The sequence below is a fragment of the Prionailurus bengalensis genome, chromosome B2 (assembly GCF_016509475.1).
Source record: "Prionailurus bengalensis isolate Pbe53 chromosome B2, Fcat_Pben_1.1_paternal_pri, whole genome shotgun sequence".
Taxonomy (NCBI): domain Eukaryota; kingdom Metazoa; phylum Chordata; class Mammalia; order Carnivora; family Felidae; genus Prionailurus; species Prionailurus bengalensis.
This window is the reverse complement of record NC_057349.1, coordinates 45049125-45121213: the sequence shown is the minus strand read 5'-3', so window position 1 is coordinate 45121213 and position 72089 is coordinate 45049125. Positions and strand designations below refer to the sequence as shown.

At 40.9% G+C, this 72089-nt stretch overlaps 1 protein-coding gene across 1 annotated transcript; it reads right to left on the bottom strand.

The window, feature by feature from the left end:
- Positions 1–44990: 44990 nt before the first annotated feature.
- OPN5 (opsin 5) lies at positions 44991–71878 on the bottom strand. The gene is made up of 6 exons (XM_043593243.1): positions 71749–71878; positions 67715–67834; positions 63565–63735; positions 59396–59730; positions 48924–49165; positions 44991–45054 (listed from the first exon to the last, which is right to left on the bottom strand). The coding sequence occupies exons 1-6, from the start codon at positions 71876–71878 to the stop codon at positions 44991–44993; spliced, it is 1062 nt and encodes a 353-aa protein (XP_043449178.1).
- Positions 71879–72089: the final 211 nt, after the last annotated feature.

The window sequence follows — 72089 nt, the reverse complement described above, 5'->3', positions numbered from 1 at the left end:
TTCTGATGGAGTGTTTTGACTGAAAGGCATAGGTTGCCAGGTAAAATATAGGATATCCATTACGTTGGAATCTCAGGTAAACAATGAACACTTCTTTTTAGCATAAGTATGTCCCATGCAACATTTGAGATATGCTAAAAAGTTTCTTATTTACCTGAAATTTAAATATCACTGGGCATTTCATATTTTTATTTCTCAAATCTGTCAACGCTGAGAATGTAAGGTATGTGTCAGGTGGGCAGAATGACTAGGAGTGAGGCTAAAACAATATTATAAAGTATAATATAATAAATGTTATTATAAAGCATATAAATTCTATTTTATAATATTGTTTTTCATGTGGGATGATGCGGATTTAGCACCTAACTAATGAAGCTTAAATTTCAGGGCCCTTTGCTCGAGTGAGACTTTCCAAGGCCCTGGAACAGTCTCCGGCGGTGTGTTCATATCATCATCGGTTTATATAAAGTTCATGAAAGTAAGATAACGTTGTATTCCTTTTCTTACAAAGGGACTCCAAAATTGTACACACTTCAGGTCCCACAAAATATTGATCTTCCTCTGCATGTGAGACTATCACAAATATCAAGTAAAACAGAATGATGGTGGTAAATATTAACTCCGAGGTAAAATACTAAGTACAATCAAAGTCCAGACTATTAGGAGATCTTTTTATTCCTGCCTCTCCAATAGGAGCTTCTTGAAGTACAAATGGCTTCAATTCTGCCAAATGAAGCCTACCTTTCAAATTACCCTAGATGTTGCAATTAATTTCCCAGTAGGGTAGACAGAAGATTACATTTCCCAAATATATTTGGCTATGGGGCCCTATGTTCATGGAGCACCTTAAAAACTTGTGTTCCATGGAGCAAACTTTGGAAACTATCTTATTAGAGAATAAAAGAAGCAGTATTGATAGGTCTGTATACAAACCAGTTCTTATTTGCTAAATAATATTACTATCTAGATAATTAAGGGATTTATGTCCTCACAGAAGAGTAGAATACTTAAACAAAAATGACTCATCTACATGGTAACTGCATTCAGAGTCTGGGTTTTAGTTAAAACAATACAGAGTTGATTTTGCCCTTTGGTTTTAGTAGAAACTCAGAGAAGTCAAAGTAAATAAATGGAAACCAAGTTGAAAAAGACCAAAAAGAGTGAAATATGAAGGAAAAACATTACCAAAATGGCCTAGATGAATGGGTTATTTTTTCATCCTTTTGAAAAATGCAATGACATTCTAGTATAAATGGGAAATTTGGGTTGTGAATGAAACACTTGAGAAAGGTTATTTCTTGAGAACTTTATAAAGTAGAAAAGGGGAAATTTTTCAACCAAAAACAGTGTGTAATGTGTGTTGAAAATGGATGTAAGCCTTCTTTGTCCTCATTATCACAGCTTTTATACCGTGATGTATGCCAAACCAAAGACACTCTTAAAAAAAGCCGTAATCTAGCAAAATCAACGGTTGACAAACACCAATTTGTTTAAAAAAAAAAAAAAAGACAGAAAAATTCACCACCACCAGACCCTCAAAAAGCCACGTTGGTCATCCAGGTAGAAGAAGGAATATTGAAACTTATTTTAGAGCTGTACACAAAATGCCTCTAGGGGTCATCAATCTCTTCCCAAATATTCCAATAGTTTTTCTTTATGAGTTATATCAAAATACTTAGAGCACCCAGTTACTTTTAGTAATCAGAGCCCCAACTAAAGGTTGACAATGGTAGAGAATAATTATTGATTGGAAGAAGTTTTTCAGCAACTAGAAATATGGGCAATTACCCATAGGAAAGGAAATAGGAAAGGAAAAGGGCATAATGAACCAGCCATATCATTCCTTCACTAATCCATCCCCCAAACATTTATTAAGCACTTACAGTGTGCCAAGTAATGGAACAAGTCCTGTGCTAGGGACAAAGCAATGTTCAAATAATTCAGAAAAACATCTTAATGCCGAATAAAAAGATGGAAGACATTATTTTCTTTAACTGAAAATAGTTACGTTATGAGAATAACTGAAAGTAGAGTTATTAGTTAACCTAATCTAAAAACTGTTCAAAAATTTTGATTAATATAAAGAGCAGTTACTCTATTATTTTTGTGTTTGTTTATTGAAAATAAGTACCAATGCGTGCTAGATATGTTTTGAACTAAATGGTAAGGTAGAAAGGCAAGGACAGGCAATTGATTAGTGTTATTGACAACGCAGAAGATAAAACCTTAAGGGAAGAAATCATTTTGCTTGATATTAATACACTAAAACAAGTTAGTGACTACATCTACAAACAAGTGCCAAAACTCATAATTTGACCCAAGGGAAGAAACACTGATAAACAGACCACTCAGACCAGAATTGAGACAGAGTAGGAAAAAAAAAAAAAAAAAAGGAAAAAGCATTTTATGAAAGAACATCAGAAAAGAATGTTAATAAGGAGTCATTTCCTGCCATGTTGTCACCGCCTCTCACTTTTATTTAGCATGGCAATGACTAAGGCATATTCAAAAGTATGGCTTAAAGGAAGGAGAAATCATGACTAACTTGGGAAAGAAAAAAGAGTCATCTATGGAAGGAAGAATACAATCTTGCTCCTTAACATTGGGTTCCCAAGTGTTTATCCAGTTTAAAATTTAGTTCTGGATGTACTGTAAGATCTTGCCCAGGGGGACTGAGATTGATATGTTTCTCTAAAATGACAATTTGAGAGTCATCAAGTGGAACCTTCTCTTCTTGTTTGTCCTATTTAGCATGGAGCACATCAACATTTTTTCCTTAGTTGGACTATACTGTCTTCCGCAGAGAGCAGATGAACAGTGTGTAAAAGATAATTTCAAGTCTAAAAATCATAAAGACCTTACTGTAAGAGAAATAATTTTTATGAAAGTGTTGTATCACCACTACTCATCCATGACCACTTCTTTTGTTGTTGTTGTTAAGTTTATTTATTTAGAGCATGAGCGGGGGGGGGGGGGCAGAGAGAGAATGAGAGAGAGAGAATCTCAAGCAAGCTCTACACTGGGGGCAGAGCTTGAACCCATGAACCTGTGAGATCATGACCTGAGCTGAAAACCAGAGTTGGACACTTAACCAACTGAGCCACCCAAGTGCCCCCATCCATGACTTCTTCTTAACTAGGTGACCTCAAGCAAATGATTCAAATAAACTAGTGGCCTAGTGGATTTTCACCCTGTAGTTTATGTTTCTGATATATTTATAATTTGCCACTCCACCGATAGCCCTGACTCTGCTAGGTAACAATATGCTGCGAAATTGGATACATAGATTCGGAAAGAAATCTCATGAATGAAGGCAGACATTAAGGGGAATGGATAGTAGTACTATTATAATAAAAGAAGCCTGCATAGATGGGGCCCCCATTTTCTACAGGGCAGAAAGAAGGAGTCTACAAACATACAGAGATAATCTCTAAAGTAGAATGGGCGATGACATAAATCATCAGATAAACCAGAAGATAACGTGTATTATCCACTGAGTTCTAACCTATAGGTTTGTTTTTGTTTTCATGGCAACATTCCTTGAATTTTTTTGAGTTGTGGATTTTTCTATTTTTTCTTAACTAACAATTTCTTTTATTAATTACCATGAGTCTCAGTATTATGCACTGTAAGGGATGGAGAAAATGTATTACATAGTTTCTACCCTTAAATTGCTTGGGATCTATTTGAAGACACTAACAGAGGAAACAATCATAAGTGATAAAACACAGAAAATGGGTGATGACAACTTGCATGGTTCATCCTTTAGAGTTAAAAGAATCGGGTATCAGGGGAACCCTGTAGGAAGGAAACGCAACTTAAATCGTGCTTGAAGAATGCACGGGATCTGTTCATGTAAATCATCCAGCGCTGCACAACCATTACTTCCGGTGGGAGATGTGGAAAAGCGGAAACCGTAGCAAATTTGGTCCCTTGTCTCCTGCTCTCTTACCTCCTCTCCTGCCACAATCACTTTTGTCCTCCTGTACTTGCTGTTCTCACCACCCTGAAGGCTCTTTTCCCCCCACCCTTAGCCATAAGTCTTCTTCATTTTTTTCATGACATTTCTTCTTAATATCAGGTCATTAGAAAGGCCTTCCATAACCAGACTGTAAGCCTCCTACCTTCCTTTCTTCCTTCCATTGCTGTTTGTTTGTTGTCTCTCCTTAGTAGATTGAAAACTCTATGATGACAGATTTGTTTTTTTTCTGTTCTATAAACTACTAAAACTGCATAGTCCAGAATAGTTCCAGGCAAACATTAGGCATTCAATAAATATTTGCAGAAGGAAGGAAAGAAGGGAGGGAAGGAATAAGATCAAAGTGGGGGCCAATTTCAGGAGAATCTTGAAAGCTTCAGATGTTTCGATTGCAAAGCCGTTGGATGTATCTCATGGTCTAGTAAGTAATTCAGGGTAGACTTACTTATAAATTGGAAATTTCTTACCTGTGAATGCCTTGCCAGGCAATATTAACATCTAACCTTTCATTTTTAAAAATATTTATCTATAACTTAAATTTTAACAAAAGCTGTGATTTCCTTTGACGCAACAGAGACTGTCATAGGTTGCCCTTACTTGTTAATGGAATGAACGAACAAACGAATGGATGAAAGAAAGAAGAAAAGAAAGAAAAAGAAAAAACAACAAAAGAAGAAAAGAAAGAGAGAGGAAGGAAGGAAGGAAGGAAGGGAGGAATGGAGGGAGGAAGGGAAAGAAGAGAGAGAAAGAAAGAAGAAATACGGCTCAAAATGTGAAAGACCATCATGGCAGCCACAAATTTGAGTGGGAGCACTTGCTCTGCTATTTCTTCTTAGTGAAAAAACTCAAACACACTTCCCCAAGCCATTTTCAGTTGGAATTTTAGGATTACATGAGCACCCAAAGCCAGCCTGGCATAAGCATAAGTAAAATCTATCATCTGATGCTTGGGAACATTTCATTCTTCTCCCCAAATGAATAATTTATTGGTATTCTACCTGCTGTTTCCAAGCTCACATTAATGATTCATCTATTAGTCTCCAAAACAGATGCTCGTAATTAAGACACAGGTTCTGTAACATCATTAACTAGTGATGGCTAACTCTAATGGCTGAAAGAATTAAGAAAGTTTGTAGTTTAAGTTAATTCAGGGAGGAATATAGGAAGCATTTTCTGTACAATTGTGATATTCGCTATATTGTTTTCTTTTCTGGTAGAAATTTCTCATCTTCTAAATTTTTGTTAGTTTAGAACTTGTTTTAGCTTCTTTAACATCAACAGATTTATTGTGCAATCCCATCCACAGAAATTCTGACTCAGATGGCTTGTTGCTTGTCCAAATTTCTTACTGCATTTTGTTTATGACTTAGTTTATCTTTATTAGAATTGTTCCGAAATAACATAGTTTATTATGTTGGTGAAGCAGCATTGCGGTATTTATGCCAGAAAATGCTTTATTAATTATACCACATAGATTTCAGCATATACAAAGTTTTCTTTAAATCTCATAGACGAAGTTGCTTGGGAGATGTGATAGCTATTTCATTTCCATTAATGTTTCATCTCTGCCTTGTTCTCAGCTGAAATTGCTACTAATATTTTTATCCACTTGAACTTGACATTGAGGTAAGCTGAATATACCCGATTTGATTTCATCTACATCACTTCGTCCTCCATAAGGAAATTATTTTATGGAAGAAGGTGATGAATATTTATCAACTAAAATCAGGTTTTCTTCTTAAGTCTGCCTCCTAATCCAAAATTGGGGGTGCCTGCTACAAAATCAAGTATATTTCTACCTGAGAATACTTCCTCTCCTATAATTTTTGGAGTGTTCATTCAGGGCTCTCATTTGGTATAACTTCTAGCAAAACTCTTTCTAGGAAAGGAATAAGAGACTGCATGGACAGCACTCAAGTTTAAATGTCCATCGACAGTCTGGTTCTGCCTCTCTTTAGCTTACAAGCTAAATGATCTAATATGCTTCAGCAATCTTTGTGTTTGGATTTGAGTAGGAGATGTGAAACAAATGGCATCCTTAAATGTGTTATCCTCGGTCCTCAAGGTACCGATATCAAATTATTTCTAATTACAGTTTGCTACAAAACCTGTATCATTAAATTAGCTTTGGGATGTGTTAGAGTACCAGGTTGTGAAAGAATATTTAATGGCAACTATTAGTGCGTTTAATATCTGTGTGCTCAGCATAGTGCCATCCTTCCTAGAGGATTTACTTCACAACTTTTTCATTGCTATTCCCCAAATGAAACTAAGTCGTTTGTTAACAGTTTACAGCTCTTATGTTTGGACACTGTGGCAGAGACACAGACGCACTTTTCACTGAAACGTGGTTAAAGGGGTTCGATGATGGTATGAAATTGGGTCAGCATTGCAATGCAATATTGAGAAAATTAGAATGCAATAAACAAATGTAGATACTACATGTGACTACTTTCTACCCAGACTCCTCGTTTATTGTTTGGACACGAGAATTCTCCTATCTTGCCCAAAGGCAATCAGAAGTCCATGTGATGCTGCCTTTGCTCCAGGACAGAAGTTTTAAGAAGCGAGAGATTTTGAAATGATGTCGTATTGCAGGACGCGGGTTAGCCCCCGCGGAAGCTACATGTTCAGATGAGACTTTATATTGTCAACATGCATCTGTTCTTACTGGTCTGGGGAGAAAAAAGATTTACAGTTTACTGTTGATCAAACACCGTTTCCTGTAGACAGAGAAATACACCAGCACATGGTTAGCACCGCTCTGGAACAAAACTGTTGAGAGAAAAGAAAAAGTCATTGTTCTGACAGAATATGAAGCAACGCTGATCATATGGAATTTTTTTCGAGTGGGGCAATACTATAATAATATGAAGTCTTGTGTCTAGGTTTTCTCCAAAAGATCATTTTTGCTGGATCCAGAAGACTCAAAAGTTCCCTAAGCAACTTTGATCATAACTTTTGTCATGCTTCAGCTTTTGGCAGTTTTGATTCATTACCAATTATTAATATCATTATTTAAATACGAATATTGTCCCTTCTCATGAAAAAGCTATTACAAACACATATGGATTTATATAAAGGTTGATGACTATATGCTTTTTTATATTAGAAAACCACGTGAAAACAAAATTAATCTGATGAATGCTGTTAATTATTTTAACTTTTTTATTAGGTATAAAATGTTCATAAAATTATTCTCTCTATAACTTACCAAGATTTATCAGCTTGTGTAATTTTTATAATCAGAGGAGTCTGGTTTTCTAATTAAAGTTTTGTCAAAGAAAATGAATTGTGTGGCTCTTTCCTTCCTTGGAGGCATATTATTAAGATGCCAAAAATATTGTCCAGGTTTTCTCTCCTCCTCTATGTGGTATGCAAATGAAACCGTATGCAGCCAACACACCCGGTTTGGGGCTATTTTAAATTTCCATTACAGGGAAAAACAAACCAAAATACTCTTATGCATATCTGAATACCATTAGAAAAAGCTAAAACCAGGAAGTCCATGCAATTCAAAGCTGATCGTCTGGGAGGCCTAACAACATTAATTTACAAGTCACTTTTCCTACCTATTCCCATTTTGGGGAAAGGGCTAACATGTTATCTTAAACATCGTCATCCTCTCCTCCAACGAAGTGGTCAAATCTCTACACTTGTAAGCCTTAGTTATTCCATTCCAAGTCCCAAATGAAGAAATTTGCTGTTATCAGGAACATAATCACTGCATCTCAAATCCCTGCTATTCCAGGAAATAATAAGAGCAACTGTAAGAAAAGACAAGCATGAAATTGCACACATTAGCACTGCCATTGCCAAACTTCCTATGAAACAGATAACTAAAAAGGAAAATACTATCAGATATAGCTTTTGGTTGAAACTTTTCTTCTCCAAGGAGTTTGCCCTACTGACTCGCTGGGAACAAATTGTGTGAGATAAATCATAGGAGAAACAGTCAAGAAGACCATCTCCAAAATTACCAACTTCAGGACCAGGTACCATTGTATTTTCACTCCTTTGACTTCTGACCCTGAAAATGTAACCACTTTTAAGAATTCCCCATCAAGATGCAAAAGTCTCTGGAAAAGATGACATTGTAAATCAATAGTGGTAAATCTTAACGGGCTAGTTATTTCTTTATTCATTAGCACCTTAGCAGGGGTTAGCAAAAATGAGAGTTCCTTTTTTTTTGTTTTTAATACCGGAGGGATGATGTGTTACAGTTCTAAAAGGAGAGCTTAGGGAGAGTTTCATTTCACCCCCCCCTCCTTTGTTTACCAAAGTCCAGAACTCCTTTTTTTCTTATGTCACTTAATTGTATTTTCAACACAAGTTATCTGTCTCAAAATAACCAGATCGGCTTAATTATATGCCACAATGGGCTGTGAGGTAGCTATTTTAATATAGAAAACACTACTCAAGCTATAAGCCACTATCACCCACCAGAAGCCCAGATCTATTTTTCTGGACTTCTACCCTCAGTTTATAACCTCTGGGTCTGTACATCATCCCCGATACACTAAATAACCCATGCATCATCAACAGTGAGCACTTAGGCTAAACTGGGCTCGCTGGTAACCTACTATTCAAGACCAATGGACTTTTTCCTTAGAGAGTTGGTAGCACAGGGGAAAAAAGTAGCCTATTGGTCGAAAAAGATCTTGGTAACTGCTATTCAGTAAAGTAGCAATTATAGCTTGGTGAAATATACATCTAGTAATAAAGAAAAAATTAATAAATATGTCAGCCAAATGTCACAAAAGAGCCAAAGAGCCATGAGGGTTGGGGGCTGGGGGCAAAATGGGTGAAAGAGAGTGAGAGATACAGGCTTCCAATTATGGAATGAATAAGCCATGGGGATAAAAGGCACAGTGTGGGGGATAAGCTTAGGAATCCCCCGGGCTTACACCAATGGGTTAACAAGGCATAAAGAAATACAAACTCATAAAATGGTCACACCCAAGTTTGGGTAAAACAGATTGGCACTCCAGGAATAGAGGGGTGCAAAGATACCCAGAGAATAGGGAGGCACAAAGGTGCCAGGATGAGGGAGATGCAAAGGCACCCCAAAATAGGGAGGGGTGCACAGCCCCCAAAAATAGGGAGGGAGAGGCAAAGGCCTGAAATAGAAATGGTGCAAAGGTGCCCAATACATAGGACTAACAAGATTAGATGTTCAGGATAGAAGCACCCCAATTTAGTACTATAGCAGAAAACCTGCTTTCACAGGAGAATAGGGCCAGGGTAAGTAAATTGGTGAATTGGACTATGGACCACTGCACTGCAGGCAAAGCAACCCCGGAGCAGAGAGGATTAACAAAAGAAAAGGTGCCTTGTTAACCCTGAGGTTATTCCCCCTTATCTGTCTCATCCCCTAGGCCGGCAGAGATAAACAGGCACGGCGCCTCCTGTCTGCTGTTAACAACCATCTGCCCATCTGCCCGGTGCCCAGATTTTGGTTTTTGTCGACCCAAACCCCAGGGCTCCTGGGCTCCTGGGCTCAGTCGGTTGAGCATCTGACTTCAGCTCACGTCATGATCTCACCCCGTGTCAGGCTCTGTGCTGACAGCTCAGAGCCTGGAGCCTGGAGCCTCCTTCAGATTCTGTCTCCCTCTCTCTGCCCCTCCCCCACTCGCACTATGTCTCTCTCTGCCTCTCAAACATAAAGAAATGTAATATATTGACCCAAACACTGTATATCTTCAAAACCCCCTCTCCCCCCGTCATGTCCCCAAGTTAATGTTCATGGTTTCTTTGTCTCTTTGTGCCCAACACGTTTCTAAGCCTTCTGATCTGAATAAATAAGTCCTTATCCGGGACTCTTGTCTTTTCCCGGTCTCTCATTTTAATCCTGCATCCGCTCTTTTGCTGGCCAAAAGAGAACTTTAGACTTAGAGTCTATGACAGCACAGTATAGGGAATATAGTCAGTGGTATTGTAATAGCCTTTTATGGTGACAGATGGTAGCTATACTTGTGAGCACAGCATAATGTATAAACTTGTCAAATCATTATGTTGTATGCCTGAAACTAATACAACGCTGTGTGTCAACTAGACTTCAGTATTAATTACTTAATTAATAATAAAATGGTAGGCTATGAGGACCACACATTGACAGAAATGATCAAAATCAGGATGAAAGAGAAAATGAACAGAAAAGCAATTATGCCCCTACAGTCAGACTTGCAGAAAACCTGCAAGATAATATTGCCAACATCGTACTTGCAAATTGCTAGGGCTCTGCACATTCTCATGGTTGCAAGCCTGACTGCATCACCAAATCAACAGAAATGAATCTTGCTGAAGGGAGGTGTCATCTACAGCCCCTAGAGTCAAGCATCACTTTAAGGCTTCATTATTGATTCAGAACAACTGATAAACCCAACTGCAACTGATAATAAAGCAGTCAGTGTTCCTGAATCTCACAAGGGAAGAAAGTCAAGAAATAGAGGCATAAAGATGTTAAGGATGCAAGCATTAAAGAACTCAAATGAATTTGGTAGAGAAACACACGGGGAAATCTACCAGAAACCTGGGTTGGGAGGTGGGGGTGTTGGCAGAAACATAAAAACAGTAGATAAGCCAACAGAGCTCAACACAGGTATGAGAAAGCAAGTTGAGACTACATGTTTAGTATTTATAAGAAATAAACAGGCCAGGGCTATTTGAGAGGACAAGCAGTACGAAATTGAGAGATGCAAATAGTTTTTATATCCCACTGAAATGGAAGGTTGGCCATTTTCATTCCCCAAAAAGTTGAGGACCCATTGAAAGGCTCAAGAATGAGAGGAAAGATTGGAAGCAATTAGATGAACACTTAGAGAAAGCAGCATCCGCGCCTCAAGAAAAATACAGCAGTGACACACAGTGGTGATGTAAATTAGGAGGAAAATAATAGCCGTGAGCCAGTAAGCCCAAAATCCGTCCCACTTGTTCACTCTCGGGCAGTTCTCGTGGTGCTAGTTGTAGTTACTTGAAAAAGCAACCGATGGCATTTCTAGAGACAGAGAGTGAGTTTCATCTCCGCTGTCATGAGGACCGTGGGAGAAAGAGATGCTATTGGCATCAACCAAGGTTCCTGAACTTTGAGTTGTGGAAGCCTCGCTTCAAAGATCAATGCAAACACCACGTCCACGGCGCAGATGAGCACAGCAGCTCTGAGGCCAGGAACCTGTCACACCTACCACTCTGCTTCCAAGCCCTCAAGCCCCCTGAAAAAATCTGAAAACCATCGGTAGATGAGAACACAGAGAATCTCCTTCATTCTGCCCCGATGTGGTAGAATGACAATGGCTGGCCTTGTCTCAAAAATGAGTGGATTGCGTTAATGATATCTGAGGCTCCTTCCCTCTTTGGTCCCTACAGGTATGGTCTCTGCAACTTTGGCAAATGAAAACTATCATATGTTAGTTTAACTCTTTCTGACTGAACTATGCCAAAAAGAGAGACCCTTTTCTCCGGTCATTTGACACTCCACACAAGCCACTCCACACTATTGATTGCCCGACTTCCTACCCACACTTGCCATCCTTTCTGCAAACATCTAGCCTCTGCTCACACACTTTTTATAATGGCCCCCTTGTGAGCCAACACCTTCTATCTTTAGATCATTGTTAGAAAGCTTCTCTTTACACTGATCTAATATCTATGTCCGCCTTTGGCCCAATCAGAAGAAACCTACCCAATCTTTCACATAACAGATCCTCAACTGTTTGGAGAGATTTTTCTTGCTCCCCTGAGGACTCTTCCCTTCCAGAGAAATAAAATGAAATCACCAGCCCTTTCTAATGCTGCTCAGAGGACATTATTTGCTGGTGTCTCATTATGCTGGTTTGCCTGTTTGAACATGTCCCCGCTCATCAGTGACTGGACACAGAATTCAGCTGCGGTATGACGAACCATTTATTACACAGTAAGGGGGGCCATTTATTAGGGGCCATTGATGCAGCCTGACGTTACATTAGCTGTCTCAGCTGCCGCATCGCACTATGAGCACGGGCACGGTACGTTACCACCTGAGCAGAGCCTTAGTACTTCTCAGCAGCTCTTCAGTTACCTTCATACTGACGAGACTCTGGGAACCCACTCCTCTGTGATTTACTGATAGGAAATGGGGCAGGGAAAGCCCTGGGTAGCCACGCTACAGTGAGCTCCTAATTTCTTGAGAAGCCAACACTAGCCACAGGAGAGAAGCTATTCCCTGCCAGCTTCCCTGACTCAGATCCTATGTCACGACCTTCAAAGACTGACCTGAGAGCAGTTTCAGTGCCCGCAGCGCTATCAGGAGTGAGTCATTCATTTATTCAGGCAGCCAGAGTTTACTGGACGTCCTCACCCATCCTTCCATGTTCGGGGTGTTAATTCCTGATTTGAACAAACGCTTCATAAGGTCCAGGCTGTAGAAGAAAGCGAGCACTAGGGAAATCTCACCTTCTATTTCTAATATACGTTTACAAAATCACAGCACATTCGGCCAATTCTCCGTGAAGCACTACTGAATTATGGGCCCCTTGCCATCTTCTTCGTGGGAATAGTTGTTACATATCATGCCCGCTGCATCTAAAACAGAAAAGGTGGGATCTGAAGTGGGATTTGTTCTGAGATACTGAAGGAGGTCATCTCCTATCTCATATGCGAAAAGCTTCTCATTACAGGCCTTGCCCATGTTGGCCTTCTGATTCTCCCAGACCTCGGAGCGTATCCTGACTCTGTAATTTGCAAGTCATGGGATATTTGGCAAGTTGCCTAACCTCTCTGAATTTCTTGCTCCTCACAAATAAAAATAGGTTATTAATAATTATGTGCCTAGAACTCAGCATTCTTTTACTTCTTTCCTCCTGTCTGCTGCCTAGAATTTTATTTCTCAGTGAAGCTTAACCAGGTGATGTACATACGTCATTACAGGCTTCACACCCTAAAGACACTCTATTGTGATTTCAGACATTTCCATCAGAGCCCCTCTGCGGCTTTCTTGGCCACAGTGGGGCTGTAGGATGTGGATACATACTACAACCACCAGTAGGCCAGCTTCCAGAACTGCTCCCTTTTCCCCTGGCCCATGGAGTTACCACCCTGAAATGTTCGTCCCGTCTTCCTTCAGCCATTTACACTCATCAGTCATTAACTGAGCACCTACTTCATGATAGGCTCTGGGATAAGATATGAACACTCTGCCCTAAGTAGCATACATGTTACCAGAGGGACTCCAACATGCTTTCTTTCCAAAAGCACTAAGAGGAATAATGTATATTTGGCTAATGTCTGCACAAAGTATGGAAGAGTACTAAGGAAAAAAAATGTTCAATTATACCTGCTTGGAGGTGGGCCGTGGAAAAGACTTCACAGAAAATGTTTCTGGACTAGACCATATATTCTGAGGAGAGAGACGTGTTTTGTCTCATTTGCTATTGTACTCCCTGGAGCATAGCAGAAGGTTCAGTTACCAAAGGAGATTGAGATATGTGTGTCACACTTCCAGGCAAAGTTACAAGGAGAGAGAAAGAGAGATTTACAAGAACACGTGGAGTCTGGGACTCTTCTCACAGGGAGAGTCTGGACAATCGTCTGCAGTCAGGATCCAGTTAGGGCAACCCTGGTGTAGCCACTGACACTGATCCCCCTCTCCACCCTCACCACCTTGCCCCCTGGCAGAGAGAGAGAGAGACACCTCCAAAGAAAGACTTGTCTTCAGTGAGCTTGGATTCAAAGGTAAGGAAATCTTGTGGTCTGAGGGATATTTCCCTCCGGCTACCACAGAATCTAGTGCCTTGGCCGTCATCTGTCCCTCAACGTAAAGCCAAGTAATTCCTGGATGTCAGCCGCCCCCGCATGTTTCCTTTGTCCCCTCTCAGACCAAGTGTGAAGTAGGACTCCCCGCATTTTCCATTCCTCAGAAGAAACAAAATCTACTCGCATCCCAAACATTAATGAGTAACAGGACCGAGGGGAGATTTAGAAAAGGGGGTGAAGACTGTTTGACACTCGCACCGTCATAGCCCATAACCCTGTGACGCCCTGAGCAATATTAGAGCTGCTCACCGGGAGGGGTTTTCTTCCTCAGCCATTCCCCGAGGGGGTCCCCATCCCAAATTGTGGTCTCCCCTGAGGCCTTTTCAATCTTTCGCTTCTTTGTCATAGAGAGCAATGATGCATCTCTATGCCACGTCCCCCAAACTCATCTGCTTTCCTTCAAGCACAGACACATGGAGAACGTCCCGGCCCTCAGGGACGACCCACCTTGCAGGGCAATTGGACGTTTGTAAGTAACTCTCAGAAGACGTGTGTTTACTTTATCATATGCTACTGAATAACACTGAAAATTTGCCTCACAGAAGTTTTCTTTCTTCAGCATCTCTCACTTCCATATTTCCAATACTTAACCCTCTGCGGCAGTGTGCTATCTAGGAATAGCCTAGATATTAGGTGGATGAAGCTTGAAATTTGAAATGCGGGTCTCCCCTACCATATGATAGTAGAACATTCTATGAAAGCTTTCATAAGCCCAAGTGGCATAAAGCAAAGAAGCAGTTACCATTAATGTATATAGAAAAATTTGTGAGCATTCTCAGACCCCATAAATAACATCTCTGGGGCTTTCCTGATCCCTTAGGACACATCTTGCTCAAGGGTACACAAACTAAATGGAGCTAAAGCACGGATGCTCACAGACACAGTTCTAGGCTGTGATGCCTTGATGCCGAGATGCTGGGTGTGGTTCCCAGGGAAGGAGCTTGGCAGGGCCACTCTCTCTGCTCAGGGTACAGAACAAACGCTGAACAAACAAATGCAGAACAAACCCTGGATGCTATTTTCACTTTTTGCACTTTTTTCTAAAGGCAAACATCCCCTAAGGATTTCTTGCAGACGGTGGGGCAGGTACTATTGTAAATCTTTCATAAAAGCAAAGTGGTGTAAAGGAAGGGGAAAAAAGGCAAAGTGGCATAACACAAACTTTCAAAAAGTGGTCACACTTCCATCTGGATTCATTTCAAATCTTACATCTGCCATTCACCTCTTTGAGTGTAAACTTAGGAGAGATGTTTAATCTCTCATTGCTTCGGTTTCCTAATCTCTTCAAATGTGAATGCAATGTTTCAACAATATATATGGAGAGATTAATATCTACTATTTGTTTATTCACTTGTTCATCAAATGTGTTCCCTATATTCAGACTGATGGTCATAAGTTGGTTCAAAATAATTGATGTGAAAGTCTTTTTTTTAACTTTTATTTAGTTTATTGATTTATTGAGAGAGAGAGAGAGAGAAACCACAGTGGTGAGTAAGGGAAGGGCAGAGAGGGAGAGAGAATCCCAAGCAGGTTCCATGCTGTCAGCACAGAGCTCAGTGTGAGACTTGATCTCACAAACCATGAGATCATCATAGCCAAAATCAAGGGTCAGATATTTAACTGGCTGAGCCACCCAGGCACCCCCTAATGTGAAAGTCTTAATATAGAGTTTATATTGTAACTGTTGAATAAGCCATTGTCATTATTACTATTTTATTCTTTCTCCTATTCTTGAGAAAGGGCTTATAAAAAATTCCATTATGTGGAAAATCTATTCCTGTTGAGCTTTGAACTTGTATGCATTCAATCGATTTTCCTTCTGTCTTTCCTGCTCTGTTCATCTCAGCCTCAACCTTGAGAAAACCAAGTATATTGAACTTCATTACTGCTTGAATTTGTTAACTCTTCTCATAGGTTCAAAGGGTTAGGAGATAACGACTCTGATTTAATACCAACATTCTACTAATTATTGAACAATTTTTCCTCAGTATCTTGAAGACATAAGCCAAACTCCAAATATCACTGTCTTGTGGAAATAGGGGAGTTGAAGCCTCTCATTGATTAAATTACAGATTGTCTGATTTTCCTGGCTATCAGTTATCAGGAAATAAAATATGTTATCAATTGTTGCGATGGGTAATAATTTAAGTAATTCCAAAAGTTCAGTTTGAATTTTCCTTTCTTTCAACTTAATCTTTGCATTAAACCTGTCAAGCCAACTCAGATGATGCAGCTGGAGCCAAAAATAAGCTTTCTCCATGGATGCAAGCCCAGATGGTGGATTCTTGAGAAAAAATAAATTATTGTTTTTTAAACCACTAAGTTTTGGAGTGGTTGTTATGCAGTAATAAATAACCAGCACGCCATTACACTGTAATAATATCTGAAACCATAAAAGGCATAATACCAGTATTTAAAAACACTCTGGAGACCATCAAGGTAGTGTTTTACTTTTTTTTTTTTTAATGTTTATTTATTTCTGAGACAGAGACAGACAGAGCATGAGTGAGTGAGAGGCAGAGAGAGAGGGAGACAGAATCCAAAGTAGGCTCCAGGCTCTGAGCTGTCAGCACAGAGACGGACGCGGGGCTCGAACTCACAAACCGTGAGATCATGACCTGAACCGAAGTCGGTCGCTCAACGGACTGAGCCACCCAGGCACCCCAGGTAGCCTTTTACTCTTTTTTTTTTTTAATTTTTTTTTTCAATGTTTATTTATTTTGGGGACAGAGAGAGACAGAGCATGAACGGGGGAGGGGCAGAGAGAGAGGGAGACACAGAATCGGAAACAGGCTCCAGGCTCCGAGCCATCAGCCCAGAGCCTGACGCGGGGCTCGAACTCACGGAGCGCAAGATCGTGACCTGGCTGAAGTCGGACGCTTAACCAACTGCGCCACCCAGGCGCCCCGCCTTTTACTCTTTATAAATGGAATTACTTGGCTCAAAGAAATTAAGTGACTTGCCTATTGTCAAGACAATAGAAGTTACACAACTAGAACATATATAATTCCGTATTTCCTTTCCATTATTTAGGATCTTTTCATTGGCTGTCTCCATTTTTTATATCTCTTCTTGTCTTCTGGAACATTTTCCACTTATTTAAATTCTTCTCCTTCCCAAAATACTTCAAGATGTGTTTTGAGTCTAGTTAAACATTTGTGAAAGGAATAATGTTCTTTGTTTATATATTTTGGTTTTCCTTTTTGACCCCAATGATCCATGGTTACCACCTGCTCTGTGTCACCCATATCAAAGCCAAAAATGACAGAAGTTGTTATCACATAGTTTCAAGTCAATACTTTTTCACCCTCAGGCAAAGCCATGAAGCTTACTGTTCCCAAGAAAGAATTGGGACAAAGGGGAAATACCCTGTCAGAAAGTAGAATCAGGGGAAACCTGTTCTTTCTAGGCTAATTGGAGCGTGAAGAGAAGCAAAAGTTAAGGAAGGTCAGGGAAACATGTGTCTCAACTCCTCTTCTTTGTACCGGAATCCCAGTTGGGAAAAGCATTTTATATAGGCTTGGGGAAAACTGAAAGCAAAGGAGTTTTTTCTCTGTTCTACTTTGAAACCTTGGAAGAGCTTGCTGGGATGGTTGACTCAAAGCCAATATGAGGCACTATCGCACGGCAGAGCAGCTCAGGAAAATGACGAGAGAAATAAACTTCTTGTTCCCCACAGCCTGCCCGGGGCATGTAGAGACAGAGAAGCTGCTGAGGCCCATGAGGATGAGGTAAGGAGACACTGAGAGAGCCAGTGGGCTGATGGAACCTGGAAATTAGGCCCAAATGACATACAGGATTCACTACTTGTAGCAAATGGCCAGGACCACAGCCTTCGGCAGTCGGTATCGGATGGGACGATTTGCACCACAACAATCACCAGTCCAAGAGCCAAACCAGAACGGTTGCTCCCTTGCAAGGATCCAAGAGGATCCAATGACACTGTGTGAATCCAAAGTCCCTTCTCCCACCATATACTCACAGGCCACACTGCCAGGAAGGAGAGAGAGAAACATCTCAAACCCTGAGCGCTTAACCGAAAGAAACCAAATGATCCCAAAGAGATTATTCAAACGAACACTGATAAGGAGTTATATTTATTTTTTTTAATTTTTTAAATCTTTTTTAATTTTATTTTTTTCATTTACATCCAAATTAGCATATAGTGCAACAATGCAATTACGTAGATGGAACTGGAGGGTATTATCCGCAGTGAAATTAGTCAGAGAAAGACAAATATATGACTTCACTTATGAGGACGATAAGGAGTTATATTTAAATTACTAGACTTTCGACCCCAATAGGCTGTTTTAATCAGAAAATACTGACCTGTTGAGTCAATGTGTACTGCTTTGCAGGAAGGCATGAACTCATAAAGAAGATCAGAGACAATAAAAGATCACACTTCAGGTTAAACAAGGCATATTTACCATACCGGGTTATGAATTTTTCCTCACGAACCCTAAAATCAAATAAAGAAGACATTTAAAGTATAAAGAAGCCATATACCCATAAGGGCAAGTGGGACTAGACAGGCAACAGCAGCAGATAGGAATATAGACAAAATTTGGGAAGCTTAAAACCAGGTGGAAATCTGAGAGCCGATTTAGGAGACAAAAAAGATGGCAAACCAAGACTGGAAGACAACCAATGAGAAACACATTGATTTTTGCCACAGAATTCTAGACAGTTTCAGGACTGAAGGAGCAGGTACATGCCAGCTGGTTGTGTGAGTGCCCACACCCAGTCATTCTCTAACAGCCCAGTTCTCCCTTCCCCCAGCCTGCAGTCAGTTGGAGTTGAGACAGTTAAGAATGGAGTGTGCAGGACCCCAGACTGGATTGAGAGGCTTTTTGTCTTATGAGAAAGCCATGGGAGGTGGGAACAGAGAACGGTGGGAACAAGGATAAAAGAAAGAACTATAGGGAAGCCATGAGGACTGGGAAGAGCACAAAAAGGGGAAGGATGGAGTATTCTTGTGGGACACCCTCCAAAGACCTATCTGACATGGTCCTCTGGTGTGGGGGGAAAAAGGGAGTTGGTAGATGTACAGGACACAATCCCTGATTTTGTAGTGTTTCAAGATATTGGCTTGAACCATTTGGTAAAATGATTTCTCAAACTCCTACTGGGTCCAATGCTAGACTGTTTTGCACAGATGGGAGCTGCTCATTAACCCCCAGCTCTGTAACTCTCACACACTGACCCATCTACTGCAAATTAGTAGGAAAGCAGTAGGAATGGAAAGCAAAAACGTCAAGTTTGAGACCTTGAACTTAATTGTTTTGACTACCCCTACTCCAAAAAGTGGTAACAGCTTCCCCTGAAGATCAAAAAAGGTCTCTGATCCAAGAATTACATTAGTAAAATTATTATAGTTTAGTATTCAAAGCAAGCATGGCAGTTGGAATCCTTAAACCTAGGTTTTTTTTTGGGGGGGGGGTTGAAAAAGAGACAGAGTGTGAGAGTGCAAACAGGGGAGGGGCAGAGGGAGAGGGAGAGGGAGAGGGAGAGGGAGAGAGAGAGAAAGAGAGAGAGAGAGAGAGAGAGAGAATCTTAAGCAGGCTCCGTGTCCAGCACAGAGCCCAACACAGGGCTCGATCTCACAACCATGAGATCATGACCCGAGCCATGACTTGAGCCAGAATCAAGCAAGAGTCGGACGCTTAACCAACTGAGCCACCCAGGCACCATCCCCCCCCTTTTCCTCCTAAACCTAGTTTTAATGTCAGTTCTGATACCACCTACTTCATTCATTTCTTCAGTAAATATTTATTTAATGAGTACCTACTATGTTTCAGACACTGTGCCAGACAGTTGGGATGCAGCAATGAAAAAATAAGACAGATCTCTTCCCTCATCAAGCTTAGATCCAAGGAGGGAGAGAGACATTAAATGAGGAAATGTATTTCGAAAACAAGTAATCATCATAATCCTCCAAATGGAAATGGAGTGGTGCGAGAGAGGAATTTGGAAAGGAACTGGGAAAGTCCTCTCTGTGAAGATAAAAATTGACCTGGCCTCTGAGGGAGCCAGTCACACAAAATATCAGGGAAGAAAGTTACAGCCAAAGAGAATGGCAGGGGCAAAGACTCTGGGGTAGCAATGCCAGCATTGCTGGAGCAGAGGGAGCAGAAGAAAAATGATGTCAGAAATGTTGGGGAAGATACCTTAAGGAGGGGCACCTGGGTGGCTCAGTAGGTTAAGTCTCTGACTCTTGATTTCGTTCGGTTCAGGTCATGATCTCATGGTTCGTGGGATCTAGCCCTGCATCCGGCTCTGAGCTGACAGCATGGAGCCTGCTTGGGATTCTCTCTCTCCGTTTCTCTCTCTCTCTCTCTCTCTCCCCCTCCCCTGTTTATGCACACTCTAAATAAATAAATAAATAAATAAATCGTTTTTAAAAAGATACCTTAAGGAGTATGGATATTATTCCAAATACAGTGGAAACCCACCCAACAGTTTTATCTTGATGGTTAACATACTCTTTTTTTCTTAATATTAAATAACTGGGCAAAGGAGGAGTTTCCAGAAAAGGAAAGTGAAAAAAGGATCATTGGTGAGATATGTGTGGAAAGCAAGAGGAATGAGGTGCCCAAAGGCAAAGCCAAGAGAAGAAAAGGGATTTCTGTTTCGGTGTCATGCAGTTTAAAATCTTGAATGGAATGCAGAGAGAACCATGTTTATTGCAACATCTGGCAATGCGGAAGTCACTGGAAAATATGAAAACATATTTTCATATAGGGAGACAAGGCCATTCAATATCTTTTACTGTGACAAAGAGCAGAGAAAGGGGGTGGTGGCTCAAGGTGGGGTGCAATCTGGGAAGCAGGATATATAAATACCAAGTTTTATGCCGATGGGGAATCTCCAGGAGAAAGGGAGAAGGCGATGATGCCCAAAAAGAGTGAGTACAACTCCAATGCCATGTCATTGAGAAGAAAATAGACACAGAGGCATTTCACACGTTGTAAAGGCGCGGGAACAACTAGGAACATGTGCACAAAAATATGGTAAGTGTAGATCTGGCTCAAAATATAAGGAAATTTCTCTTTGGGTTTATATTTCCTCAGTGAAGAGTGTGCAGAAAAGACAGAAGGAGACATGGAAGTTTGAGGAGAAGAAAGTATGAAGTGGTCATTTTAAAAGGTGGAAACATGAAGATGTGCCAGGGTGGCTCAGTCAGGTTAGCTTCTGACTCTTGATTTCAACTCAGGTCATGATTTCATGGTCATGAGATTGATCCCCATGTCCATGCCTAGCATGGAGTCTGCTTGGGATTCTCTCTCTCTCTCTCTCTCTCTCTCTCTCTCTCTCTCTCTATCTCAAAAAAAAAAACAAAACCGAACAAAACCAAAACAAAGGACTTTAAAAATAAAAAGTGGAAAGTGAATTAGGTGGGTACAAATCTCATCTCACGGCATTGTTGTACAGGAAACACAACTTCCTATAATCTTCTACAGCAGAACGTAATCTCTGCTCTAGGACCCCACTCCACTAAGTGAGGGGAGCTTACTGTTAGTCAGTTCTAATTCTTACTCTTTTCCTAATGCTTACATTTGATTTCTCAGATGGGCTGGGATTTAAATAGTGTATGGGCATAAGGGGTGTGACTCAGTAATTATGTAAAACATCCTGATATCCACCAAGATTCTTTGTTCCTATTTGAAGTGTTGAGTTCACCCAAATCACTGTAACATTGTCCCTGACCTCTAGCTACAAAGCTGTTTCATGGCCAGATCATCCTTAGCTAACTTTCTTCCACTGTGAAGCATGGGATTATTGTGCTATCATAACTGTTGACAGGACTAGAGGTGGACATAAAAACCAGGAATTAAAGCCTCCACTGGAAGGGAGGAGAGACAAGGAGTCTCTTGCTAGTAGTCAGCAGCAAGGATAAAAAAGGAGATAGAATATTGAATGCACTCAATTTCAAAGGAAGGGGGTCTTTGTGTGTGTGTGGGGGGGGGTTGTTTGTTCTGAAGAAGGAGAGAAGTGGCTTGGAAGCAGCAGTCAAGGATACATCTACACCATTTTCTGACCTTGACCTATGATGCGAGAAAGAACTAGAATCTTTGAGACTGCCCTGTTTTCACAGAAAAGCCCGGTTGAAGAAAAGGTGAGGATGTGGAGGGAGGATTCTGGGAACCATTCAAACATAAAAGAAATCAGTAAGTCACAGACCAGTGAAGAGAGGAGCCTGGGACCTTGGGTCAGTTTAGGGGCTGGACAGAGTAGTGGGAGATGAACACCCAGTTGATAGCTGATGACAGAGAAAGCGTGGCGACATGACCTCCCCAGACTCCTGAAACTCCTTGAGCCTGAATTACTTCTGTGGAAGTGTAATGTGTGTGTGTGTGTGTGTGTGTGTGTGTATTTACACATATAATATATATACATATATATATATACACACACACACGTATATATATATATACACACACATATATGTATTATATAATACACACACGTATTATATAATACATATATATATACACACACACGTACATATTATATAATACGTATATATATATATATATATACACACACGTGTGTGTGTGTATAGGTATTATATAATACATATATATATATATACACAAGTATATATATACACAAGTATATATATATTATGTATACATAATATACGTAATATATATATTATTCATGTGTATAATATATACACACCCCATATACACACACAGATATATGTAAATAAAAATACTGGGAAATGTGTACATGATCAAGCCCATGAGGGTGGCAGAGAATCAAATATGGGCAGCCTAGTCACCTAAATCAAAACAACCTGAGTCAAATATTAAAACAGAATAAAATTTCAAATTAAATGACAATGTCCAAGGGCCATGGACCTTCAGAGGGAAAAGCAGGCAAACACTTTGGAATGTAGTATGTGATGGTTCCTTTGTGAGGTAGAAACTGACCTGGAGCCAGAAAAAAAAGGATTAGTCAAGAGAGAGAGAAGAAAGAACATTCTGTGTAAACTAATCTGCAATTTTTTTTTTATTCTCTTTGCCACTCACTTTTTGAGGACTAATGCTGAACTTTTGGGCCCTCTTACATATGGTTCTTTCCTCTGAATGTCTTGGAATGATGCTCCCTTTTATGAGTTCCACCTTTTCTCTAGATCTAATATGCAGATCTAATTAGTTCAGCACTTCAAAGCCAAAAAGGCTTTTTCTCTGTGCTCTCTTTGAACATCCTAACATCTACCAGGAAAGTTCTTTCTCACACATCATTTTTTCATCCATATCCCCTCTTTTCATTTATTTCTTTTTAGATCTACATTCGCTATTAATGCATTAATAGGGTTTGATGCTGTACTTATTATAGAAGGACATTTGGTTTCAGATTATAAAACAATCAGGGGCTATGAAAGCAGAAGAAAATCTTCAAATATTTCTTTCAAAACTTGAGAGTCACTTTTCATCTTTCTCTCTTTGTAGCTCGTGATTATATTGGAATAACTGCCTCCGGTTTAGATCTCACTATGCGTCAGTCCCTGGGTGAAATGTTTTGCCCGTCTCATCTCATCTCAATCTTCACAAACACACCACAAAGTCAACACCACTCGTGCCCTCATTTCTCTGGTTAAGAAATTGGGGTTGAGTGGTTAAGTAACTTTCCCAAGATGACACATCTGGGAAAGCGGGGAGCTGAGGCTTGAACCCAGAGCTGACGCCCAACGCTATTTTCTTAACCATGCTATACTTTTTGAGAATCATGACCAGTTGTGAAAATGTGAGTCCCTGTCTGACACCCGCGAGTTAAAGTGAATATATGTACATGCTCTTGAAACTACAGGCAGCCAGGATCAATTTTCCAAATCTTCCAGGCTTTGACTAACAGGTCACAACAGGTGACTAGAATGATTGAAGGGTTGGTGGAGGAAAGTTAATGGAGGAGCCACTTGGTCTTTTGAATATATGCCGTGAGGTGTCACTCAAACAACAGCCATCAGGCTGAAAAGCCCGGGCCTCTCTCATAATTTTTCTTAAACATCCTAAAGCCATTTGAAAGGTGGCACCCAAAATAAAATTACAAAAGCCCAGGAAGAACATTTTTGCTCTGCATCTGAGATCGTACTTTCCACGGTGTTACTATTTGAGCATCAGGCTCATTCTTATTAGTGGAAAAGAAAGAGAAATCTAGCTCTGCTGGGCCCTGAAACTTCTGAATCTCCTACCTGGCAGGCAATTTTACTTTCTTAAGCATTTTGATAAGTTAACTTTGCTCTCCTGCCAAAAGGCTCCTGCTGAGAACACCCAGTTATTAGTACAAATCTAAGGAGCTATCACCCTGTCCTATTTTCAATTGAACTTGACCTTGAAGAAACATTAAGTATGACTTGTTTAGCGGGGAGGAGAAGAGAATTACTTCATTCTCCTGCCTCTGTCAGCGCTTCTTCATCAGAGGAATTTCACACCAAGAACAACCTGTGACATAATGAATTGCTGAAGTGTAAAATCCTCCAGAGGTGCACCTGCTGCTTTACCGTTATGGGGCTAAAGACGTAAGACTGTAAATAGATTTTCATAAGACGTCCCCTGTCAGTTTGCCTAGTGGGATGAACTAATTTCCCCACTGCCGAACCTTTACGTTGGACATAGAAAGAAAAAGAAAATCCTTGCATCTTCTTATAAGGAAGGTAAGTTTGTTATTATATTCACCTTCAACTTGACCTGCAAATCATATGAAATCCATATTACTAACGTTTGATTAAAAAAACAACAAGAAAGGTGGCAATTATATTGACCACAGATAGTTTCAGGTTTTTTTTAACTAATATTTTCCTTTGAGATTTGCCAAACTCTATCAAAACACCCTCTGGCGAGAGCTACATGTTTTTGGTCGTCTTTCAGAATGCCCCACTTGCCACACATCTCAGCCCCACTTCAAGCTCATCTTCTTTTTGCTTTGTCACCAAGGACAACATCTCAGAGTCATTGAGTCTAACGCCATCTTCAGTCAGCATTTCCAGCCAGTCCCTGTTATGTTTTGAAATCTGTCTCATACCTATCCTTTCCCCACCCCCCTTTTCAGTGCCATCACCCTTCTCCTGGTGTGGCCCCACACAGTAACTGTTATACAAGAGAACTCTAGCTCCCCAAACCTCTAGTTCTCAATTACCATCAGGATAAGGGGCCAACACCTCAACATCGTTTACAAAGCCCCTGGTCTGGCTGTGGGTTCTGTCCCCAGCTCCATCTCCTAATCCTCCCAGGCCCCAGAATCTGTCCCTCTCTTCCACAACTCTGAATGCTATTTTTAATTATTCGGATACACAGAGTGGCCAATCATGTATGTTCTCTCTCCCTGGCCCTCTTTCATTCCAGACTCCCACCCCTAGCCTGGTCCATGAAAAAAGGAAACAGGGTTGTCTTCGTTTGTTTGTTTGTTTTGTTTTGTTTTCCTTTTCATACTTCTATCCTTAGAGCCTGGCTCAATCCCAAATGCAGAGCAGGAACACAAGATACATTTCCTACATAAATAAATGTGTGAATGGACTATATAACTTCATTATCTAATACTTAACTTAAAATGCTATCTCCTGCCAGTTTTCACTCCCCATCTCTTGGTGTTTGTGATAGGCAGAATAATGACCCCTTAAGATGTCCATGTGTTAATCTCTGGAATCTATGCATATGTTATGTTACATGGCAAGGGGGAATTAACATTACAGATGGAATTAAGATTGTGAATCAGCTGACCTCAAGGAAATTATCCTGGATTATCCACATGGCCCAATATAATCACATGGGGATTAAATAGGGAAGAGGGAGACAAGAAGGTCAGAAAGAGAGAGATGGCATCATGAGAAATATTCAACCACTGACTGCTGGTTTTGAAGATGGAAGACAAGGTCTGAGAGCCAAGGACTGTGGTCAGCACTAGAAGCTGGAAAAGGCAAGAAAGCGGATTGTCTCCTAGCCTCTAGAAAGGGACGCAACTTATGTGACACTGTGATTTTAGCCTGGTGACATCCATTTCAGACTGTCGACCTCTGGAATTCTAAGACAACAAAACTTTGTGTTGTTTGGAGGCGCTGAGTTTGTGGTAATTAGTTACAGCTGCAAGAGAAACCAAATACAGTCTTCTAACAAATTTTCATCTTGCCTTAAGTTTTCATTATGTAGTCATGTTTAGCAATCTCCTTAGTCTGGGGCAATACTTCAAACTGTTTTGTGTGTAGTGTGTGTGTGTGTGTGTGTGTGTGTGTGTGTGTGTTGGATTGACACCTTGTAGGTGAATAATAGACATTAGATGCACCCTAGAAGTGCATCTTTCAAAATGCATAAACCAGGCAGTGTTAGAACAGTGTATCAGAAAATGTGTTGGTGACATTTTTTAAAATACATACATCCTCCCCACAAAACTCCCCTCTCTCTCTCACACACACACACACACGTGTACACACAATAGAGACCTTTGCTCTAGAATCTGTGACGAATGACCACCTAGTCCTGGAACTGAGACAATTTCCTCCTTTCAGAGAAAGGAGCGCACTATAGTTCCCTAGCTTATAAGGATTTTTAGGAATGAAACCCAAAGTCCATTTGGGAGAGGAAACTGCCCTGTGCCCTGGATTGGGTAGGGAAGGGCCCTCAGACACCACTGAGTCCATACAACTCCATCCCAGCCAGTGGAAAATGGGTGGAAGTGATGCATAACACTCCTGGGCATGAGCCGTAACATCTCACCTCCTGAGTTTCCATTCTCACTCCCTCCTTTTGCAATGACCTTGGAGACTGTTGTTGAATATGGAGATATCACCACATGGAATGAGCCTGACTCTGAACAACTGCATAGACAGTCTCTTCTGCCCACTGATACTGAGTTATGACATGAAAGAAATTTGTCTTATGTTAAACTACTGAGACTGAGGATGGCTTGTTTGGAATTTTTGGTTTGGTTGGGCTTATTTATTCATACATGTAATTACTATGTCATAACATAGTCTTTGTTTCAATAAAACGTAGCAGCAATACTTTCAAAGGTTTTAAAATGTGGCTTTCACTACATATGAGCTGATTTATATCTGTGTTAATCCCTCTTATCTTTGCACATGTCTCTTTATCTCCCTTAGACACACACACACACACACACACACACACTGGCTCGCTCTCTCTCTTTCTCTCATGCATCTTTTTTTTCCTTTTCTTCAATACTCTCTCCCATGTTTTCTGTTTCCCTCTCAAAAGGCCTTAATATAGGATTGAGATATTTGTGTAGTATTGGGTTTATTGGATAATATGTCTTTCTAAATTTCAGGGACCCCTGGTGCCATATGCAATGACCACTCTACTTCTAGTCAGTGAGAGAATCAGCTTTTCTAAAACTAGACAACGCTGCCTTCCAAAATGAAGGCAGAGAGTTTACAATAAAATATTTATTGGTTGTTCCAATTTTTAGAGAGTGACCTTGGGGGATCTGCTTTTGTTTAGGTGAGGAAATCAATGCTATAACTCCCAGAGATATTCTAAGTTGCTTAGATAACTCCCAGGGCTACCAAATGTTTAGAAAAATTCCCAACCAGTGAACATTGTTACTTACATTTTGTAGCTTTACAAAAGTCCACACAAATCATCATAATGGGCAAAGAGAGAGTTACTGAATAGTGCAATTCAGCTGGTCCCTTTAATGTAAGGTACCTTTATTTTAGTTCTGTCAACACCTCTCATTTATTACCCACTGTGCTGCTGAATCTTTAGATTTAAAATAAACAATACCAACAAAACCAAAATGATTCAGAGTGTCAGTGCAGTATATTTTCTTTATTGAAAAAAAATGCACTTGACTAACACAGTTGTGGCTTAAAAAGAAAAGAGAGAGAAATTATTTTAAATGTGTGGATAAAGAGAACCTGACAGAGGTGGGAAGAACTAATCCATTTTTTCCCAGTGCAGGAGCCAAATGTGCCCTTCGGTTCAACACACAACTGGGTTAGAGATAATGAATGAGAAACTAAAACATCTTCTGAATATTCTCACACAGAGTACCTACAAATGCTTTTACAAGTTGACTTGACACATTATGCTTCTAGAAGTTTTCCAGGTAATATTCAGAATTCTAACCATCTAAAGGAGGAAATAATTGGTTTCAAGGACATTTTTACAATAATAAATGCATCAAGAAGCTCAACTGCTGTCACAATCAATGAAAAGCTTAAGTTACCCCTTGCCTTCCCATTGCTTAGAATGTCCTTTCCATCCCGGGTTATTATTTCTCAGTCTTCTCTGCATATTGAAGAGTGAGTGCTTAACAATATACAGTACATACTGATAATTAAACTTCGGTAACAACGCTTCAGCTGGCATTGGTCATGTATTATCTCAAGCTTAAAAATAAATGCGAATAACACACTATATTTTTTTTAGAATTTAAGAAAACGTATTAGAATTTGATATTTTTTCTGAAGCTCTAATGGACAGGTGTAGAGCTACTTGGCCTCAGAATATAGCTTCCAATTCTTGTCACAGTCACCGTTATTACCATGACTCCCTCCACTAGTAAATCTGTACCTGCTCTAAACAGAGAACCACAACATTCTTGAGGTGCATCGTATCCATTGACTTTATCATCTTTATCATCTATTCAACATCTTTTCATGTATTTTCACAGAAGGCAGAACAATATGGACACCACAGTCCTAGAGCCATACTTTCTGAGGCCAGACTCTCATTTATCTATTTATTTACACACATATCAGCAATTAACACTAGGGTAAAGAGGGAGAGTTGTTTGATTTTTTACAAAGCAGCACATTTAATGCTTGCCTTAGGTACTTTAGATAGATCCTGAGGATGAAAACCCTACAGGAAAGAGAAATCTCCAAGAGTAGTGTCTGAACCCAGTTGAATTTATAGCCAGAATAGCCTATCATATTGTATCCCACTAAGAAACGTGTAAAAGTTCTAAGCTAAGAAATGACTGCTAAGCTTCCTATAAATAAAACCAATTGTCACAAGAGTAAGAAATATGCAATTTTCCCATTTCAAAGAAATTCAGAAATAATGCAATTATTACCACAATCTCTTTACAAAAATTTTTGGGTAAGATATGGTCTTATTGGATGCAGGTGTACATATATGTATATAAATATGTATATACACACATACATACATACATAGGATTATATAAATAGATGAATAGATTGATGAATAGATAGGAGATGATAGATGGATAGGAAGGAAGGAAAGAAGGAAGGAAAGAAGGAAGGAAGGAAGGAAGGAAGGAAGGAAGGAAGGAAAGAAGGAAGGAAGGAAGGGTTGTTTCCTCAAGTTCTCCCATTTTGTAGCTTTTTGTATTTTAATGGTATTTGTGATCTTACAATTTGGGTAGCACTTTGTAAATCAAAATCCCCAAAGAGATAACTCGGGCATAGTGGGATTACGCTCCATTGGATTCAGATTGAAATTTATCTCTGCCTGAAAAATTAATTTTCCTTCCAGCACTTCCCTATGTCAAATTCACTAGGCAGAGGCAACTGCACGTCTGGAATTGAGGCAGCTATTCCTCTCCAGGCCCATCTTGTCCAAAAATACACCTGCACCAGATCCTTCTCCCTAAGCCACACATACCACTATTAAGTCTTTGGTTCATTCTGTTAATTTTTTACTTGTTCATCTGTCGGTTGGTCCAAGATTTCTCTTCCTGTGCTCTGAAATTCAGGCCCATGTCTCCTCAGCTTGATTTTTGAATGTTTGCTCCATATAACCATAGCCACAAAAAAGTCATATTAAATACATGTCGGTGATAAGAGCTGTCCTAAGGATACATGACAGTCACTGATTGCCTTCTGTGAAGCTTGGTTAAGAAAACTATAGTTGGTTAAGAAAATAAGGATTAAGAGAAGTCCAATTGTCTAGCGTCTAGGATTCTGCTCAGAGCTTATTTTCTAGAACTAAATTCCTCTAGGTCTGCTTCTCTGGGGGCCCCTTTGTGACCTCTGCCTGACCCTAGCCCCAAAGCCTTCAGTCTAGGTCTTTCTATAGTAAGATTTAATCCATAGAAGGTAATTCTGGTTGGCTTTGATCTTGCTGAAAAGTCTCCAGCACTTTGGGATTCTCTGGTTTTATCTAAGACTTTGCCTATTTTAATTTTTTTCCCATACGTGTGAACAAGGATGCATATCACACTGTCATCACTGAAATAGCATTGGAGGAAAGGTTATCAATCATCTTTGCTTTTATACGTCTTTGTACAATAATGTTCGAAGTGTTGCAGGGAGATTGTATTACTATTTTAGTTTCAAAACCTCGAATAAAAAAACTTTAAAAATTATTCTTTGTATTTTTGTAGTCTTTAGGATGGACTTAAATCTGTCTACATTTCTCTCACCTTAATATTAATAAAGTAAGAGACAAACTTATTTACACAGGAAATAATTTTCCCCCAAACAATTCAACTTGCTACTCAGAATATTTTTAATCTACACAGGCTAGCTCTGAAAAATAGCTGGAAATCTTTCCTTTGGGGCTTAGCATGGAGAGTCTCCAATGACAAATTCACCCCAAAAGCGTGATGACAACCAATGACAGCTACTGGCAATAGAAAGGCCTCCCCCAACCGCCCTCCATCCTAACCTAAGATGAAATTCCCCATCGTGCCAGCTGACCCACTCTTTTCACCTCCTCACCAGATTATAAGACCCATTCTCCCACTTCTAACCGCATGTGCCCCCTGGGCCTTCCAAGGAGACATCACTTCATTCTAATTTGGAAAGATGATATACACTACCATCTTATTTAGGATACAGTTACAGCAGAACTTCTCATTTCTTTGGCCAGATCTCCACAAATCCCTCTGAAAGTTACCCTCAGCATATCCCAGACACTTGTACACACACTTGCTATGTTTTAAGGTCTCTTTTCCTTAACGATATTATTTTTGTAAAGTAACAACCATGCTTGGGATATTTTCCAAAACACACATTTGACTTCCACTAGGCAAAACAGGGGGAAGAGCCCCAATTCACAAAGGTTTCTCTAGCTCTATCACTAGCTTTCTGTGTCTTTAGGGAAAGCTTTGGGGCTGTCTGAGTTTCAATACCTTCAGGAGTGAAATATGGGTGGCCAGCTGACCTCTAGGGCCACTGAGTGCATTGATTTGAAAGTTTGCTGTCAGCAGGAACTCCTTAGGAGCACAGAATGGAGAGTTTTCATTCTGGATTATCACAACCTAATTAAACCAACCAGAAAATAAATCAGATTTACACTCTCACATTACAACAACCACTGACTACTATTACATATTGTAATATGTAATATTGGAACCAAGAACCAGGTGGCCAGGCCAGGAAAAAAGCACCTTTCTTTCTTCCTAGTATCACAGATCCCAAAGTCAGTATTTAACTGCATCACTTAACGTTGATACTATGTGATGGGCTTTTCTGTTATTCTTGGCTAATTGCTCTTGGACTGACTGACCTTCATCTCATCAATGAAACTAGAGGCAGCCTAAGGCACTCCTGTTTCAGAAGAGTGGGTCTCAAGCTTGCACACCCCCAGATACACCACTTTATACAAGGGACTTTGTTGGCATTTTCTGGGGCCTTTCTGTTCTGGCTTTACTACTCCATTTTTTGAGCATTATTATTAACACTTTGTTTAGGAATTTGTAGGTCCATATATCATATTATTTGATCCCCAGTAAAACATGTTAAGGTTTTATTATTATCTTATTTTCAAATAAGCAACCAAGGCTCAAACAAATTAAGTGATTTTCCCAAGGCCACATTGTCAAAGTATAGGAATAGATTCTTTAATGCTGGTTGTCTAATCCAGGCACCAGTGCTCTTTTTGTTATATCATGGTATCTCCATATTTTAATAAGTTTTAAATTTACACTTTCCTTAGTTGTGAGAGGGAGTATAGTAGGTAATGAGATCATGGCGCTTTTCTCTATCTATCCCCTTTTAATCTGTCCAGAGACATGTATTTTAATCACCTACAATGAGTGATTGTTTGTTATATAATTTCATGGGCTAGATATAGACCAGACTAAAACATACTGAATTGCCCTTGGTAATTATAGCATGTGAGAAAAACCTATCACATTTGCTTCTCTCGACCTACTTTAATGAAGTGATAATGTTCAGTATTAGCAGTCACCCATCCAAACGCTCCCTATCTCCCATGCAAGTCTGTCTTGGCCAAAATAACTGTCCAGATAATCAGAGGTGTTTTCATTTATCTCGGTAAAGCTCAAATCATGTTGGTGCTTAATTTTGTGTAGCTATTACCCAACTGTCCTATTCCCCATGATACATTTGAAAACAATTGCATAATTTTCCAATTTCCCTGCATGATTTTGTACTCAGGGGAGAATATACCAAACATGTACTCTAGAAGGCAATACTTTGACCTTGGCAAGCAAAGTGAGATAGATGAAAAATAGCTACTCTTCTCAGCTACATCATGGTCACCTCTGCTAAGGAACCACTAAGTGGCTCCATAGAGCCCCTCCCATCACTAAGGAGACCTGGACCAGAGCTTCCAACCCAGGCTGGGGTGGGGGGAGTAAGAAAATCACCAAGAGCACTGGCAGAGTTCTCCCTGGGACGTGATAGTCATAAGTTGCCCTAAGAAAACTAAATTTGTAGATTCCTCCTTTCCTACCCTAAAACATGAAAATCGTGATCTAGACACCGAGGTAAGCACCAGACCTTGCCTGTAGGATATTTTGAAAGGTGCATTATCACGAGTAGACTCTCCTCCATCAAGTAATTCTTGATTAAGGTGGTTTCCCTCACACCCCTTTCCTTTGCCTCTCCGGTTTACATAAACTAAAACAAGCCAGAAGTCAGGGTCATACCCTATTTGACAATGCAATATTCACAGTGCAGTCAAAACAAAATGCCCTGGACATAATATCTAGGTTCTAATTCCAAGTCTGTAATGAATCTGCAACCTTGGGCAAGACGGGGACCTTCTCTATGCTTTGTTGGCTGAATAGGAGTAACACTGATACTTTTTTTTTTCAAGGCATTGGGAACTTATAGGACAATAGATTTGTGAATAATCTAAAATGTACAAAGCACAATGGAAATATAAATTATTAAACAAAATCCTTAGCCTACTGATTCTGACCAAATATGTTTTGCTGTACCTTTGCTTCCCTTGTCACTACAAGTGAAAACAAAAGAAGAGTCGGTCTATCAATGCCACTAGAGGATGTCCCCATCATCAGTTGTAACTAACACCTCCTCTCCAAATGTGTATATAAACAGGGATTCCAGGAGCTGCACAGATATGGGAGTAAATCCTGCCCCAGTCTCTTCCCTACTGTGTAACCATTGTCAAGTTGTTTCATATATCTGAGCTTCAATTTCTTCATCTGAAAATGGTGTAATATATTACCCTGTAATATATTACGGTAAATCTCATCTCAAAGGATTATTATAAGGATTAAATAAGGAAATACATATAAAAATATTTTACAGAAAACTTGGCACATAGCAAGTGCCTAGTAAATATTGTAAATATTATCTCTTAATGTTTCTTCCATATGATGTAAATAGGATCTGCTGGAAATAGAGTTCTAGACTCAATCGAATTTGGAAGATACTGGTTTAAATGAGTTCTAACATGTAGACTTCTCACCTCAGAGCCATTAATGTGCTAACATACAGGGTAGCCATTCAAAAAGGAGACAAAGTGTCTAGCATTTTCCCAAAGTATTTGAAGATTAGAACCCTTTATTTTTGCAGTATCTTTGTAGGACAGGGTTTTTGTGGATCATACTTTGGGAAATTTTGTTCTCACAAATCAGATACTCATAAAATTGTGGTGACATCCCAGGATGTTATTTGCTTTGGAGGCGAGGGAAGAAGGTAGATAAGGGTATACATGATACAAGATGAGCCACGTATCGATCATTGTTGAAACTGGAAGATGGATACATCGTTCATTATACTTTTCTTTCTCTTTTATCTATTTATGGAAAGTTCTATTAAGTTTTTGCAAAGATATTAAGCAAACCAGAAAACTATGTACACACACACACACACACACACACACAGAGTCTAAAAGGAATGGCTAATCTCCTGAGGTTCACAGACCCACTCAAGCAAAGGTAAGTTATTTGTTTCTCTCTCTTACTTGGAAATGAAACTCTTCATGTACCTGAAAGAACCTGAAGAGGTCCCCTGTGGTGTCAGTAGTCATGGAGAATCCAGCTAGCTGAATTGTTATTCATACATGCCTACCAGATGTGCTACTATAGTCAAAATCAACCAATGTCTTGGCAGGAGGAAAACCAGAATCAGTCCCTGGATGACAGAGCTTTGAATATATCAAACTTTCAATTGGCCTGGTGTAATAATTAGTAGGTTTGACTTGAAGACTCACGAGCATCTTTCATTTTAACGAAAATTGTATTTCAGGAATGCCAAGGTTTCTAGCTGCCAGGGAATCCCAAGGGACTTATAGTTGGTCTGGAACTTATTTCACTTGCCACAGGGCCCAATTTATTATATTAAGAGAAATATGTCTACTGACAACAATGAAACCACCAAGCAATGATCACTTTTTGGCTTTTTAGACAAATTTTCCCTAATCGCTCTTCTGTTCTAGATGTCGTTATTTTAAACATTACCTCATTATTTTTAGTCATGCCCAATTAAAGGTGCTCACATATTTGCATCATGTAGTTAATGGTTTAAACTCACTTTGGAGCATTGACAAAATCCTATTATTGTTCATTTAACCTTTAGAAAGTTCACAGATAGCTGACGCATCTGTCACCAAGATTTGTGTTCACGCATTAGTCATTTCCCAACTAGACCACTTCATGGTCTCCTGGCAGGCCTTTTTATTCATTTCTTCTGTATTTCCAGTCCACTCAAAATTTATAAGGTGCGTAAATTTGTTTCATCCTCCAAATTTCCTGTTTCCACTCTCCCTTTGGTCCGGCATAATGACTTTCCTCTTCACCTAAGCGTTACCTTTGAAATTAAGGTAGCCTTTTCTTATTTTGCTTCTGTTGTATAATCCAAGAGAGAGAGAGGAGAGAAAAGTAAGGAAAACAAAAGCTATTCCATTGGCTTATAAGTATAATGGGTCTCTATTTTCCTCTTTACAAAAGACACATTGATTCTGGTTACCCTGGTTTCATTTCTTATTCTCCAAAGAGTTCTGATAAGGGGCATTTTCAAGATGCTTAAGCAGGAAGAAAAAGAAGATGAAGTAACTCAGTTGTAAGAATCAGACCGCTTCTGTCTGCGTGGGGTCCACATCTGGGAAACTACAGCTAGGACAGGACAATAATCTACACAGAAACTATAATGAGTGGGCACATTATGAGGATAGGAAGCCCACACTACTTTCACTGAAAATGGGGTTGGTCCAAAACCCCAGAGAGGTGAGCAGATACTGTGATTAAGGCATCAGGAACAAACCCTGCCTCCCTAATCAGGTGACGCTGCCAATCAGTAGAAGACCCTTTGCACCACTTTTTTCGGTTATAAAAATACTTTTCTCACCAGTCCACGCTCACCTCTGCCCGGCACCTCATCTGTAAGAGAACAAGGCAAATTACAGATGTGGAGTGAAGCTGTCCCAGATGGAGACTCAGACGGACCTCCTTTAACCCTCACTGTATCCAGACCAGCTTTCACAAGCTCCTGTCCTAAAGGAAAGGAGTCCTTTACACACTAGACTGACATGGGCATCAGAGGATGGTGGAAGTGCGGGTTTCCAGCACCCTGTAGTTGGTAACTCTGCCATAGATTGGGATAATTCAACTAACGTATTTTACTTCAATATTCATAGTGTGCATCGTTATTTGGATATTCCTTATTAATTACTTTCTCCTGACAAGGTACATGGGGTGGGGTTGGGAGTCCGGAGAACTAACACTTGCCAGCTAACTTCCCTGTATGTGCCAGACCATATGGGAGCACTTTAGATGCACTCTTCATTTCCAAAAGGTGTGCCATTCCTCTTGTAGAGAAGAAAAATTGAGTTTCAAGGAGAAGCATACCACTGGTAAGTGGAGAGATTCCAAAACTAAATTCAGATCCTAATCATACCCACCACGCCCCAACACACGTACACACTAGGACAGGGATTGGGATGGACATTGTCATTGCGGACGGCTTCTCAGTGGATTCCTTTCCTTCGTCCCAGATGCAATTAGTGCTGGAGATTCGAGCTTTCTGGATGCATATCATCCTGTTCCCTTCCTGGATATTCTATTTTAGTTCGGGCCCTTTTTCTTATCCATCCACCTCCATAGTCTCCCAACTCATTTCCTTGTGTTCTACTCCTACACATCACCTAGAATAAAATGCGAAACCTCTAAGACTAACCCAGAAGGTCCTCTAGGATGTGCTCCCTACTCATCTGCACAGCCTAATTTTCTCCTACACACCCTTTGATCCAACTAATACAAACTGTTCTCTATCCTCCAGGCATGCCTCTGCAGGGACCAGCCCCTCCATCTCCTCCTGGGCCTGAACACCTAACCTACCCTCTAAGTTTTTACTTCCTCCTTGAAGCCAGACGGTGTACCCATCCTCTGATGCTGCTTTCCCTATTAGACAATGAGCTCCTTGAAGGTTGAGTTTATATGTTTTTCAACATCACTACCGAGTCATGGGCTGGAACAAAGTCACACAACTAACCGGAGGCAGAACCCAGTCCTGGAAACTCCCTTAACCAAGTTCTTTCCAATAAGCCTGTTGCTTGGGGGTTTTGCTGGAAACATGACAGGGATTTGTACTATTCTCTTGTGCTATTTAGGACAGCCAAAGCAAACTAAATCCTGGAAAGTGTCTCCTTCACATACATGGGAGGATAATCCACTTCTGGATTATCTATGGCAGATCAGCTTGTAGATTTGTGAAGTTGGAGGATTTCATTTAGAGTATCTGATCAACAGCAGTGTGGGATGATAAAAACCATCAATCAAATAACAGTTTCTCAGAGAGAGAAAAAAACCAGTATGATGTTGGTTCATAAGCAAGTCTTCCCCAGTTCTCTCGTGGCCAATCCGCCCACAGACGAGACTCCTTAATTTAACTAAACTGCTCTTCCTGCCAGGTTTCACATCCTTCACAGTGGCATGACAAGTCAAAAAATGTAACATATTATATATCAGGATCTCCTTTCCAATAATTACACATTCCAACTAACTACTCTGGACATAGTTTTCTCTGTTTTAGGGAAACTAACCTGAGTGCTCATTTCTAGACTTCCTGGCTCATTTTCTGAAATGAGTGAAAGATAGGGAAGCTACTGAGCAAATATCTGAGTTGACTTGGGAGAGAAGGCAGAAGGAGGGACAATTGTAGGTGGGAGAAAAATATTCTCTATCTCATTGCAATTACTTAAGCCAGAATTTTTTTTTTAATCAGAAAGGACATTTCCTTTTCCTTTGCTATCCATTATCCACATGCAATTAATTACCAACTCTTGTCAATCTTTAATTCCAAAATACTTCTAAAATCCATCTCTCGCTCTGCAACCCAGGTACAACTTTTCAGACCCTCTTCAATCCTCACCTAGATTAATTTTCCCCCTACGCCTTCCTAAAACCATTCTTCAATGCTCCTCAAACTGTGAAGTGTATAAAAACATCATTAGATTTCAATATCCCAGAGATTTAAATGGGTACTGCTCCACAGAGAGTCAGACGTGGGAGGTATGAGTAGGGCCAGGTGATTTACATTTACACAAGCCTCCAAGGCAACTCAATACAGGTGTCCCAACTGCTGTGCTTTGTGTTTTGTGGTCCAAAATGGAACTCTGAAAACAATCCTCATGTACTAAAAACACTTAAAGATTTTCCCACAGTCAACTGGAAACAAAAGAAGCTGTTGACCCTGAGATCATGATCTTCAAGGATCTTCATGAATTTACAACGCCTTCCCTGTCTCTATACAACTTCTTAGAGCCTCTGTAATATATCATGCCTTTGCATAGAGTGTCCTTTTCCTCACAAAGCTCTCTGGTTTTGAAGACCCTTCCAGCAATTTCTTCTGACCAACTCCTATGGGAAATTTCCTCTTCCAGGACAGGTCTCATCCCTTCCCACACCAGTGTGGCTTAGGAGAGCCCTCCTATGCTCATATAGCTCCCTGTGCTCCCTCTCTCATAGCACTCTCCACAAGGTATCGCAATCATCCTTCACTCATCTGTTTTTCCACCGGACCATGACCTCTTTTCATATAAAGAGCATGCATTCTTTTCAGCATAGCTTCCTGTGTATTAAATAATGTTTACTTTATCTTCAACGGTTATCACCTCAACACACCCCCATACAACTGATTCCCTTATAACATAAACAGAGTTATGACTTGATGCACCTGGTCTGGGACCTCCGGGCTCTATAAAAAGGGTGGAAATTGATTCTTAATTCCCCATCCCATTTGTAAATTGAGCAAGGAAGTAAAATTATTCGAAGAAACCTAGAGTAGGATTTTAGAGCAAGCAAGAGGGAAGGAGAAAATTTACAGACAGAACAAATCTCTCTGTCAGCCCCTACAGCAGTGAGAAGTGCAGGCTCTGGAGGCAGCGTGAGAGAGCTGGAACCCCAACTCTTCCACTGACTGTGTGACTTTTGAGCAGGTTGCATAAATTCTCTGCACCTCAGTTTCTTCATAAGGAGCAAAGTATATCCCCCTCGAGGTCTTAAGACATGTAAACAGTAGAGCAGATTTTTGTGAGACTTTTTCTGTGAAGTGCCAGAAAACACATACTTTAGGCCCTTCAAGACAATCTCTCTCTCAACAACTCAAAAAGGGAAGCAGCCACAGACGATATGTAAACAAATGAGTGGTTGTGTTCCAATAAAACTTTATTTACAAAAATAGGTGGTGGGCCAGATTTGACCTGAGGGCTGTATTTTGCTGACCTCTGCGCTAGAGCAATGCTTGTTTGTCACATGTTAAACTTAATAATATTGTAGCTGCTATTATTTCCCTTGGAGAAATTTAATACCTGGCAAGTAACTTGAGTTTCGACCTTTTACACAACCTTTAATCATATGGCTCTCACTACAATGAGAACACACCTCATCTATTTGTATTAACTGGAATCAATACAAAATGGGCCGCCATCTAAGACTCACAAGCTCAGACGATTTCCCACCACTACTCATTTATACTGATCATCTGAAATACAACGAGTAGAGTATTTTCTGGGAGAATATATCTCCCCCTCTAACTTCAACCATTCTGAAACTTAATTTGAAAAAACTCATAAGCCACTGTAACAGGAAACATGTACTGATAGTAGCAGCCTGACTCATGTGAATGATTTTATTCATTTGAAGATCATTTATATGGAGTGATAAACGATTTTAATTAATAGTTGTGCTAAATTAAATTAAGACAAAACTGAAGACAACCAAGACCCTAAACAGCTGAAAATGGAATAAATAACTCCCTTTCTTCCCACCAGGATCACATGTATACTTACAGTGCCAAAAATATGTATGTCTCTAACCTTCAGAATTATTCAGTTATTTCCAAACAGCAAGCCATGTCATTGACTCCACTACCTAGGAAATGTAGAGTACCCAAGGGGTGAAGCCAAACAGCTAGATGTTGTCGTTGGGGATTTGAGCAACTAAACTGTGAGTACAGTCATTTAACCACTTCTGGTATTTTCTCTAGGAGCTAAAAATAAATATATTTTTAAAGGTATTTAAAGAAGTCACACCTGCCTCCTTTTTATATCAACGTTTGCATGCAAACTTTTTGTAGAGTTTGTCTAGAAGTTGTTACTCTGTGCCCACATAGTTACCAGCTAATTAGCTCCTCCAAGGGTCTGTATCCACCTGCAGGCCCTGAAATAGGAAATTGCCCCTCCTGATCCACTCTTTCAGTGTATCTCCACTCTACCTCTTGTTTCTGCCTTACCCACTCAAGCCATTACACTCCAGGGGCTCTGACTGTGACCATGAACATTTTTGAGCCAGTTGTTTCTTACAGAGGTACCTACCTGGTCTTCTGGCTCCTGGGCTAACCTGACTTCCAGGACTTTCATGCTACCAGTCCACATGCCGTCCATTGCAGGCTCCTCACTGGGGCTTGCCCAGATACTTCTGCTAACAATAACAGCAAACGACTCAAAAGAGGTGGCTGGGGTCTCGTCTCACCCTGAACCATCTTGTTCGTCTTCAGAGAGGTATCATCTTTGGAAAGCGCCTGGTTTCATCCCCATCCTGAGCCAAGGGCTTCATCTATTCCCCACGTTCAGGCTCAACCACAGAATTGCATTCTCTTTTGGATGGATGCCCTGCCAATTCCCCCGTGGCAGCAAGTTCCTGCAAACTCCTAGTTTGGAAGTGCTTGTAGAATCTTCAGGCTTGGTCCTATATTTAGAGAAGGGTGCCAGCTTCTCTACTCCCTGGGAGTGTTGAGAGTGATTCTGCTTTAATACTATTATTCCTCACTTCCAATGCTTTAAAGCTTTTTATCAGTATGGGCTCATACATGGCTTTGCTTCTACATGGACAGAGTGTCAAAATCCGTAGATTCAGATCTAATTCTAAGCAGTTTGGATAAATCCCACATGCTTGCTGCCAAATGTGGTTCATTTTTCAAGTGGATCAGATGCTTTTCTTTTCCCCTAACAAAATTAGATTTTGTTCATTTGGGTGTGCATGTATGTGGGAAGGGTGGGTGTTACAAGTGGATGACTCCTCCAAAATAGAAAATACTTACAAAAGTGTAACTCTTGGTATTAAGGGAAAAAAGTCCTCCTCTCTGAACAAGATAGCTCTGACACCTACTAATACAGCTGTATGTGAGGAATATGCTGACTCACCCAACAGCCTCTTGTTCCCTTCCTCTGGTTTCTCAGGGAGGAGACTGGGAGCCTTGGTGCCAGCATTCCACAAGGGGCTGTTTTCTTAGATTTCTCCCTCCAAAACACCTGGTGCCACACTATCCCTCTGTTCTGAGGATGGAACCCAGCTTAGAGCGTATATATTCTTCAGAGTTCCACAACCTAATGAATATATATATGTTGAAAGTTGTACCATCTTTGAAAAACCATTCAAGGTTATGGTGGCGACCAGCAGTTTGGCGGTGGGGCTAATGGCTTGACATTGGACATCCCTCCAGTTTCTTACCATATCCTTTATAGCTCTTATATTTCTTGCCATTTACTCCTTTTCGCAAGAAGAGTACATAAAAGTCAACTCTTTGGCCTTCCGGGCAATAGGTCTGCCTTGTTTTCTACAAAATTAGTTATTGAATCAAAGGCTCTTTCTACTTTCACTGACCTTTTTTTCTACAATGGCATTTACCCTCGCTCCATATAAATCATCCTCTGACAGTTTGGCAGAATTTAAGACATTTTATTCTGTAGGCAATACAATATCCCACTCACTCTCCACCTCTTCCTCTCTACTTCCCCTTCCTTGTTGTTCCCTAACTTCATGGAAAAGCACTCCCACTGGCAGATTTGGGGTTCATATTTTTAAGAATCATTAAAGATGGCAATGCGTTTTTCCCTGGAAAAAGAACTGAGTTACCACTCATTTCGAAATAAATATAAGGCTTGATTCTCCAAACAATTAAATTTCTAAGAGTTAAATAGCCGGGTTTTACTGTGTAATATATTCCTATTCCCTCATTCTACTTGGGAAAAAAAATCAAAATATTTTTGGATTTTGTTATGATTCTTGACACCCAACATTTCAAGTTATTAGGGCATTTCTATTTTTAATCCCCATTTCACAAATTCATGCACTTATTCATTCATTCATTCACACATTCGTGAGACAGTCATATTAAAACAGCTACATAGAAACAAGTGGATTTAGAACAAAGCATAAACTAGGGATCTAGGATTTTACACTCTTAATTCAGTACTTTATTCCATGCTTCCAGATCTTTCCCAATTCAAAACCTGAAAGCCACTCTTTTGATTTCAACCATTCAATGTCTGAGTGCCTTTCCTGTGCCTGGCATAGAACCTTGGAAACAGCTACCAGAGTCTAAAGGAGACTAAGCATAGTATCTGCTCAAGGTTTCAGATTATCTCACACAGCCTTATCAGCACAAAATATGATATGTCTATCTTCTAAGCTAAAGTAAGCTTAACTGAATTTGTTGAAGTGTTTGGGGACTACACAGAGCTTTCTCAAATCATTGGAAGCCCCAGGGAATGGTCAATCATCCAACAACAGCCCAACCCTCAAGGGCTCATTCTTTTCCTCCTTTATTCTACCCTAAGTTTTCTCTTTCCCTATCAGTACTGGTAACAATTCTGGTGCTTCCCAGCTCCCAAAGTATCACCAAAAAAAAAAAAAAAAATGTGGAAACAGAGCATGTAGAATCACTTCTTAAGTCATATTTTTCTCCCAAAATTTCTAGTACTTACACTCTTCCACCTGCCCCTGCCCTCCCCCACTCCCCACCAATAGCTATGCTAATCATTTCTTAATAGATGCTTTTCTAAGCCACAGGAAACACTACACCTTAGTTAAACAGTTAAAAAAATGACAGGATGGGTCTATCTTCAGGAGCTTCTGTACAATGTCAGTGTTAAATTCTACCTTCTAGATGTTAATTGGAATGTTGTTTTCTACTCCCCTCCATCATTCACTTCCATAATCATGCCTTCAAAATCAAAATGAAACAAAAATTCTTCACTTCATTTTCATCAGGTCTTTTGAAACAGGCAATTTCTCCCTTAACGTTCATTCTTTTCCTGCCTGCTTCACTTGAAAATTCCAATCCCCATACATCAGGTATACTTTTAGGTTATTTTTAACTGCCTATTTTTTAAAATATCTTCACCTGTGCTCTGGACGCTAGGGTCAACATATCCCAAATTTGATTTGTTGTCTGCCCCCATCCCTCTGCCCTCTTGCACGATGCAGTCACCACTAACCTCACCGTTTCCTGAGCAGATGCGCCCCTGTCATCCTTGGTTCCTTCACCTCCCACACAATCAATTGTCAAGATCTCCCACTTAAAATATTTTAAACCTATATTTTCATCTCCATGTCTGATATTTTCATCTCCGTGTCTGATACCAATCCTTAATTCAGGCCCTCATAAACTGTCATGTCTTTATACAGCTACGCAACTGGTCTCCCAACCTCTACTCTTGAACCCTATCGCCACGCAGAACAATCTACTCTCCACACTGCCCTCAGACTGGTCTTCCTAAAAGTCATAAACCTCATCACACCCTTCCCAGAGGGTCCCCATCCCTTTAGAGGTAAGAATCACATAACATCACCGACAAGGCCCTTGGGGTCTGATCTGGCTCTTGCCTGACTACAATTTCTTGCCCCGCTTGTGACCACCACCAACCACGTTAATAGTAATGACCACAATTGCTAATATGTAGGGGCTGCTCCCTCCATTACTGTCTTAGTGCTAAGTGATTTATGTGGATATTTTCTCATCTAAGCCTCAAAAGATCCTGTGATCAAGCTGTTGTCGCTATACCCACCTTACAGGCTTGCTGAAGGGCAGTGAGCTGTAGACACAGGCAGTCTGACTGTGCTCTGAACTTGTGTCCCCCTCCACCGTGCCATGCTCTTCCACACCTCTGTATTTTACTCATCTGCCTCAAAGTCCCTTGCTCCTTATTCTAATGATAATCCTGCCACTTTTGTCCGCACTCAGGTAAGCAGTCCCAAGCCCCACACAGGAGTGTCACTCCCTTTGCTTTAATTGGAGAGTGTTTTACATACACATCTATTGAGCACTTATCATAAGCCCTTCACACTCATCAACTCCTTCTCCACCCCAACTCTGGAGAAAACGAATAGAAGAAACCCAAGGTACCATGTACTGAGGACTGAGGACTTGGAGGAGGGTCTGATCTCTATAAATCCTCAGATGGAAGGAGTGGAAAGATTATCAAAGGTTCTGGAAGGGCCTCTCCCTTCTTTCTCCCTCTTCTCTCACCAGCCATTATCAGAAAGGTGGGATCAGAATTGTTGAGCAGGGTTTAGGGTCATAGCAGAAGAGGAAGGTGAATGGAGCAGGGAGCATGGGGGATCCCTGCCTAGGGCTTCAATGAAAAGAACTGCAAGGAAGATGGCCCTAACCCAATCCTCCTTGGATTAGGAAAGAAGACCGGATAGACAGGTCTTAAAGGCCAGTTTGGACCTAGTATTTACATGCCTGCCCCCTTGCATTAGTTCTTAAGGGGCAGGCATCTGCAACTGAAATCATTCCAATTTATTCTTATCTGCATTTCTTTCACCTGTAAACCTCACACGGTATTTGTTGAAAACAATGAACAAAAGAAACAAAAAGGTAACGGAAAACAAACAAAAAATACTTCCATAGAGCTATTTTCACTAAATTTGTTTCTTGAATAATTACAGCTCGCAATAAATACCCTGTCACATCCACTGCTAGTATGTACAGCTTCATGAGGAAAATCCATGTGGGTAAAATTATTACCGGTAAGAATTGCTTTTGCCCTCAAATTCGGAGACACGAGAGAGTTTTCCATTTAGGGGTTTAAGGCAAAATTGATTTCCCTAGAGGACTGCTCCGTGGAATCACTACCGTTAGTATGACTCTTTGCCAACATCAGAAGAGAATGGTTACAAGAATCAGAAGCAGAGGGGCGCCTGGGTGGCTCAGTCGGTTGAGCGTCCGACTTCGGCTCAGGGCATGATCTCACAGTTCGTGAGTTCGAGGCCCTCATCCGGTTCTGTGCAGACAGCTCAGAGCCTGGAGCCTGCTTCAAATTCTGTGTCTCCCTCTCTCTCTGCTTCTCCCCTGCTCATGCTCTGTCTCTCTCTCTCTTTTTAAAAAAAAAAGAACCAGAAGCGGATACCAGTCAAAGAACCACAGTCCCAACAATCACCCACCTGAATGAACCCCAAAACTGCCACCCTGGCCCTACATTAAGAAATAATAATGATGACATAATGAAATTAAATAACATCCTAATAAATAAAGTCATTAAACATTTTTCTCAGTATCTCAGACTTCATACTTTGGGGCATGACAATTAGGTTTTAAATTACAATAAAAAGAAATTCCAGGGAGGTTCATCCTGGTAATAATATTCCTTACATAGTATCCTACACTCTAATTTCCACTTGGCCATTGGCATTCCCCAGCAAATCCTGGCTGAAGGAAAAAGAGGGAAAGTGTACAAAATATAAAAATATAATATAAAGAGAAAAGTGTAGTCACAATCAAACATCAACAGCAGTGAAGAGGCAAATAAGTGAATAATTATGTCCATGAGTGATGCCGTGCCCATCTTCATACCTCTTGATGGACTTCCAGCACAGCAGAAGACTTCCTGACTGTGGTTACAGTGTGCAGCCTAGATACAGGAGAAGAAAAACACAACTTAATATATATACGCACACACATACACATACTATGTATACACATCGGTCTTGTCTATCATGAAGATTATACACACAAGACTTGAACCAGAAAGAGAAGGCAAATAATAAATCACTTTAAAATATTCAAAACCAAAGGGCACCTGGGTGGCTCAGTCGGGTGAGCGTCCGACTTCGGCTCAGGTCATGGTCTCACTGTTTGTGGGTTTGAGCCCCACGTCTGGCTCTGTGCTGGCAGCTCAGAGCCTGGAGCCTGCTTCTGTTTCTGTGTCTCCCTCTCTCTCTGCCCCTCCCCTGCTTACACTCTACCATTCTCTCTCTCTCTCTCTCACTCTCTCTCAAAAATAAATAAACATTAGAAAATTGTTTTAAATATTCAAAGTCAAGAAATCCCTTGAGTGGAGCTTTCCAAAACCAGACCACTTATTCATGGCACATTCCGCGTGGCCTAGTGAGTTTTCTGTCCCTAGAACAAACTACATTGCCTACCTATCTACCAACCAGTCAGTTGGGCCCTGTATCTTACCTACAAAGAGTGAAGGACAGCATTCAAATTAAGGTGGTGAGGGAAGGCTTATTACAACGGCAATGCCAGAATTTAGTACTTTTTTTATACTTTATCTTCACTAAACTATTAGGAATATAAAATGCCTCCGTCCTTCGCTATGTATTCCCCGTGTCATTTGAACGTTTTTATTGCATCTAAGATTGGCCTAGCTCCTGAAGTCTGGTTTCCCTGTCACTGATGTAGATGACCTCATTGGTCTCTGTGTAAGTGGGGTGAGAGGCTTCTGAACTATTAATGTTTTCCTTTTCCAGGCTCTGGGTCACCGGCTTTCAACAATGGCTGGGTACGAGAACCATCTGGGAGCGCTAACTAATTAAACTAATGAAGGTCCAATCCAGACCAGTGGAAGCCAAATCTCTTTCCAGGGAGCATTAGTTTTTTTCCACGTTCCCCAGGTGTCTCCAATACACAAACAGGGCAGAAAAGCACTGTTTGCGAAATACAGGAGATCTCATCTGGATACCCAGATGAGATGAATAACAGCCTGTCAAAAAGGGCTCTTGGGGGCGCTTGGGTGGCGCAGTCGGTTAAGCGTCCGACTTCAGCCAGGTCACGATCTCGCGGTCCGGGAGTTCGAGCCCCGCGTCAGGCTCTGGGCTGATGGCTCAGAGCCTGGAGCCTGTTTCCGATTCTGTGTCTCCCTCTCTCTCTGCCCCTCCCCCGTTCATGCTGTGTTTCTCTCTGTCTCAAAAATAAATAAACGTTAAAAAAAAAAATTTTGGGGCGCCTGGGTGGTGCAGTCGGTTAAGCGTCCGACTTCAGCCAGGTCACGATCTCGCGGTCCGGGAGTTCGAGCCCCGCGTCAGGCTCTGGGCTGATGGCTCAGAGCCTGGAGCCTGTTTCCGATTCTGTGTCTCCCTCTCTCTCTGCCCCTCCCCCGTTCATGCTCTGTCTCTCTCTGTCCCAAAAATAAAATAAAAACGTTGAAAAAAAATTTTAAAAAAAAAAAAATTTAAAAAAAGGGCTCTTGGCCATGCTTTAGTTCATCAGCTTCTACCAAAATCTCAAGAGGACTCAATTCAGCGGGGGGAATTAGTTAACTTTAAATGAACTGTAAAAACCACTCAAAATTTATTTCCACAAGCTCATATTCAACACATTAGCTTTCTTATTTGAATGCAAAATATTTCCCAAGAGGGTGTCCCATTATAAGCAAATTCATTCCAGAGCTCAGAAAAGGAAAAAAAAAAACCAGGGATATCAATTAATCTAGTTTAAATTCAATTTGAACTGTTCTGGCAGAGCATTAACCACTCTGGACTGGCTTCTTACCACTTCGTCTCATTCTATAAGCATCTACGTTACCCACTTTCTTAGTTTTTTAATAACAAGAGCAACGACGACAAAATGTTTGCTTTTTCGCTTCTTTGGAAGGTTCTTCTCTGAAGAGAGCCTTCTAAAAATCGGCGACTCCTCACACCGCTTCTGCGTTCCTTCTCTAAAGATGTTCCAAACTTTAAAACCCAAGGGTTTTTTAGCGCTACCGCCTGCTTTTTCCACTGAAAGCTGAGACCCCGGAGTAAGAAAACACTTGTCCTTCAGCCAACCAACTGTTGCATTTCATAGCAACGGCTAACAGGAGCAGGTGAACTGAACTGACTCTTGGCTGGCTGGCTTTTCTGAAGGTCTGAGTCCCTGAGTCACTGCCTTCCTCATAAATGTCTCTCTTTCCATTATTGCGCAATTGAGTATTTATGTGCTGCCTACCCTGAAGAGCTAAGGCACAGAACACAGACTCAGTCCCAGGCAAGATTATGAGGTAGGTGCAATCTGCCTTCAGCCATTCCTGTCAAAGTCCCATCTCTTTCAGAGGAAGAAATGCCCATTATTTTCTCCCGCAACTGCTCTATGAAGAACACTCTCTCTAACCTGCATTCGTAATAAAGTATTAATAGTTGATAAGGGAAAAGTGCTGTTACTGCCGAAATAGATGCATTTTAGCATTTGAGTTTATCCAATTCCACAGAAAAGGCATGAACCACCAACAACGTGAAAGAAAAACAAAACAAAACAAAAACCACGAACAGTTGTCACCTAGCCCTTTCCAAACATGCATTTGGTGTAATTCCTACAGTTTCAAATGATGGCTGTTACAAGCAGCTCGTCCCAATTTTAAGTTATAAGTAGTTGATTTGCCCAGATACAGAAAAATGAACCAAACACTGATCTTCTACTTCCAAATTGTGTATTTCTTCTCCTGTACCAGCAACAATGACAATACTGTTTCTTTGTGCCTTTTTTTTTTTCATTTGATCTGTACCCTGCATGGTGAGGACGTTAAAGGTCAAAAACGTAACCACTTTGCTCCAGCACACTGAGAGAACAAGATAATGACCCGTATCTTCTCAAAGCTAGTTCTACCTTTCTTCCCCCTTTTGTTTCCTATTTGATACAGGAAAATAGTATTGGGAAACAACCAGACATCCAGTGAGTAAGAATTAATGGAAATCAGAGAACCCATTCCTTCTCAACACCCCTCACCTCCGACCATGCGTTCAGGTGCCTGATCTACACTCTACTAAGACTGGCCCTAACTGGACGCAAAGTCCACACATCACTCTCAACTCTTTACTCACACGGAGCCTTTGGGAACTATGGTGCAGGATCCCCAAACTCATCTGTTCATTTCGTAGCGGAAACAGTGTAGACTGTTTTGAAACCCAGGGGACCCGAATTGAAACCTCTGCTCTGCTGCTACTTGCTGGCTGCGTAAACACAGGCAGCTCGCTTAACCTTAACCTTACTTGTTTTACCTTACCTCCATCTCCTTGTCTGACAAAGAGAAGGGACAACATGGGGCTCTTGTGGGAATAACACAAAGAACCTGAACAGAGAGCAGAACATGTCACCTCCCTTCTCTCCTTCCTTTGCCCGCCCAAATCCTAGAACTCTTAGCTAATGGCAGAAACATCTCAAACAGGAGAATCTGTTCTATTGTGAGAACTTAATTTTGGATCATTGCTATGTGGAACTGTACTCTTAGGGTAAAATGGATTTGGTCCTAGGTAAGGAAGAGGGATGAATGGTGGTTGCTCAAATAGAGCATCCGTTTGGTATCATCTACCCATGACATTCAACCCTACATATCTGATGGCTTGATTTCAGGAATTTTGATGAACAGAAAATACAGTCCTCATTACACTACTCCTAAGTGATGAGCTCTAAGCCTAAGAAGATAGCATATCGGAGTGACTTGAATCCCATGCATATCGGAGTGACTTGAATCCCATAGGATTGTGAAACAGTATCATTCATTCCCAGCTTCTGAAATTTTACCTGAAGTCTTCCAAGGATTTCTTCTTGGTTGCTTTCAAACCACCAGTTTGGCAACAGGCAAATTTGTAATCGATGACCTGGTAAATGATGGGGTTGTACATTGCTGCTGATTTTGCCAGTAGGGTTGGCACCACAGACAGTTGGATGGGGATGGAGTCTGGCCTTCCGAAAGCTGACCACACAGAGACCACCGCGTAAGGAATCCAGGCGATCAGGAAGCCAGCGCAAATCAGCATCGCCACCTGGCGAGGGCAAGTAACAGAACAGAGTCAAAACACTGGGTGGAAATGAAGGGTGGGAGGAGGAGCGGCAGCCCAATTACACCCAAGAAAGTCTATTACCTTTTTCACTTATCTCACCCATAGGAGAGACATTTCAGATGGACTTCAGAGATGTTCAGCCAGAAGAAGTTATTACAATGCCTTGTCCCATTTACCACATCCTATCCAATCTCTACTCCAGAATTGGAATGTACCAAGAGACCCAAAGTTTAACCCTATAAACGCTGTCTGATTTTACATTGGGCATGAACTCATGCTAAGAAGACATCAGTGCTCCTGAAATTTCCAAGGCTTCTCAACCCACGTTGATGGAAAATATGTTCCATCGTATTTTCACAGAGGTACACGGGCAATATGTTCACCTTGAAGAAATTTGAAATCACTCATTTGCCTCAGGAAACAGAAACTCTGCTCTTGTTGGAAATTTCAATATGAATCTTCTTCAGAGATTTCTATCAAGTGTTCCTTCTTTTGGCTCATTTTCTCAAGTGTGAGGCTCAGAGAGTGGAAATTCACTAGATATAAAGTAAAACAGAATCGCCAAGCTTTAACCAAAGTGACAGAGTTGCATTAAGCAAGACTTTTCCAGAAAGGACATTTCTCTCTCACAAAATTATAATTACCTGGGGAGTCTCTAAAGTTTCAGATCAAAGAATAATTAGAGACAGGGTTTTAAAACGCTCTCACTAGTTTCTCACCATCTGCAACCCAGCCCCCCTACTGACGTAGCCCTAATTAGTGCCCTGTAACTATCTGCCTGACCCTATGGATTATCTCACTTGAATTCAACAACCCTTTTTTAGCAAGTGCCTTGTGTCAGACACAATGCCAAGCGCTAACGGGGACACTAGTACACCTTAGTGCCTGGCTGTATCCCTCTGGAATACAAACCACTGCAGTACACGGCAGAGTAGGATTTAAGTGCCAGCCCGGAGGAGGACCAAACCGCACGGCACGGGGCAAGTTCAGAACAGTTTCACGGGAGACGTGGCATATAACCTGCATGTTGGTAAGTTAAAATAAAGGAATAGCAGTACGATCAGTGTGAGCAAAGGCACAGGTATGTGTGAGGTTTGTACAGAAACTAGCAAGCAATTCGCTTTGGCACATGAGATGAGCCTGGAGAGAGAGACAACATGCGTATATTCAGGGGTGTGTGGAGCATATTACCAAAAAAGCATGCATGAATGTTGTTGCTTTAACTATTACTAATAAAGCATTTTGTGTCCCATTCTTCATCCTTGATGCACTACGCTAGCTTGTCATGACCTTCATACCGGAAGCTGTTATTTTCCTTCTTGAATAAGAGGATGGGGGTGAGGGGCGCCTGGGTGGCTCAGTCCGTTAAGCGTCCGACTTGTCTCAGGTCATGATCTCACCGTTGGTGAGTTTGAGCCCCGTGACGGGCTCTGTGCTGACAGCTCCGAGCCTGGAGCCTGCTTGGGATTCTGTGTTTCCCTCTCTCTGTTCCTCCCCAGCTCACACTCCCTCTCTCTCAAAAATGAATAAACATTAAACCAAAAAAATTAAAAAAAAGAAGGTGGGGAAAGAGGTGGTGATGCCTGCCTTGTTTTAGAAATTCAACTGGATAAGTTTTGTTTTGTTTTATAACAAAGTCATTTGAGCACATGTGCATTTCAATACGCATGAGAGCAGAGCTATTATATGCAGGGAGTGGTCCTACCCCTACTTGACCTCCGAACAGCCAGCAGCAGGCTGTTTGCCCTGAGACCCCCATATTGGTGGGCCGTGTCAAGAAAGAAGTCTGAAACTCCTACTGGAAGTCTCACGTTATAAAATTCCACCCAAGAAGTTCAAGGCTCATCTCTAAAAATGAACTGCCGCTGAGACACGCATCAGTTACATTCATTTCGTTCCATTTTACAAATGGAGTCTAAATCTCAGAGCGATGAATGAAGTGAGCGCGGACCTCCTTCAAGCCCTGAGCCCTGTGTTGGGGTCCCGCAGCCTTCCTTTAGGGTCCTGATCCAAAATACTTGCCCGTGCTTAACAATTATCCACCAGCCCCAGACCGCACATGCAATCCCGCTGCTTGCTTTCCCACCTCTCTGCAGAGGGTTCCCCGAGAGAAACCGTATTTGGTTTGGTCTGGCCTGTGTGACTTCATTTGTAAATAGAAAGGATGCCACAGGGCTCAAAGTAAGGGCCTTTTTCTAAATCCCCAAATAAACAATAACTGTATAAACAACACTTGCTTTAGCAGATGTCTGGGAACTTAACATAGCTCTTGCCTTTATCCTTTGGTGACTCACATGATGATTTCACAGTATTGCAAAGTCTGCATTCTGGGTTGCCGTCAAAGTCATTGACAAAAAATAGATTGGCACTCAGTCCATAATGTTTTCTGCATTTTATGTATCTTCTACTTTTACGAGAGTGTGCAATGGAAAGACGAAGGACTTCAAACATTAGCATTACGTTATCCTTTTTAAAAGAACATAGGCGAATTAACTGTACTGTGGTTTTTAAACACAGAGCAAATGCATCATCGTGGCTTTTCTGATTAGAATTAAGCTACGTGCTTTAAATTGAATGACTAGAAATCAGGTTTAAAGCAGAAGGAGGGATAAAAGCCTAGACCGAAAAGCGCTGCAGAATGTTACTCATATGTTTGAAGTGAATACAAAGTTAACAGAAGCCACATTCATTTTTTACCATCTTCTCATGTTAAAATCTACTCCACAAAATATTAAACATTAAAACGTTAAATATTAAAGGCATTTTAAGATACACCCTACAGAATTCTCGCATGTTACACTCATTTTCCCAGTGCTTTCTACTCAACATGGAACGTGTTTAATTTTTCATCAGCCTGTTCCTTGCTTTCCTCATTTCTGAGTATATCTTCATTTCCATTTTCCAAATTTTCTTTTCCAGGTGTCCTTAAACCAGATCTAACACAGACACCTGTACCTGTCAGCTTTTTCTAAGTTGTTTATTTTTTAATCGCTTCACTTTTATTACTGCCCTGTGGTTTACTGGAAAACAGTAAAACTTCAGTTCTTAAATTAGGCAATTTTTGTGGGAGGAAATTCACAGAATATGTGTTCTGCTTCTACAAAAAAAAAAAAAAATCACACATCTGCAACCCAGTTCACTTTAAACATACCTTGCTGCAGAAGACAAAGGGATATCTGTATGTTCCAGCTAAATTCAAGGGCATTAATTGAAGTGTCCCAGAAGCAGTACTGTCCATAATTGATTGATTCTAGTGAATCGATCAATTAAAGCAATAATAGAACGGTGGAATTGAAAGTAAATTCTCCAAGTTACGTAAGGCTCTATCTGTGGGTCCAATTCATCTTCACCAGTCCAGCAGATATGGTTTCCAAAAAGGGATGTCCTGCCTTCTCTCTGCTGAGGCAGTGTGCAAAAGTGCAAATATCACAGATGGAGAGGTATTCAGGTTTGGATTCCAACTGTGTTCGGCTCCATAGTGTGAGTGAGACAGAACCCCGGGTTCTCTGAGAATGTCCTTTCAGTTCCTTCCACCAGGCTCCTTTGCCCAGATATGAGTAAGCCTTCTCATTTTGAATCTGTGTACTACCTTGAACAATGAAATGGATGGTTGGGGCACCCGGGTGGCCCAATTGGTTAAGCGTCTGACTCTTGGTTTTGGCTCAGGTCCTGATCTCACCGTTGGTGAGTTCAAGCCCCATGTCGGGCTCCATGCCTAGCGTGGAGCCTGCTTAGGATTCTCTCTCTCCCTATCTCTCTCTCTGCCCCTCCCCTGCTCACTCTCTGCCTTTCTCAAAATAAATAAAGTTTAAAAAAAAATAAATAAAAGATGTGCTAATGCAAGAGTCAATGCCAGGTACGCGACTACCACCCCCCACACGCAAGCAGCCTGCCATTGAGTGACACCACTGATGGCAAGGAGGAAGGAAGGTGATAAACTTAACCATGACCTACCTTCACTGGAACCCCAGCTCCTGACAGGTACAAAAATAAGGGTGGTGATAGCTTGCACGCCACCTTTGAAGAAATAGAGGAATTCAACAACCCTAAGCATGTCTCATTTGAGTTTCTTCCTCCCTTCTCTTTAATCGATAGAATGACCACTAAGGCCAACCATCCAAGGCCCTTCTTCATGCACTTAGAAAGAAAAGAATTCTGACAGCTTTGATGTGTCCACCATCATGTGAGCCCTGGTTGTGATCCAAGTAGAAAATATTGATTTGTACTTAAAAAAAAAACAAAAAAAAAAGACATACAAGAAGGAGGAGTGTTCTGCACTTCCCAGCTGCAACTTTCTCAAATCTTAAAATACCACTATTCTATAAACAAGCAAAAGCTGAGCTTGAAAGGAGAGGATGTAAATTAGGTCATATCGCTCTGTACATCTGTGTTTTGGGGTTTTGGTCTAAAACTGAACACAACATTCCCCAATGAGGCAGCGGCTGGCTTGAAGAACTCTCACTATCTGGTTCTGCAAAACAAGGGAGACTTCACTGGTCATTACAGATAAACCAAGCCCTTAAGGTGAGGAAACTGCTACTCAGAGGGAAAACGTACTGAGGTGGAGAGGTAAAGTGGTTTTAGCAATAAGAGTGATCGCCATGGGTGCTTAATCCACCAATCTAGCCATTTTGATACAACCTGAGAGTTTTAGAAGGTAACTTAGACAGCATTTAACTCCCCTCTCCCACCTTCTCTCGCAGATGAGAAAACCGAAGCCCAGCCAGGTGAAGTGGTTTTTCCGAGGTGAATCAGTTAAGATTCTGAGTTGCAAGTAACAGAACTTGACTTTGGCCAAGGGAGACAGAAAAGGAATGGGCTGATTAGGACAGAGTGTCACTGGGAATGCTGGACATAGGACTGAGGCCAACCACACAGAAATGACGCCCAAAACGGATGGCCTGAGCTGGCCCTGATGCAGAAACCACTGCTGCTGCAGCCATGCCCCCAGGGGACATCTCCCTGCCCCTTCACTGGTGTCACTGGCTCCTGAGACAGACTGGCTGGAGCATAGGGTTGTGGCTATACTCCAGCTGCAAGGGAATCTGGGAAAATTCATGACTGGTCCTTCTGTATCTTTTAAATTAGGAGTCATCCTTTGCTCAGACATATTGTTCCTCCCCTCCACCCCCCAGCAAGACTCAAAATGTTGGAGGTTCCTTAACACAGAAATTCCAAACATGGAAAGGGGTTCAGCCACTGGCAGCCAAAATAAATAACAAATATCAGCTCACTGAGACCCTAAAGTGGCCACAGGCAAAACTGGGATTGATTCCTAATTGAAATTCTTTCCTTCAACAAATATATATTTTTAACATATATTTATGTATACATCTTTATTCATATTTATTTATATTTAACTTACACTAATATACTACAATCAATTATATGTTATACCATATGACATTATTATATAATATATATATAATTGTTTGTGTGTTTGTGTGTGTGTGTGTATATATATATATATATTTGAGGCATTGTGCTATGTCCTGGGGACACAAAGCGAACAAAATGATATAGTTGTTACTCCACAGTAACAACTAATGACTAATGTTAAAACCAGACATTGAGCAAATAATCACAAAAATAAATATGCAATCATAAATTAATTATAAGTCAGAACCAGCTCTAAGAAGAAAATGTAAAGACAGCAGTGACACGTTGTAATAGGAAGATTTGAATTCAATTCGGGAAATGCTCTTCTGAGAAGTGACATTTAAACTAAGAGCACTTATGAAGAACCAGAGGAAATGAATTAATTGGTTTAAAAAATAAAAAGCAATGCCGTTCAACTTTCCCACAAACTGACCCTAGAAGCCTCCTGGGGGGGGGGGGTCTCTGAATATGACCCCTCCATGATAAATAACACTCGATGCGCAATAAGAGATAATCATTTGAGGAAAGCAGAGATTTACATTTGTGATTTTTAAAAAGACTTCAGGGTGAAAGAACAAAGCAAAACAAAATGCCTCTCAGTTATGAAAGGGACGGAGGATCTCCAGCCAGGGGTCAAGGGACCACTTACCGCTCATCAAGGTAATTAGATGAACTTAGTTTATTCAATTATGTATTCATTATCGTGATCATGATTAAGCATCTAGGAGGCCCTAGGCAGTGAGGCTCAGAAGCACACAGGACGCGTAGCACTTGCGATCACCTACCTACTAGCAAAGAAGAGGGACCAGTGTGTGATTCAATAAAGCAAGTGTTCCAAGTGCTCCTATGGCTCATTACAGAGGGACTTCAACTAGCCAGGGGCAATCAGGAAGGCGTTTTGGTGGAAATAAGGGAAATGAGCAGAAATCCAGATCCCAAAGGATCTAGATACTAATTACAGACCTGAAACTTATAGATGATCTACATGTGTTAAATGAATAAATATGAAGTACTAATCCATACCACATAATAATATTTGGAAAAATTAGTCTGTGCTTCTGGTATTTTCTTCCTGTTACTCCACCACCCCCCTCATTAAAGCAGAAGCAAGAGTGTTCAGTGCATTGTGTGAAGATTTTTTCAAGCAGAAATATCCAAAGAAGTAAAACATTCATTTCTCAGCTTGTGAGTTTTAAAATAGAAATTTGAAACTTACAGGAGAGAAAATACTTGAGAGAAAGGGGGTTCGGATGTGCGAAAAATGACATCAAGTATCCACAGCCAGAAACTTGCAGGCCTGGAAGCATCAATCTTACTGAATGGGAACAATTTTAGAGGCATGCACGTGGTTACAGGTTTCCCACCCAAGAGTGGGTAAAAGGCCTACAGCTCGAAGGTGAAGGGACCGCCGAGGAGCTGGTAACTGACCTTGAGAAATTGTCCTGAGGGACTCCACTGAACTACACACAAGGGGCCAGGGTTGGTGTTGGGGGAGCAAAAGACCCTTAATGCATTTAGGGATATCTTCCCAGGGTCCTTCCCAGGGTCCCAGGGTCCCAGGGCAGGAAACTTCCCAGGGTCCCAGCCAAGCTCCCAAAATACACATGATGAGTTGCAGTCAAAGGACAGGGAAGTAACTAGAATTGCTGACGAGCCTAAAGAGACCTTCTAAATGGAACAAGCAGGATGCAAAGTGACCCATGACGGCTGACTGAGACCAGAAAGAAACCTAAATATCTCAGCAATACCAGGGTCAATAAATGAACAACCAGACCAAGAGCCCCCACCCATTGACACTCCGGAATTCTGAAAATCTCCCTGGAATTTATACACAGCCCTGGGAGAAGGAGGAAAACCCCAAAGCAACTGAACTTATGCTGATTGTCTAATATTAAGTTTGTGTTACAAAGTCAAATGTAGGCACGAAAATGAGATTATACTGAGTCATAGAAATATAAAGAGCTTTTGTTTGTTTGTTTGTTTTATTTCTTGGGCTTTTTTTGCACACCTCTGTTTGCACTCTTGTGAAATCTCAGCCTACCAGAAAAGGCTGGCAAAAGCATCATTTTTAAAAAATTAATTAGAGGAAAACTACAAACTACAGAGATATTTGTAAATGGAATGTCAATGTCTAGGTTGATAAGACCAGCCTGGCAAAATGCAGGCCCAGATAATAACCCAGCTGGAAATAATTAGAGCCCCCAGAAAAGTAAATGATTTTGACCCCAGGATCCAAGGAAGTGGGCTTTAAGTAGTAAGCTTTCAGACCAGGCTGTTCTAAAAGATCAGAAGCACCAACTGAATGAGCAAACCGCTCAGCCCTAAGAGGTAGTTGAATGGAGGAAAAGCTTTCTCAGACGATGAAAAGGCCCAGTATGAGGTTGTTTTTACTTATTTTTACTCAGTAGAAAAAAAAAATCAAGATCAAAATTAACTAGTAATGGAAAACATTTCAAATTTAGCACAGAAGATGCCAAAATAGAAAGCTATGTTTATCAATGTGGGTTGAATTTTGATTTACATTTTTTTTGTGTTTAAGTGTAAGTAATTAGAAGCATGTTATATTCAGGCTATTTTAATATAGTTTTATATATACAAATGAGATGCAGACATATTGGATAATATATAACATATACAATATAGACATTATATGTAATATAATGCCACTTAGTGTATGTTAGAAGAAGATGCGTATAAAATAAAATCATACATATATATGCCTACACTTTTCATTTAATATCTCTCTGGTTGATCTGGGCTGAGTAAGCCTGCATACTTGATCTATACAGTCCAGTCCAGGTCAAGGAGAATGATGACCACAACCCGAATTAAATGGTGTGTGCCGAGTTTCACCTCCTATGCATAATGATTTTCAGAATCATTCACCAAATTGCCCACCCGCCAGAATACACAAAGAACAAGATGCCAGGGTATTTATAAAAGTTGGCTGTGGGCGGAGTTAGGCAATTCCATTAACCAGAGACCAGATGATGAATAACAACAGACTCAGAGAAACTGGAGAAGAACCCCATGGGAATCAGGATCTGGACTCACTGACCAAGACCATCAAAATGCCTTGAAGCCAATACCATTGGAGGGTGGCAAGAAGTGAGAGGAAGTCAGATGACATTTGAGCAGCTTTCCGCTATGCCAAATAACGGGGCTGCAAGGTGAACTCAAATCCACCTACGAGTGTGACGGATGTTACGATGTTTCTCTGGGGGTATTTTCATAAAGTACTGAGAAGAGAAATTTTTATTATTGTTGTATTTACTGTGTCCCGAAAACAGTACTTGGTCCTGAGTAGGGTTTGGATTAAATGTAATCCGAAATTAACTTGGATTAATTTATTTGGATTAATTTGTGTGTGTGTGTGTGTGTGTGTGTTTTTTAATCACAGATAAGAGCACAAAGGAGAGCTAGAAATGAAGAACTGAATTCCTGATCCTGGATTTTATGGAAACATTTCTTTCCATTTACAACCAATTATAAGAAAGAAGTAGATTATGATTCCTGATTCTGCATTTCCATCCCAATAGAATTACTCTATGATTAGATTATGAGCATAGATTTGCAGTGATGAAAACTTCCCTCAGAGCTTGTTTTTATTCAGCAGGTGGAGCTCAGGAAGGAAAAGTCAACCGGAACCATGAAGAATCTCTAGCTCACACTTTGCAACCAAGACACCCTTGCACCATCTCGAAACATCTGCAGTGTGAAGAGAGGAATATTACTAGAACCAAGGTCCTGACTTCTTAGAAGCGACCCCGGGTCCAGAGGGAACTGTTACTATAGGTCCCGAGACAAGTGGTCCCCAAGTAGGTTGTGAGGACACGTGAAAGTGGGATATCAGTAATATGATTGGTTGGGACCAAAAGGAAGGGTTAGAACCTTAATCTGCATTTATTTCTTCATCTTTAAAAGTAAAATGGAAATTAGCATGTGCTAGTGTCAAATATACAGTTTGACGGTGTTAGCTGCATGTCATTTATATTGACGTGTGTGCAGAAAAAATATTTTTCAATGTAAGGGTAAGACAGGATGAAAGTGGAAAGACCACTGCCTCATACTTTCCCAGAATTCCTTAAAATTACAAGAGAATAAAGGAACTGCGGCTTCTTCAACACCTTCTATGCACCAAATGACAGAATAACATGCTTTATCTCGTTGAATCTCCACCACAATCCAATGAGATCATTGGTACTATTCTTCTTTCCCAAGTGAGGAAACAGAGATTCAAAGAATTTCAGTGTCTAGCTCTGGGTCACAAACTTCACAGGTGTTGGTCATGGAATGAAAACCCCAGTCTGTTTTCAAACTGTGTGTTCCTTTCCTTACACTACAATGCCTAAACAGCTGTCAACTCTTGACGTTAGCATTTACCAAGAAACTCCACCCTGCAGGAATTATGTTGCATTAAGATAAGCTTCCCATAGGACAGCAGACATGGTAAATAATGCGAGGTGACAGAATGTCCTTCACACCCACCAACGTCCGTACAAAACTATAAATACTCTGAGGCATCTCATGATGCTTAGAACTTATTCTTATTACAACTTAAATAATTTTTGAGAACCAAGAGTATCTTATTCAATAGAGACCAGTAGATCCACCATACAAATTAAGTAAATATTAGAAGTATGTGTGTGTAAATGAGAGACAGACACAAGAAAAAGAAACACTACAAAGGTTTAGGTAAATAATAGCAAAGTTGAGCAGTATGTAAAGAATAGGGACTCTAAGTTCTCCCAGTCCCTAGCATCCTCTATCCTCTTTGCCCCACGATGTTTTAATTGATTACAAAACACCTCTGTAAACTGTTACTGTAGTTACCTTGGTCAGTTTCATTTCCAGCACATGGCTGCTATGTATCCGACTGTCGAAATGAGCTACTTCTTTGGAGGAGGACTTAACCTTGGCAATGATCTTCACATAGGAGAACACAATCACAGCCGTTGGGAGCAACAGGCAGAAGAAGAGGATGTTCAGGATGAAAATCTGGCCGCCCACGGAGGCCTGGGCCAGCCACCAGTCCAGGGTGCATGAGGTTCCGAAGGGCTCAGGCGCGTAGTCCCCTAGACCTACCAAGGGCATGGTGGTCCAGAAGGAAGCATAGGCCCAGATGACTGCCAGGCAGATGTAGGCGTGCTTTCTTTTCAGCCAAACCCCTGGAGGTAGAAGAAAAGCGTTACCGGGATGTAATCTGCCCTGTACCCAAATACCTCCCCTCGATATGTCAAATTCCACATCCAAAGAGTTATTCCATTGGATTCTGGGAAAAGTGGTCAGATAACTGAGCTCTGAGGGAGAGTGGAGTGAAGGGAGAAAAGTTCCAGAGCATGGGCCTTTTTCCACGCAAATAAAACTAGAAGTGCTTTCACAGGGAAGGTTTCCATAGGCACACGGGAGCCTTGGGAGGGGAAGGGACAAAAGCTGAGGAAGGAGGGGCAGTAGAAAGATGAGAGGGTGCCGAAGACAATGAAGGAAGGATCTTAAGAAAGCATCTAGAATGACCTTTGAGATCCTATCCAATATAAGGCCCATTGGTAGACCAGAAGGACCAAGCGCCAAAAACCATGTATCAATGGTTCATCCAAGATAGAGTCCTTTGGGAAAGGTGGAAATGGCAACACATTGTTTGTGCCTTTAAATACCCTTCTGCCTAAAATCTTCCATGTCTCTCATCTCATTTGTCCTCATAAGCACTTGTTGGTGGGGGTCGGTGGGCCACCACCATTACTGCCTGTGACCTTAAAGTGACTGTCCCTGCTTCACGGGAGCAGATTTTGAACCTTCGAACATTACTAACACAGCAGTCATGCTCACACAGCCATGGCAAGAGAGGTAGAGGATTTAGTTAGATTGTATCATGCTCTGCAAAAGTAATTGGGGTGGAGTGGTGCCTGGGTGGCTCAGTCAGTTAAGCATTCGGCTCAGATTGTGATCTCACGGTGATGAGATTGAGCCCTGCATCAGGCTCTGTGCTGGCAGCACAGGGCCTCCTTGGGATTCTCTCTCTCCTTTTCTCTCTGCCCTTCCCCAACTGGCACTCTCTCTCTCTCTCTCTCTCTCTCTCTCTCTCTCTCTCAAACAAATAAACATTAAAGGTGACTCAGTTGGTTAAGCCTCTGACTTCAGCTCAGGTCATGATCTCATGGTTCATGGGTTTGAGCCTCACGTAGGGCTCTGTGCTGACAAGCTCAGAGCCTGGAGCCTGCTTCAGATTCTGTGTCTCCCTCTCTGTCTGCCCCTCTTCCACTTGTGCTCTGTCTCTTTCTCTCTCTCTCTCTCTCTCTCTCTCTCTCTCTCTCTCGCACGTGCGTGCATTCAAAATAAATAAACATTAAAAAATTTTTAAAAAGAAAGAGTAGTTCTGTGGAAATATTTTCAGGAAAACAAAAATTAACCTCTAGGTTTTCAGGAATAGTTTCCATCAACCAAAAGAGAATTCCAAGAAGAAGAAACAGTGTAGTCATCTAAAAAAAAAAAAAACGCTGTAGAACACTAGTGATCATTTTCCAAAGTTCAACACACCCACCAAAGACAGGGTAGCCTGATCTAAGTGCTGCAGCCTACTGGGAAAATTACCTTCACACCCCATTTATCACCTCAAAGAGAAAGGGCTGGAGAAGGGAATCCTCACTGCCTTGGTTTGGAGTAGCAAAGAAGAAATATTGGAACACATTCAACAAAAGCCAAATGATCTCTTCATCACAGACTCCAGCCTGCCTCTGCTCAGTGCCACGTGGTTTGGGAAGTCAGTACGGCCTAATTCTCGTTTCTAGGACTTGACCCTTTTCATGCAACCTTTCTAGACACCCATGTTCTTAGCAGTAAAACAGAGTAAATAAGACGTACATTGCTGACAGGTTTTGATAAGAGTTCGATGAAACAATGCCAGGCCTGATTTGCAAACTACGAAGGACTACAGTAGCATGATTTTTCAGTCTTGTGTTTGCCTCAGCTCTCGCAAGAAATATAACAGATTGTATCTGTATTCTATTGTCTCTATTTTTCTCAAACACATGGCATTTTTTTTATCACAAAATGAAAATTTCTCAAGCCCAACCAGATAGAGGTAAGGATCAGGTAGCCACATTTATGTCAGCTCTTGCTTGTCCATTATAATGGGTAAAACACTGGCACGGATAACCACATATATTTAGGGGGATGTGCATAGGCATACGTATAAGCATTTATGGTTAGGGTTACTTGGCGAGGTGTTGGATACTTACATTCGAGTATGGTGAAAGGCTGTCAAGTACAGGAGGGAGTAGATTAGTAGATTGGTTCTGTGTTGCTCCAGAAGTCAGAACTAGGACCAATGGGTGGAGGTTACTGGGAGGCAGTTTTGTCTCAATATAAGGAATAACATTGTAACAATGAGAGCAGACCAATCAGAGAATGGGCTGCCTTGTGCAGTAGTAAGCTCCCCGTCACTGGTCACTGGAATTATTCAAGAAGAGGCCAAGTGGCTGTCTGTCAGGGATGCCTTAAAACAGTTTATCACATTAATGGGAGAAAGGTCTACATGTTCTCAAGCGGTCTTCTAATTCCAACATTTTAAGACACTGTGTAGAGGGCTTAAGCATGAGTCAAAGCAAATGGTGAAACCATTCTATTGAGGTTCAATCTTAAAAGAAGCTGGAAAAATATATACAGTTCCTATATGGAGAGATGCCCTGCAATTATTCTGGGGGTGGGCAGGATCATCTCTTTCATTGACACCACGCCTACATTCAAGAAAATATTTAAAAAGCAGAGACATCAAGGTGTAGAATTTCTTAAATATCCCCAAGAAGTGGAAATTCTGCCTTCTCATCTATAAAATCTATAAGTATATTTAAAATTTATTGGAAATAACCAAAAATAAGTTTATAGAAAGAATTTGACTCTGAAGTCATCCAGTATATATACAATCGAATATTTTTTTATATCATTGGAAATTCTGATTTAAGTTGTTTCTAGTGGAAGTTTTAATCTGTTTAGAAAAAGAGATGCAAATTTAAAAACAACAACAAAAAAGTGATAGGTCGTGAAGATGATGGTCCATGACCTTATCCTCCCTCTGAACAGTTTCCTTGGAGTTTGGGGCTATAAACTCTTAAAATATAAAGGAAAATTCTACCACACTGAAAGCATCAAGTTGACTTGATCTTTCCCCCCTCAGGCTCCAGGCCATCCTCAGACTCCATGGTCGCAACGTCAATGAGACGGTTGACAGATTAACACACAGAGCAGTTTTATCCAGAGGGGGCCAGTATTATTCCCTGGTTGTGCCTCGTTCTCAATATTAAACCTGAGGGCCCAAATGCTTCTCTTTTGGGTTCAATAAGTTCGCAGAAACCCAGGAAGCAAAAGCAATAAAAATGTATTTTTAGCATGCTGAATGCTCTAATTATTAAAAACAAAAACAAAACAAAAGAAAACTTTAGTCCCTGAAAAATTTTTTATGGTGGGCTCTTCCCTCATCTTTCTACCTACAAGACTACAAAAAGAACGTTGAGTGTTATTTCTGCACATGCCCTTTCTTGCCCCCACGGCAGCACAGCTCTCTAACTTGGACCCGGACTCTTTGGAATTCCTTATCTCTGAAATCATGGGGAGCCTGAGTCCTCAATGAGGATCAGAAACATCTTTCTAATAATTACACTTACCATGTGGGGAACCAACTAAACCATCTCGGAACTAACATCCTTTCAATGCATTTTATTTCTTTGTTTGCACAGCAAAGCTTAGACACTTTATACAAGGAAATGATACTTTCCGAAAGCATTGTAGCCACACACCAGAATTTCCTATAAAAGTAGAATTAAGAGAAACCTACATGGACACAGGTTCAAGTCTTTAAACATATGTTAGAACAAAATGAGCTATAAATAGAAATACCCTTGGTCTCTTAGGTTATTAGCAATCTCTGTTCATGACCTATCGGTACAATAGGTACAGTCTGACAGTCCACTAGTTTTGTCTATCAGGGAACAAGAAACCTTAGTACTTACCATAAGATAAATAGCAGATTTTCAGGTATCGATCCAGGCTGACAGCAGTCATGGTGATAAGGCTTCCACAGCCAAAGAAAAATCCAGCCCATCCATACCAGCGGCAGCCAATCCAGCCAAACACCCAGCGGTGACAGAAGCAAGAGATGATGGTGAACGGTTTGCCTACAACTAGAGGGCCAAGCAATTTGTCAAGGGATGTTCCCTCCAGTTAAAATTACCCACCTGCCTCAACTCCCTGTTGAGTTAGTCTATTCAGACAAGAGATACAGCTATTTTAGTCGATGGTAGGTTCCCTTGGTCTACAACCAGACCCAGACTTCCGGGATTTAAACTATTTATTCCTTCAGCCTCCATTAGTGTTTTTGTGTTTTTTACATTCTAGAAAACATTCGTCTATTTTTTGCACCCTTCGTATTCAGCTATCACATTCAATCTTCATGCTCCCAGAGGGAATAGTGCTGAGGAAGCTCTCTAAAACCTCCATCTGATCTATTCTATCATGAGGTTCTCTAACCTTTCTGCACCAGGAAAACCGAGGAACCCCTAGTCACGGGTGCCAGCCCCGTCCTACCCCCTCCCAGGTGTGGCCCTTCTTCAGTAGACAGAGGTACACCGAGTTCTTGAGAGTGGAGCCAGTTAACACGTGTTTCTCGAGTGCCTCTGTGAGTGAGACACACATCTCCTCTAGTGGTCATGACAGCTCCATTGTGCTAGACTTACACCCCCATTTCAGAGCTTTCAATCCCAGTGGTCTTGCCCTCTTGTCAGTGAGGATACTGAGTGTAAAAGAACTGGTTCTTATTCAGCAAATAATGATTCAGTGTCTCTTATGTAACAATCTCAGAGCAAGGTGCTAGAGGACAAAGTGGAGGTCAAGACAGACAAATGCGTTTTATAATAGGGAGGGCAGAGAAGAGAAATACGTAATTTGTAATGTAAGATACGACACGATGGAATGATCGTTAGTCATTAGTGCTGTGAGGAAAAATGAAACAGGAGGAGATAGATAGAAATTGTTTTACATAAGGGGATCAGGGAAGACCTCTCTGAGAACATGACATTTAGGAAGATGTCTAAATCACTGCTAGAGAACTCAAGCAAGTATCTAGAGGGGAAATGTTCCAGGCAGAGGAGACACGAACTCAACGCTTAAGGTTAAGTGTCAGCTGGGTGGGTGCTAAAGGCTGCAAGAGACAAGTGAAGGTGACTCGGATGGAGTGAAATTAGAATCTGTTGTGCCTGGGACTATTTTAAGCTTCCGTCTGGAGTAGAGCCTTTGGTAAACCTTCGGAATGTCATCTAGAATGCCTCTCCCTTCTCCACTTAATAAAATGGTTGCATTCTGGCTGCACACTAAAATCACTGGGGGAGTTGTTTTGCCTTGCTTTGCTTCCTTTTGTTTTACTTTACTTATTTTTTATTTTTTTTAATGTTTCGTTTTGACAGAGAGAGACAGAGAGACAAAGAATGAGCAGGGGAAGGGAAGAGAGAGAAGGAGACACAGAATCTGAAACAGGCTCCAGGCTCTGAGCTGTCAGCACAGAGCCCGATGCTGGGCTGGAACTCACGAACAGCAAGGTCATGAGCCCGGGTCCAACGCTTAAACAACTGAGCCACCCAGGTGCCCCTGTTTTACTTTAAATAATCAATGTCCAGGATTCCAACCCCCAGAAAGTCTGATTTAATTTATGTGGAACAAGCTCAGGCATCAATATACTTCAATATAGTTTTTGTTCTTTTAGCTTCCCAGGTGATTCTACTTCATATGCACAATTGTGAGCCATATTAGTTACATAGATGAAATACACCTGGTCTCTAGTATGCACTTCAAGGTGCTTATAAGGGAATACAGTGGGCCAGGAAAAAATAAATAAAACAGGCAAATATTGTTAAGGTTTACTGGAATGGGAAATGTGTTAGAGATACTCAGAAGTTGAAAAATGATCTGGGTTCGTCAGCAAAAACACATGGAAGAAAATGTTTTCTTGGTGAATTACTCTGAAGACATATGCAGAATAATGAGGTGGTTTGTGCAATTGTAGAGCAGGTTTGCTTGGTGGGAAGCATTTTCAATGTATCAGAGCAATTAAGGACCTTTTTATTCAAGTTTAGTCTAATTCGGCCTTAAACATGAACCTGGTAGTATTCTCTGGTGAGGGATGTGGATGAAATGGCGGGTTTCATTTGAACATTTTATGTTCAACACCAGGGAGAAACCGGTTGGGGGTGAGCAGGGAGGAGTTGACCGGGAAAGCTATCATTTATGTTGTGACACCGCCATCGTGTGGCCATTGCTAAAATGGCAGCCATTTTTCAGCTTTGCAAATTGCCAGGGTTCGTCTTGGCGATTTTCACCCATGGGGTATGATGTAATATGCTTCTCTTAATGTGCGCGTGCATTTCCAATAAGAGCTCCTGATATTTAAGCCTGTCCATACTGAGTAAAGTCTTCCCAAGTAAGGAAGGCCATGCAAATTCTCAGGGGTAGCACATCTGGTGATAAACAGTGACTCAACAGTAGAGGCTTATTATTGAGCCTTGTTTTTGGAGATTGGCAGCCGCAGAAAATTCCACTGATGAAGGAAGAACCAAGTATCAGAAAACATTTTAATAGGGACGTTTGAGGTGGGAAATTGCTGAAAAGTTTCCAGTGGAAAGAGGAATTGATGTGTGTTGTTTGAACTCAGTTTCCCCAATTCTAGTAACTTAAGACCATACTCCAATCAGCAGAATTTGGGATCCAAAGGCACATTTGAGTGTATCTAGGCAACCCTGGAACTTTATAGATGAAAGCAAAGGGAGGCTACTTATCCAAAATCATTTATATTTTAAAAGTGAATTACAGTTAAAGAGAAATTTGATTCCAATTCCTCCTTGGCTGGGTTATCAGAGGATCCAAAGAAGCAACAAATAAACCAGTGGTTTCCAATTTGGGCCACACATTAACTTACCTGGTAATACCAATTTTAAATATCCTGATACCCAGGTAACATTCTCAATCAAGTAAATAAACATTCTGGGTATGAAACCCAGTGGTGAGGTTTTAAGGGGGATTTTTTTGTGTGTGTTTTGTTGTTGCTGTTTGTTTTTTCTTGTTGTTTTTGGGTTTTGCTTTTGTTTTTTGTTTAAGTTCCCCAAGTAACTTTTTTGTGCAGCCAATTTCCAGTTTCCAGAACAACTGAACTGGAAGCTTCCTACACTATCAATCAGTCCTGAAGCCACATTTCAATATATCAGCAAGACAGCCCTCCCCTCTTCCTGTACTCACCTCTCAGACCATCTCAAGACTGTTTTTTTTTTTTTTAATTTTTAACATTTATTTATTTTTGAGAGAGCAAGAGAGAGAAAGAGTGAGGGCAAGTGGAAGACAGCTGGAAAGAAGGAGACAGAGGGTCTGAAGCAGGCTCCGTGCAGTGAGCACAGAGCCTGATGGGGGCTTGAACCCATGAACCATGAGGTCATGATCTGAGCCGAAATCAAGAGTTGGCCGCTTAATCGACTGAGCCACCCGGGCACGCTTCTCAGACTTCTTCACCCATCACTGAAGCTTTTTTTTTTTTAAGTTTATTTATTTTTTGAGAGAGAGTGCGAGTGGGGGAGGGGTAGAGAAAGAGGGAGACACAGAATCCGAAGCAGGCTTCAGGCTCTCAGCTGTCAGCACAGAGCCCAACATGCGGCCCGAACCCATGGACTGCGAGATTATGACCTGAGCTGAAGCCGGACGCCCAATCGACTGAGCCACCCAGGCACCCGTTCATACTGAAGCTTTAAGACCTACTCCCTTGGTGTTTAACAGATTTCCAAAAGGGCAGCAGGGGTATAAAAGAGCTCAAAACCATGATCTGTAAGTTTCTGTCTTCTAAATCATTTAGCTGGTACACTCTGAGGTGTAGCCTTAGAAGGTATCATGCATTATTCCAAATTTACTCCTTGCAGCTCACGTGCTCAGCACACAGAAAGGACTCAATAAATGTTAAATGGATGATCTGTTTAGCCTGATCACACTCTGTCGACTTACCACAAGCTCTGTAAAGATGATGTGTGAAGGGAGGAGCAAAAGGAGATGGGGGAGGGGTGATCTCTGGGCCAGTGAGGACTTGAGAATGGGGCACAGCTCAAACCCCCAAAGAAGAAACGGTTGTGTTACCTGAAATCCCCAGATCACAGATTGCTAAATTGATAGTCATTATTTCCGCAGGTCTCAGCTTCTTCTTTCGTCTAGAAGACATATAAAGGACATACCCATTTCCAAATGTGGACAGAATCCCTACAAGGAAAAATATAAATTCCCGCCGTTAACACTAGGATTTGGGGTTCCCTCGGTTATGAAACACTTCTCAATTTCAAAAATGGACACCATAGGTTTAGAGGGTAGTGAGAGGACTCTAAATAAAAATCTCAATTAAGAAGATGAAGTAAAAAGCATGAGTTGCGAGTGACAGGCGAGGGATGGGTTGCCTCCAAAGGGATAGGAGTCAGGGATCATAAGACTGCACTTACCCAGAAAAAGGAACTGCTAATTTCCCAGTGAAGCTCAGGAGGGTGTGGGAATCCCCATGGTCAGTTCTTGTACTGGCCCCCAAGATGGAGTACTTCCTCAGCCACTTTTACCAAGTATTGGCTTTATAGAACTCCCTCCCTCTAAGAAGTAGGGTTAAGCCCTTGGCTCTTGATAAATTCTGACGCTGAAGTGACCCCAACCAAACAGGGTGCTTTCACTATCGCCGTGGACTCCTGAGGGAGCACCAGCAGTCAGGAGAGGCAGAGGCCAGATAGGGCTGGCGTAAACCCCTGCAAGGAAAGGGTCATCTCCTGGAGACACATCCCGGGACTTCTTGCCTCCTGAGGACACATGGACGCTGGGTGTCTGCTGCTTCTACTGGACTAGGTCTTAAGGGGAAGTGGGTGACAGTTGATAGTATGGGCTCTCCCCCTCCCACCAAAGGGAGGGAAAGTGACCCTCAACCCTCCAACCTACCAATAATGGTATAAATGTGTTCCCACTTTTTTATATCCTTTTATTAATGACTAATTGGCTTTGGCATTACAATGATACTGTTCAAAAGTTCTTACAAACCCAGTTTAAATCCAAAAAAGACCCAATCCCTACTGACTTTATTTAAGAAAAGAATACACCTACTTCCATAGCTTAACATGTAGAGTAGATTTCTTCAGGAATTCTTGCTTCATAGTGTAGCTGTGTATAAATGAGAATCTGGTACAGCTGCCTTTAGTAGTAAGGAATAAGGAGAGTATTAACAGGAGAAACCCAGATTTTTCTATGTTAATTTCTACTTCTCCACCACAATTCATTTTAGGGGCAAGGAAAGAAATGTGTGTTTCAGCTGATGGTATGAAACCACCAGGAACGAACTGCATTGTGCTCTTAGGAAATTATGAATTCCTGGAGTCAGCGCTGCCTAATGGTCTGTTAAAACCTCTTTAGCTTTCTTAAGACAGAAGAGGAAAAAAATAGAAGAGATTAGGGAGTTCTAGAGCAAAGCACCTAAAATGAAGCCTACATCTCATTAAAGGAAACCAGTTAGCAAGGCACACTGGGATATTAAAACGTGAAGACATGGCTTGAAGAAGTTCAAACAAATGCCTTCTACTTTGTATCCAAGAAGATTAAAAACAGTAAGTATACATATGTATTTGATACACAAAGCTCCTTTAAACACCCTTTGTCTTTCTACTTCTCTTTCGAGAATATGGATTTTCTTACTTTTTCTTTCTTCAATTATCTTTACGAATGTTTCATAAGGCTTCACCCAGTGCCCAAAGCATTATCACAAAAAGAAAAGTCAACTATCAGCTGCATGTAGAGTATTCCCATAGACAATCTTCTCTGGAGGGGATTATCAAGAGAATGCAAACTTATTTTTGATGATAAAGGAAAACAAGATTAAGAAGCTAGAGGCGGGGGGGGGGGGATGTTTTTTGATGATCAAAATCCTGACTCTCACTATGAATACAAAACAATGAAATCTCATATACAGACTGTTAATAATAAACCAAGTATCTATAGTAAAAGGGTTGAGGGTGGAAATGGGTCTCTAATTGATTTCTCCTCTATCCAAGGTCACATCTGTCTTTTCATCTTCCAATTTTCCCTAAGACTTCCAGTATTTAACCAAACTCACCAAGAATGTCATTGAACTCTGGTTCCTTGAAAGGAATCTGGGCATATTCCCATACCTATCTTAGGAGGGGTGAAAAACAGACATAGCACCAAATCCAAGACTGGGTCTAGGATGAGTCTAAATCCCTCCAAATGACCCTGGCCTCACCCTGAATGGCTGTTCTGGAACATCTTCGGCTCCACTCCCAGCTCCCTGAGTCATCTGATATTCCCTTTGTTTGGGGACTCTTTTTGGACCTATTTTTCTAGCTTCACCCCAGCATGCCCATTTCAGACTGACTGTGGATTTTCCTTCCATCCCCAAATAAAACAAGTGAGAAATTTTCCTGATTGCCCAACCCACCCAGCCTGGTTACCTCTCTTCCTGAGATCCTCCCTGCCAGCGCAGGGAATGGACTGTGATCCCTCCCTCTTTTGTGTTATCTGGAGAAATTTGTCAGGTTAGAGATGCTACTTTTTTTTTTTTTTAAACCAATTCTTGCAATTGACTGAGACAAATTCAATTTATAAGATGTCAATTGTTGTGCCTTTTCTGATAATTGAAAGTACTTGTGTTTAATGAAAATGCAGTGTGGATTTTACTATCAGATGGTCCCTGTCCAGAAAGAGAATTTGCCCATTTTGTTCACTGCTGTATTCCCAGAAATTTAAACAGTGGCAAAGAATGAGCACTCAATATATACTTGTGTTTGAAAGGACATGAGGGTCCATTTACAAGAAGCAGAATTTAAATCATCTGATAATAGCTAACAATCAAGCCAAGGACCCAGGGAATCCCTCTGCATGGAATTTCTGATTCAATCTCATCAATTCCTTTTGCCTCAAGCACTGACCATAGAGGTGTCTCCAGACTTTTCTAATGAGTTTTCTAATTTCGGGAGGTTAAATGAAATTCTTAGCCCGTAATAAATAGATGGGAGAGAGAGAAGGAGACGAAGAGAGAGGGAGAGAAGGAGAGAGAAACAAAGCTTGACCCAAATCTGAAAAGATTAAAGGCAGACACCCCCAAAGACATAACCCACCTGTGCACTGGTTACCCAAATGTAGAACACCAGTTTTAAATTTAAGAAGTTTTGTGGTTGAATTCTAATCGGCTAGGCTACTGCTGTCCGATAGAAATACAGCGTAAACCAGAAATGTGAGCCGTATGTATTTCAAACTTTTCTGTTAGCCGCGGTAAACAAAGTAAAACAATTACTAAGTTGATTTTAGTAATATATTTAACCTAGTATACCTGAAATGTTATGAGTTTGACATGTAGTCAATTTCTTTACATCCTTAATGAGCTGTCTTTACATTATTTTCTCTAGTGCTAAGTGTTCAGTATCTCGCGTATATTTACACTACAGCACATCTTTTGGAAAAGTCACCATTCAAGTACCCAGCAGCCACACATGGCCACCACATTGGAAAGCACAGTCTGGAAGCAGGTGCACCATGTTCTGGATTATGCATAAAACTTTTTGACCCTGGGCTTACTCCCATTTTATTATCAATACATTTTTCCACTTCTCACCAAAATCACTTAGTGATGCCATCATGGGGCCACTCTACTTTGGGTGCAAATAAACTTAGCGTGTCTGTTGTCACCACAGTCCGGGGACAGTTCCTCAATTATGAGAAGAGGAGGTGATTTCTAGGGTCCTTTCTGAGCCTATCACCTTATGATTATATCAAAAGCATTTTTTAAAAAGTAAACGAACCACTGTATTTAAATAAGATATCATTATAATTAATTTTATTATTCAGAAGACAAATCTACTCCCAAAGCAACCAAAATAGTCTCAGGATAAGTGATTTTGCTATAAAACTTCTATGATGATCAAGGGAATATCCATCACTAATAATAAAGATAATAGAGTCATTTCTATGAAACATTCACTGAATTTCACAATGCCACCCCATCCTCTACCTTCTTCCCACTCTCCAGTTCCACTCAAAATATCTACATAAATATCTGAATCCTTGTGCAAAGTCAACATGTTAGCCCATGAATTTCCTACACGCAGCCTTTGCGCAGAAAAATTAAGGAAGCTTACCAATTATTGTTAAGTAAAAGCCAGCCACTAGATCCGCTTCCCAAGAAAGTTTGGAAGCAAAGGGGTCCCCTTCTCGAAGGTAGTGTGGCAGGCGCTCATCTTGGGGCGGGGCAGTGTGGTTTAGCGCCATGCTCTCTTCAAGTGACCAGGAGCCTGAAAAGCAAATCAGTAGAAATGGCAACAGACCCGAATAAGCCACTTGAACCATCCCATAACCTGTTTTACAATGCAAAGCAAGTTCTCGGGGTCAGACTTGATTCCCCAACTAATAACCAGTGAGTACTTTAGTACTCTTCTTCAATGACCCAGATATGTCAGTATTCAACTATTCAGTGTGCAGA

Excerpts from the sequence above, each read along its gene's own strand:
- OPN5 (XM_043593243.1), bottom strand. The coding sequence starts at position 71,878 with ATGGCGCTAAACCACACTGCCCCGCCCCAAGATGAGCGCCTGCCACAC. Across the intron at positions 67,835-71,748 it reads CTTTTACTTAACAATAATTG|GGATTCTGTCCACATTTGGA; the intron begins GTAAGCTTCCTT and ends TTTTCCTTGTAG. Across the intron at positions 63,736-67,714 it reads CTGTGATCTGGGGATTTCAG|TTGTAGGCAAACCGTTCACC; the intron begins GTAACACAACCG and ends TTGGCCCTCTAG.